The sequence below is a fragment of the Sciurus vulgaris genome, assembly GCF_902686455.1.
Source record: "Sciurus vulgaris genome assembly, chromosome: 4".
Taxonomy (NCBI): Eukaryota; Metazoa; Chordata; class Mammalia; order Rodentia; family Sciuridae; genus Sciurus; species Sciurus vulgaris.
Genome location: NC_136464.1, coordinates 76,037,787 through 76,109,875, shown reverse-complemented (window position 1 = coordinate 76,109,875; position 72,089 = coordinate 76,037,787). Strand labels below are relative to the sequence as shown.

General features: G+C 35.5%; 1 pseudogene across 1 annotated transcript; it reads left to right on the top strand.

Annotated features, from left to right (window-relative positions):
- The first annotated feature begins 36,367 nt into the window (after positions 1-36,367).
- LOC306660229 (zinc finger protein 639-like) lies at positions 36,368-51,767 on the top strand (annotated as a pseudogene). The gene is made up of 3 exons: positions 36,368-36,477; positions 46,623-46,803; positions 50,346-51,767. The product of its transcript is annotated as a zinc finger protein 639-like (transcript).
- Positions 51,768-72,089: the final 20,322 nt, after the last annotated feature.

The window sequence follows — 72,089 nt, the reverse complement described above, 5'->3', positions numbered from 1 at the left end:
AGATCTCGATAACACAATCAACAATTTAGACTTAACCGACTTATATAGAATATACCATCCAACAAAGAACGAATAGACTTTCTTCTCAGCAGCACATGGATCCTTCTCTAAAATAGACAGTGTTTTATGCCACAAAGCTACTGTTAGCAAATTCAAGAAGATAGAGATACTACCTTGTACTCTATCAGATCATAATGGACTGAAATTAGAAATAAATGACAGAATAAAAAACAGAAACTACTCCAATACTTGGAGATTAAATAATACTCTATTATACGATGAATGGATAACAGAAGACATCAGGAGGGAAATTTAAAAATTTTTAGAAGTAAATGAGAACAAAGACACATATCAAAATCTCTGGGACACTATGAAAGCAGTACTTACAGGAAGAATTATTTCATGGGGCTCATTCAACAAAAGAAGTAGAAATCAACAACTAAATGACTTAACACTATAACTCAAAGCCCAAGAAAAAAAAGAAGAGACCAACAACCAAAAGTAGTAGAAACAGGAAATAGTTAAAATCAGAGCTGAAATGAATGAAATTGAAACAAAAGAAACAACTGGAAAAATTAACAAAATAAATAGTTGGTTCTTTGAAAAAATAAACAAAATTGATAAACCCTTAGCCACACTAACAAAGAGAAAGAGGGAGAAAACTCAAATTACTAAAATTCGGAATGAACAAGGAAATATCACAACAGACACGAGAGAAATACAAAATATAATTAGAAGCAATTTTGAAAATCTATACTCCAACAAAACAGAAAACCTCGAAGACATCAACAAGTTTCTAGAGACATACGAATTACCTAAACTGAACAAGGAGGAAATACACAACTTAAATAAATCAATTTCAAGCAATGAAATAGAAGAGGTCATCAAAAGTCTACCAACAAAGAAAAGTCCAGGACCAGATGGGTTCTCAGCCGAGTTCTACAAAACCTTTAAAGAAGAGCTCATTCCAATACTTCTCAAAGTATTCCATAAAACAGAAGAGGAGGGAACCCTCCTAAACTCACTCTATGAAGCCAATATCGCCCTGATACCTAAACCAGACAGAGATACATCGAGGAAAGAAAATTTCAGAACAATATACTTAATGAACATCGACGCAAAAATTCTCAACAAAATTTTAGCAAATCGCATACAAAAATATATTAAAAAGATAGTGCACCATGATCAAGTGGGTTTTATCCCAGGGATGCAAGGTTGGTTCAACATCCGGAAATCAATAAATGTCATTCACCATATCAACAGAGTACAAGTTAAGAATCACATGATTATTTCAATAGATGCAGAAAAAGCATTCGGTAAAATACAGCATCCCTTCATGCTCAAAACACTAGAAAAAATTGGGGTAGTGGGATCATTCCTTAACATTGTGAAGGCCAACTACACTAAGCCCATGGCCAATATCATTCTAAATGGTGAAAAACTGAAATCATTCCCCCTAAAAACTGGAACAAGGCAGGGATGCCCTCTTTCACCACTTCTATTCAACATTGTTCTTGAGACTCTAGCCAGAGCAATTAGACAAACCAAAGAAATTAAAGGGATACGAATTGGAAAAGAGGAACTCAAACTATCCCTGTTCGCTGATGACATGATTATATATTTAGAGGAACCTGGAAATTCCACCAGAAAACTCTTAGAACTCATAAGTGAATTCAGTAAAGTAGCAGGTTACAAGATCAATGCTCATAAATCCAATGCATTTCTAAGTGATGAACCTTCAGAAAGAGAAATTAGGAAAACTACCCCATTCACAATAGCATCAAAAAAAATAAAATACTTGGGAATCAATCTCACAAAAGAGGTGAAAGACCTCTACAATGAGAACTACAGACACTAAAGGAAGAAATTAAGGAAAACCTTAGAAGATGGAAAGATCGCCCATGTTCATGGATAGGAAGAATTAATATTGTCAAAATGGCCATACTACCAAAAGTGCTATACAGATTCAATGCAATTCCAATTAAAATCCCATTGATGTACCTTACAGAAATAGAGCAAGCAATTATGAAATTCATCTGGAAGAATAAGAAACCTAGAATAGCTAAAGAATAAGAAACCTAGAATAGCTAAAGCACTCTTTCAGTAGAAAGAGTGAAGCAGGGGGTATCGCAATACCAGATCTTCAACTCTATTACAAAGCAATAGTAACAAAAACGGCATGGTATTGGTACCAAAATAGACTGGTAGATCAATGGTACAGAATAGAGAACATGGACAGAAACCCAAATAAATACGATTTTCTCATACTAGACAAGGGGGCCAAAAATATGCACTGGAGAAAAGATAGCCTCTTCAACAAATGGTGCTGGGAAACTGGAAAACCATATGCAACAGAATGAAATTAAACCCCTATCTCTCACCCTGCACAAAACTCAACTCACAATGGATCAAGGAGCTCAGAATCAGACCAGAGACCCTGCATCTTATAGAAGAAAAAGTAGGTCCAAACCTTCAACTTCTTGGCTTAGGAGCAGACTTCCTTAACAGGACTCCCATAGCACAAGAAATAAAAGCAAGAATCAACAACTGGGATAGATTCGAACTAAAAAGCTTTCTCTCAGCAAAGGAAACTATCAGTAATGTGAACAGAGAGCCTACAGAGTGGGAGAATATCTTTGCCACTCATACTTCAGATAGAGCGCTAATATCCCGAATCTATAAAGAACTCAAAAAACTCTACTCTAAGAATACAAATAATCCAATCAACAAATGGGCTAAGGAAATGAACAGACACTTCACAGAAGAAGATGTACAAGCAATCAACAGATATATGAGAAAATGTTCAACATCTCTAGTAATAAGAGAAATGCAAATCAAAACTACCCTACAATTTCATCTTACCCCAATTAGAATGGCGATTATGAAGAACATAAGCAACAATAAGTGTTGGCGAGGATGTGGGGAAAAAGGTACACTCAAACATTGCTGGTGGGGTTGCAAACTATTGCACCCACTCTGGAAAGCAGTATGGAGATTCATCAGAAAGCTTGGAATGGAACCACCATTTGACCCAGCTATCCCACTCCTTGGCCTATACCCAAAGGACTTAAAATCAGCATACTACAGAGATACAGCCACATCAATGTTCATTGCTGCTCAATTCACTATAGCCAGATTTTGGAACAAACCCAGATGCCCTTCAGTTGATGAATGGATAAAGAAACTGTGGCATATATATACAATGGAACATTACTCTGCCATGAGGAATGACAAAATTATGGCATTTGCAGGCAAATGGATGAAATTGGAGGATATCCTGCTAAGTGAGATAAGCCAATCTCAAAAAACTAAAGGACAAATGATCTCGCTGATAAGTGGATGAGGACAGTTGGGGTGGTAGGAGGGGTTAGTGTTAGGGTTAGGGTTAGGTTTAGGGTTAGGGATAAGGAGGGTGGTAAAAATGAAGGAAGAAAGGAATGTATAGAGGGAAAAGAGGGTTGGGAAGGGAGGGGGGAAGGAAAAAATAACAGAATGAATCAAACAACATTGCCCTATGTAAATATAAGATTTTACTTAAAATAAAAAAAGATAAAAAAAATATAATAAAAATATAATGTTCTTGAACATATTTGCAAAAACCCTAATGAAATACTTCAAAGGAATTTTGAACAACACATTTAAATGATCATACAACATCATATAATTGGTTTAATTCCAAAAATGAAGGATGGTTGAACAAATGCAATTCAATAAATGCAGTTCACCACAAAGAGAAACATAGACAAAAAAATCTCATGATCTTCTAAATAAATGTAAAAAAAATCTTTGAAAAAATTCAAGAGTCCTTCATGAGAAAAGTCTTAGGAAACTAGGGACAGCAGGATCTTGCTATAGTATTACAAAGGCAATGTATGCCAAATCCAAAGTCAATGGCATACTGAATGGTGAAAAATTGAAAGAACTTCCTCTAAAAATAAACACGAAAAAGATGTGCATGCTCATCATTCCTGCCCAAAATAGCATCTGGAGTTTTAGTCAAAGCAATTACACAAGAAAAGGAAATAAAAATAAGAAATCAAATTATTCCTCTTTACAGAATATCTGATCCTCTTTGAGAAAATCCTAAAGGCTCCCCCAGAAGAATTTAAAATGAGATAAAATTTTAGTAAAGTAACTGAAAACAAAATAAATATAAAAATATAACTAATACATCTATACAATAAAAACAATCCAAATGAGAATAAAATCTGGATAACTTCACCCACAATAGAAGAAAAATTATACATAAGAATAACCCAAACCAGTACGGTGATATAACTATGCAAGCAAAATCCCAGAATAAAAATAAGATTGAAGAACACAGAAGACAATATAAGGGCCTCTTGTATTCATGAAAAGGCAACCTTAATATGGGGAAGGTATCAATGTACAGAAAGTGGTTCACAGATTTTATGCAATCCCTTCTTAACCTCCAATGATATACTTAATGTAACTGGAAAACAAATTATCCTGAAATCCATATGGATGAAAAACAGAGCAAAGATGTTGGAGACTGCTGCCCTGTAGGGCCCGCAGTGGTGGCTGGCCTCACCCTAAGATGGCGCCCAGAAGCCCAACTGCAAAGAAAAACAACTTTAAGGAAGTGCTTTCTATTGGCTGACTGATCTCCTCCGCGTCCGTGCTTAGCTTGTGATCAGTACATGTCCTCATTGCACATCATTAAGTCTCCACGAGCCAAACGCCTGACCGTTAAGATGATTGGCTGTTATATGTCATAAAGCTGCGTACTTTGGGCTGCGGAGGCAGGCAAGCAGGCAGGCAGCAGCTGCCAAACGAGAGAAGAAGAGAGGCAGCGGCAGCACGATGAGAGAAGGAGAGAGAGAGCCGCAAGACAAGAGAAGAAGACAGCGGCAGTGGAGGAGGAAGAAGAACCAGGCACTCGGCTCAGAAGCTCTCCCATAAAAATAAAGACCTTAAAACTTCATCTGAGAGCCGAGTCTTCATTGTACTCGCTGAACGAGACAAAAAATAGACAAAGGAAACCTGAGACATAAAAGCAATGCAGACGGCATCATAAGATCCAATTTCAAAGCATAACACAGAGCAAGAGTCAGGAAAACAGCATGATGCTGGCATTAAAACAGAAATACAAACAATAATTGACTGAAGATACAGACACAAACACTCTTGACTGCAGTCATATGATTCTTGGACACGAGTGCCAAAAATATATATGTAGGAAAAGACAACTTTTACTTTAAAGGGGCTGACAGCCAGGGAAATGATAAAGAGCATGACAAGAGAATCTTCAGAATAGGAGAAAATTTTGGACCACTACTTCTCTGAGAGAGCATTAATAACAATAATATATAAAGAACTCAAATGTTTAACATCATAAATGCAATTAAACTAATTAATTAGAAATAGACATTTCTGAAAGCAAAAAACACAAATTGTCAAATACATATGAAAAAATGTTCAAAATCTAGCAATTGTGTCAAATGCAAGTCAAAACTACTCAGAGATTTCCTCTGAGTTAGAACAGCAACCATCAAGAATATCCATATAAATTTCATAATTGCTTTCTCTATTTCTATTTCTCTATTTCATTGGGATTTTAATTGGAATTGCATTGAATTTGTACAGTGCTTTTGATAGTATGACCATTTTGATAGTATTAATTCTGCCTATCCAAGAACATGGGAGATCTTTCCATCTTCTAAGGGTTTCTTTAATTTCTTTCTTTAGTGTTCTGTGGTTCTCATTGTAGAGGTCTTTCACCTCTTTTGTTAGATTGATTCCCAAGGATTTTATTTTCTTTTTGAGGCTATTGTGAATGGGGTAGTTTTCCTAATTTCCCTTTCAGAGGATTCATCACATATGAATAAAAATATATTAGATTTATGAGTGTTAATTTTATATCTTGCTATATTACTGAATTCATTTGTGAGTTGTAGAAGTTTTCGGGCAGAATTTTTTTGATCCTCTAAATAAAGAATCATGTCATTACCAAATAGTGAGTTTGAGTTTTCTTATTCATATCCCTTTAATTTCTTTGGTCTGTCTAATTGATCTGGCTAGTATTTCAAGCATGATATTGAATAGAAGTGGTGAAAGAGGGCATCCTGGCCTTGTTCCACTTTTTGGGGGGAATGCTTTCAGTTTTTCTCCATTAAGAATGAGATTGGTGGGGCTGGGGAGATAGCTCAGTTGGTAGAGTGTTTTCCTCTCAAGGAAAAAGCCCTGGGTTCAATCCTCAGCACCACAAAAAAAAAAAAAAAAAAAAAAAAAAGAATGATATTGGTCATGGGGTTTAGCATATATAGCTTTCACAATGTTGAGTTATGTTCCTACTATTCCTATTTTTTCTAGTGTTTTAAGCATAAAGGAGTGCTGGATTTTGTTAAATGTTTTTTCTGCATCTATTGAAATAATCATATGATTCTTTTGTTTTTTTCTTGTTGTTTTTTGCAGTGCTGGGGATCAAACCCAGGGACTTGTCCTTGCAAAGCAAGCACTGTACCAACTGAGCTATCCCCCCAGCATCCTGATTCTTAACTTTAACTCTGTTGATGTGGTGAACTACCTTTATTGATTTCTGGATGTTGAACCAACCTTGCATCCCTGGGATGAAATCCACTGGACCATGGTGCACTATCTTTTTAATGTGCCTTTGTATGCCATATGCTAAAATTTTGTTAAGAATTTTTGCATCTATGTTAATTAGTATAATGGTCTTTCTTCAATGTGTCATCATTGGAAGGGTGGCTCCCCTCCTGAGACACCTATAGGAGACTGGAGGCTCTTTGACAGGACTCAGGATTCAAGAAGAGGTATTGAGAGACTCAGGACCAATTCAGAGCTGCTGGGTGAGTCTCTCCCACTGGGCGAGGTTTCCGGGATGGGTCAGTAGTCCAGAATGCAGTGAACTTCATGGAGTAGAGTTGCCCAGTGAGACTTCCCTGCTGGAGCCATGAATCCAGAAAACCAGGAGCATTGTAGAGGAGGACTGCCCAGTAAGAGGCTTCGGCACAGAGAGAGGTTCCCAGGACTGGGCAGTAAGTAGAGGAGCATTGTAGAGGAGGGCCACTCAGAGAGCGTCCCTCGCAGGGCCAGGACCCCAAACGAGGTGGTAGTCCTGGCCCCAGGGAACGTCGCAGACGAGGGCTGCCCATTGAGTCTCAGTCACAGGGCGAGGCTCCCTGGCCCAGGAGGTAGTTCCAGACCCCTGGGAACATCATAGAGGAAGACTGCCATGCCCATGTGGTTCTGGACTGAAGGGAACTGCTCAGAGGAGAGCTTCCCAGCAAGACGTCCCCACAGGGTGGGACTTCCCCATTGGGTGAGGTTTTCCCACCAGGGCGGTAGAACCAGAGACACAGGCCTAGAGCAGCCATGCCCCAGCCCATAGTTTAGTCCCCCTTTTGACTGACCATCGGTCAACAAGTGGAGGTTCCTGTTCCCACCAGCAGGAAGTACACCCCAACTGAAAGCCACCACCCCTAGAGGGGCATCTTCCTGTGTATCACTGCATTATCTAGTTCCTCCAAGACTTCAGGCTCCTGAAGAGTAGGAGGTGATTTATTAGAAATCTATAGGGATACTATAAGTCAATAGAGTTTCACTACTAGAGTTGTAGATACCTGACCAATATGAGGAAACAAGGGAAGAAAATGTCCCAAATGAACCTAGATGTTACATCAATAAAATCCAATGACAGCATGGCACAAGAAATGTCAGAAAGGGAGTTCAGAATGTACATAATTAAAATGATGAGAGAAGCAAATGATGAAATGAAAGAGCACATGCAGGCTTTGAATGATCGCACCACTCAACAGTTAAAAGAACAAATACAGCGGAGGGTGCCAGGTCCCTGCTCACCCAGCTGCACCTCTCGCTGGCTCACAGGGCCAGCATGCCTCACACTCAGCTGCCCCCCACGTGTCGATGAGTGGATGCTGCCTGCCTGGGGGCTAGGAGGACAGCCACGGCGGTCCCCCGTGCATTCTCACTTGGGCTCATGGCCGCTTGCTTCATGGATGATTAGCCCAAACAGTTGCCTTCTGCAACTGCCCAGCTGAGCCAAGATGCCATGGAACTGGCCCCGACCCTACGACCCAAAAGCCAGCAAACCAGGAATGGCCAGAGAAGCCTGAGACATCATAGCAGTCTATCACTTTTGAACCTAAGGATCATTTTTAAATAAGAACCTTTCCATCCTGAACTGCGTCAGAATTCAGTCTTGCCATTTACACTTATGCATCATCCAGACTTCTAGCATCAAGGACATTGAAGGCGTTTTGGCCTTCTGTCGTATGGGAAGAGCTCAGCATTCCATCAGGCTCAGAAATACTGTGGATGCATTGCACAGTGTCTGGGTCATTTAAAATTACAGATTAAAATCAAGGTATTCATAAGATGTCATAAGAGATAAAAAGAGGCTTGGAAAGTCCTGAGGAGAAAGGGCTAACATGTTTCCCTCCACGCTGAACATATTTATTTTTTTCAGATGAGTAGAACAGAAAAAGCAAGCCACCGCTGCATCCATCATGCTCCTCTCCACCCTGGAAGAATTTTCTAATATTACACACATATGTAATTCATATCTGAATTTTCTTGTCATTCTAAATATTTGGAAAGGATGTAATTTCTGACTCTGACAATGTCATTTTAAAATTAATGTTACATCTTTAAAAAACAAAAATATCCAATGGAATCTAAGTACAACAGAGATATGATTCCCATTCTCCATCTTAAGAAATGTCTGAAAATCTCTCCTTTAAAAGGTAAACATTATTTTCTCCAATCTATTCATCCCACAGAATTGTATGCTGATCTATTTTTATGCTTTAAGCCATACCAATCACAGCATCTTTTTTTGCAAGAGATCATACATATGTAACCCCAAAATAAATATTCATGCAACATTCACATTAAAAAAAAAAAGGAGCAAATACGTGAAGCAAAAGATTATTTCAATAAAGAGTTAGAGACACTGAAAAAAAACACAGATAGAAAACCTTGAAGTGAAGGAAACTATAAACCAAATTAAAAACTCCATAGAAAGCATAACAATGGGATAGAACACCTGGAAGACAGAATCTCAGACACTGAAGACAAAATATTTAATCTTGAAAACAAAGTTGACCAAACAGAAAAGGTGGTAAGAAATCATGAAAAGAATCTACAAGAATTATGGGATATCATGAAAAGGCCAAATTTAAGAATTACTGGGATTGAGTAAGGCTTAGAGAAAGAAACCAAAGGAAAGAACAATCTATTCAATACAATAATATCAGAAAATTTCCCACATCTGAAGAATGAAATGGAAAATCAAGTGCAAGAGGCTTATAGTATCCCAAATATACAAAATTACAATAGAACCACACCAAGGCACATTATTATGAAAATATCTAACATACAAAATAAAAACAGAATTTTAAAGGCTGTGAGAAAGAAGAATCAAATCACATTCAGGAGGAAATCAATACAGATATCAGCAGACTTTTTTACCCAGATCCTAAAAGCTAGAAGGGCCTAAAACAACATTTTTCAAGTTCTGAAAGAAAACTGATGCCAACCAAGAATCTTATATGCAGCAAAATTTACGTTCAGATGTGACAACAAAATAAAATACTTCCATGATAAACAAAAGCTAAAAGAATTTACAAAAAGAAAGCTGGCCCTACAGAACATGCTCAGCAAAATATTCCATGAGGAAGAGATGAAATACAGTGATCTAAATCAGCAAAGGGAGGAACTACCCTAAAGGAATAGCCAAATGAAGGAGAAACCAAGTCATGTCAAAAAACAAAAAAGAGTCAAATGACCGGGAATACAAATCATATCTCAATAATAACCCTGAATGATAATGGCCTGAACTCATCAATCAAAAGACACAGGCTGGAAGATTGAATTGAAAAGAAATATCCAACAATAAACTGCCTGCAAGAGATTCATCTCATAGAAAGAGATACCCACAGATTAAAGGTGAAAGGATGGGAAAAAAACATACCATGCACATGGACTCAGCAAAAAAGCCGGAGTATCCATCCTCATATCAGATAATGTGAACTTGAAGCCAAAGTTAGTCAGAAGAGATAAAGAAGGACATTTCATACTGCTTAAGGGAAGCATAAATCAGCAAGTCATAATAATCATAAATATCTATGCCCCAAACAGTGGCTCATCCATAATGGTCAAACAAATCCTTCTCAATTCCAGAAATCGAATAGACCACAACACAATAATACTACCTGATTTTAACACACCTCTGTCACCACTGGACAGATCTTCCAAACAAAAATTGAACAAAGAAACCATAGGTCTCAATAACACAATCAATAATTTTAGGCTTAATGTACACATATAGAATATACCATCCAACAAAGAGTGAATACACTTTCTTCTCAGCAGCACATGGATCCTTCTCTAAAATAGACCATATTTTATGCCACAAAGCTACTTTTAGCAAATACAAGAAGATAGAGATACAACCTTGTATTCTATCAGATCATAATGGATTGAAATAGAAATAAAAGACAGAATAAAAAACAGAAACTACTCCAACATCTGGAGATTAAATAATATGCTATTGTATGATGAATGAATAACAGACATCAGGAGGGAAATAAAAATTCTTAGAGGTAAATGAGAACAAAGATACATCATATCAAAATCTCTGGGACACTATGAAAGTAGTACTTAGAGGAAAATTTATTTCATGGAGCACATTCAATAAAAGAAGAAAAAATCAACAAAGAAACGGCCTAACACTACAGCTCAAAGCCCTAGATAAAGAAGAACAGAGAAACACCAAAAGTAGTAGAAGACAGTAAATAAATTCAGAGATGAAATTGAAATAAAAGAAACAATCAAAACAATTGACAAAATAAAAAGTTGGTTCTTTGAAAAAATAAACAAAATTGATAAACTCTTAGCCACACTAGAGAAAACCCAAATTACTAACATTCAGAATGAACAAGGAAATATCACAACAGACACGAGTGAAATACAAAATATAATTAGAAGCTATTTTGAAAATCTATACTCCAACAAAATAGAAAATCTTGAAGACATCAACAGGTTTCTAGAGTCATATGAATTACCTAAACTGAGCCAGGAGGACATACACAATATAAATAGATCAATTTCAAGTAATTAAATAGATGTCATCAAAAGCCCACCAACAAAGAAAAGTCCGGGACCAGATGGTTTTCAACTGAGTTCTACAAAACATTTAAAGAAGAGCTCATTCAAATAATTCTCAAAGTATTCCATGAAATGGAAGAGGAAGGAACCCTCCTAAACTCATTCTATGAAGCCAATGCCACCCTGATTTTTAAACCAGACAGAGACACATCGAGGAAAGAAAATTTCAGACCAATATCCTTAACGAATATTGACGCAAAAATTCTCAACAAAATTTTAGCAAATCACATACAAAAACATTAAAAAGATAGTGCACCACGATCAAGTGGGTTTTATCCCAGGGATTCAAGGTTGGTTCAACATCTGGAAATTGCTAAATGTAATTCACCATATCAACAGACTTAAAGTCAAGAATCACATGATTCTTTTGATAGATGCAGAAAAAGCATTTGATAAAATACAGCATCCTTTCATGCTCAAAACACTAGAAAAAATAGGAAGAGTGGGAACATTCCTTAACATTGTAAAAGCCATGTGTGCTAAGCCCATGGCCAATATCATTCTAAATGGTGAAAAACCGAAAGCATTCCCCCTAAAAACTGGAACAAGGCAGGGATGCCCTCTTTCACAACTTCTATTAAACATTGTCCTTGAAACTCCAGCCAGAGCAATTAGACAGAACAAAGAAATTAAAGGGCTAAGAACAGGAAAAGAACTCAAACTATCCCTGTTCCCTGATGACATGATTACATATTTAGAGGAACCCGAAAATTCCACCACAAAACTTTTAGAACTCATAAGTGAATTCAGTAAAGTAGCCGGTTATAAGATCAATGCTCATAAATCCAATGCATTTTTATACATAAATGATAAATCTTCAAAGAAAGAGAAGTTAGGAAATCTACCCCATTCACAATAGCCAAATAAATAAATAAATAAATAAAATACTTGAGAATCAATCTAGCATAAGAGGTGAGAGACCTCTACTATGAGAACTACAGAATACTAAAGAAAGAAATTAAGGAAAACCTTAGAAGATGGAATGATCTCCCATGTTCTTGGATAGGCAGAATTAATATTGTCAAAATGGCCATACTACCAAAAGTGCTATACAGATTCAATGCAATTCCAATTAAAATTCCAATGATGTACCTTATAGAAATAGAGCAAGCAATCATGAAATTCATCTGGAAGAATAAGAAACCCAGAATAGTGGAAGCAATCCTTAGCAGGAAGAGTGAAGCAGGGGGTATCGCAATACCAGACTTCAACTATACTACAAAGCAATAGTAACAAAAACAGCATGGCAGTGGCACAAAAATAGACAGGTAGATCAATGGTACAGAATAGAGGACACAGACACAAACCCAAATGAATACAATTTTCTCATAGTAGACAAAGGTGCCAAAAATATGCAATGGAGAAAAGATTGCCTCTTCAACAAATGTTGTAGGGAAAATTGGAAATCCATATGCAACAGACTGAAACTAAGCCCATCTCTCTCACTCTGCATAAAACTCAACTCAAAATGGATGAATGACCTTGAAATAAGACCAGAGATCCTTCACATCTTCCTTTTGACTCTCAGAATCACTGTTGTTGAACAAGATTCTGTTTTCTGATCTCCCAATGCCATATTTTGCTCCTGTGACAATAAAAACAAAGAAAAAGATTACTTCAAAACTTTTTCAATTTCAAGTCATTGAGCAGCACAAAGAACAGTAGTATTCAATAAATAGCCATCTTTTTTGGATTGCTGAAGAGCATCATGCAACTTTCCTTTTTCTTTTGCCATATTCTAGGAGATTAAGAAAAAAACCTCTAGGTTTATAAAGCATCAAATTTGATAAAATAATCACAATATCCCCTATTACCACAGGATACAACATAAAAAGCATAGGTTTTAAATCCATTTGAATGTACAAACTCAAATTCTGCTACTACATCTTCTTATGTGGTGAGGCTTATGAGAGATTATACAGATCTGCAAAATGTTGTTCCAAATACTGCCAACTAATTATTACAGAAACACTGACATTCAATAAACTGTTTTCTTAAAGCAAATAACCTAGGATAAAAATTATAGTCTTCTGTAATTTAGAGTACTTTTGAAAAAAAACTATTTGAAATAATAAATTAATTGTATATGATATTTTGAATGTATTTCCATAATTTGTATTGGCACAAACTACCTCTTTAAAAGCAATACCTGAGACCAGAATGTTAGGAGTTTCCTATGAATAAGATGGGTTGGAACCACACACAGTATAAATTGCTTTCAGTCCTTGTGTCAAACAGTTAAACACAAATAGTAATGTGAATTCCACTGCTTCCAAGAAAGAGAAGTAGAAATGTCAAGAATATTCTTGTGGGGCAATGATTGAAGAAAGAAAATTGCACAGTTACTAAATAGAAGATTAACTAAATAACCCAAGAATGTTAACAAAGATGGCTGAAAGAACAGTGACTGAAGAAAGGAGATTTTGAGTCAGAAGAAAATCATTTTTGTAAAATTAAGGTGGGAAGAAACAAACAAAAAAAGACATGACATTTCAAATGAATGTCAGTTTAAGCCTACAAAGAAAAGGAAAGGAATGAAGAATAGATCACAATAAGAAATATAACATAGAATATTTCTCATAGTAATAACACCGATAGTACTAATTTGTATTGTACTACGTTTGCTTTTTTTTAATCCTTCTAATATAAAACATTTAATATTATTACTATATAAAAAGAAATTCAACCAAATATGGTTAGAAAACACTATCTAAAATCTGAACAACTTCTATTGGTAAGAAAACAAAAAGAAAAATGGAAAAATTCCAACACTTTCTCTGATAAAGAAATTTAGTATAAGAATCCTAAACAGAAATGTTCAGCTTGTAAAGATGTGCTCAATAGCAAATGGGATAGGGCTCAAAAGGAATTAATGAGAAATTTAAATCTCAGATCCCAATCTAAGTTCCTGGATGGAGGATGTTATGGGAATTTTGGATCCTACTTTCATTTTTATGATATTTCTCTAAATTCTTTGCTACTTCTTTGTAATATTAATTCAAGAAATATTTCACATGAACTTTTACATCCTAAACTTCAAGAGAAAGTGTATATATTATTAGAACATCAGTCATCTTAATTATTAGCTCTATCACACATACCATAGTACTTAGAACACATTTTTCTGTACATGTACTCATATTGAAAAACTTTAAGAAATTTCTTCAATTAAAAAGTTAAATCTAGTTCCTCCAGGATAAATGTAAATGTTTCCTAACCTCTAATACCTCTTAGCCATAGAAGAGCTTTAAAATGAGTAAATAACTTGGTAAAAAAGTTCTAAAATGTTAAATCTCAGAATGTGACCATATATTTCAACAGAATACAGTGCAAAAATCTCTGAAACTAAAGTCTTGCCATAGAGTTATTGAGAGCATCTGCTTCTAGAACTGGGTTGTTATTTTGCAGAAAGCACCTTCCCTTCAATCAAATCAGGAGCTTTAAATATGCTTGAAGTGGAAAGACTCAGAAAACAAGTGTAATCCCATTGTAATGCAATCATTATGAAACAGATTCTGAATATCTACACTTCCCCAATTTTAATAATATTTAAGTATAAATAAAGAACTAAGAAGAGTAATACAGAAAAAGATGCCCTAAAATGATATGATACCAAAATATAAAGTGTTCAAAGAAGAAACTACATGCATTGTGCTTTACAGATTTCAAACTAAAGGCATCAGGGAAATCCCATGATTCTACAAAAAAAATCAATTTAATCCATTAAAGATTAATTTTGGAATGAGTATTGCAAGTCATGTAAGTATGATTTTAAAGTCATGGTAATATAAATGTACACAAACAATTCTTGACCAAATTTCTTATTTCCTTTGCAGTTGAAAAGCTGTTCCTAATGTAATTTTTCTTTCATTATGTATTTACCAACCCTTTCCTTTTTCCAATCCCCACTACCCTAAAGGACTTGATAGAACATTAATATTTATAATAGGTAAAATAAATAATGTCAGCCTAGTTTTATGGAATGGATTTTCTGAGAAAATTTCCATATAAAATAATAGAAAAACCATTTTTAAGCTTTATGAGCTAACCCCTCAAAATCCAAAGTTCAGAGCAGTAAAATTAAGTTCACAAAAAAAAGCACTTTACCTTGACATCAGATTGACTGTCCTCATCTGACATATACCAGGAATTACCAGGACCAGCTTTGTTGGAAAAACTTTAGAGCAAATATAAATACAAAACAGAGTTAGTCATTTTCTACCAAAATAAACTCTGGTGAGAGATTTGATATAACTATATTAAGTGATGCTTATTGACCAATATAATTAAAATATGAACTCCAATTTTAAAAAAGCTCTTGTTAACATTTAATTGACCCCACTTTTCCTAATCTATGAAATATTCAATGAAGGCACTTGATTCCATTTCAAAGAGTGACAACCAATATATTGGCAAAATGTAAGAATAATTTATCTTCTCAAACTGCCTGTTTTGAAAGCTAATCCAAATAATGAATGATATAACTTTTGTAACCTGAATTGAAACAAACCCCTGATAATACAAGACAAGACAGAAAGATATAATGCCCCCTCTCCCTTTTATATCCCTACATTAAAGAAAAAGTTGGATAGCTAGAAAATGATAGTCTTGGTTGTTCAGCATATAAACCACCTACTAAAAAATTCCATTGCTTCCTTTCACCCACAAACAGCACAGGAAGCTCCCTGAAAGATTTTTATATGTTTGAATGTTTACAGTAAAAAAGTCAAAGAATGAAGAGATATGTCACTATTGGGAATACATTTGTCAGATTAAAATATTATAAGTTAGAAAATCAAATTATTTTTCCTTTATAGGTCCAACCTTGTTAGAGCATGTAAATTAGCAAGTACTTCATTCAGTCACTTTGTAGGCATTTAGACACTCAAGGGGAAAGATTGCCAGAAAAGCATGTTCTGGTAGTTGTTTTTCTGTTTTCCTAAGTACTATATAAATATCCTATTTCCTGTGGTCTTCCACTCCCTGTTCCTTATCTGAAGGACTCCAACATTTCAATCTACATCTTATAAAATACAGGTTCCTGACACAAGGTTGGGTTCAAAAACCAAGAGATGGAATTCTCTTTCCTTGCACCTAGTAAACAAACCAAATGGAATCTCAATCTCTGACATCAGCATAAGCACATTACCAGCTACCCAACTGAAACTCTGTGATGACTGCCAAACAACCATTCCCATGCCCCACCCTACATGCACATAGGGAAGACATCAGTAAGTTGCTAAACTAAGGGAAGGTGAACAGACACCTGCTCAGGGCCACAGATTCAGCAAATTCTAGTCCCTTGTGCTTGAGAATCCCTAAACCACACATTTCTGTGTGCTCTTGATACTCTGCCCAATGGCTCAAATTATTTTAACCTCTTTTAACAGAAACCTTGAGTTTGCCAATTCCTCCAATTAAACAAACAAGGAAAGATGATCTGTTCAGGATGCCCTTCAATGCCCTATTTGAATATGCCTTTTTAGATAGCTCCCAATATCTTGTGTCATTAATTCTTGTTTTGTCGGTATTGAACTGGTCATAAACCCCAATATTCTGATCTCTTTTCCAAAACCCTCATTTCTACCCAACACAGAGCTATTATTTGTCAACCTTGACTTTCCTCTATTGGTTCCATTCTGATGCTCCACCATTGATTTCACTCCCTAATTCCACTCTTATCCTCTTTATTTGGGTTTCTAGACTCACTTCCCCATTCTATTAGCAAAACCTTCACCTACAGAATGATAATAAGAAAGAGTACTGGCTTAGAAATAAAGAACCTGAGGGCAAATCTCATTGCTGGCACATTCTATACCCAGAAAAGTCATCTTCATTATCATAACCACTACTAGGCCAGCATCTTAAACATGTTTGGAAGTACTACAGTGTTTGTTGTTTAGTGGCTAAAATTCTTTATAATTCTGAAATTCTCTGTGCTTTGCATTCTATCAATAAAAACAGGATTATTTAGTTGACAGGTTTAAAAACAAACCAAAAAACCTGAAGAAACACCAAGAGCAGAAAGTAAAAACAAACGTTCAAAAAAGTCTACAATCAAAGAAAAAGAAAAAAGACCATAAAAGAAGAACATTTTTCATAAGATTAGGATGACACCTACTCCTAAGATAGGAGTAGGAACCTGAAGGGAAAACCAAACTGGGAAATCAATAAGTACAGAAACCAATTGAAATATCATCTAAATAGAAGCTTAATGCAATTAATATAATATGGTCTACATAAATGTATTCTTTACTTCCAGTAAAATAATTCCTCCCCAGGAATTGCTTGATCTTACTTATGAAAACCAATGGTTCTTTGATCATAGCTTTATGAGATTTTTTCCTAAAAGATTTGATGGATGAGAAATGTACTGATGACCAGTACAACTGTCAAAAATATCATAACAAACTCTTAGATTGTTATCAGGTGTTTTAGTCAGATATTATGCTGCTACGACTAAAAGACCCAAAGAGATCAAGTATAAAGGAGGAAAGATTTATTAGAGGGCTCACAGCTTCAGAGGTCTCAATTCATAGACAGCAGGCTCCATTCCTGGGCTCCAGGTGAGTGTGACACAGGGAAGCAGCCCAAATGATGATCAGAAAGCAGAGAGAGAGAGTCCATTTGCAGTTACAAATATTACCCAAAGTCATGTCCCAATTCCCACCTCCTCCAACCACACCCTATCACTTCAGTTAATCCCTATTAGGGGAATAAATAACTAATTAGTTTAAAACTCTTAAAACCTAATCATTTCTCCTCTGAACTTTCTTGCATTGTCTCACACATGAGCTTATAGGAGACACTTCACATCCAAACCATAAAACCAGGCTTCTCAGGTAAAGCATGAATCAGAATCAACATGTAACAAACTTTGTCTTTCTGAATTGATCTGATATGGGCCTGCATCTTGATCATAATTTTGCACAGATTCCTATAGATCTCTTTAGTGGATCAAGAGAATGTCATCGAAAGCTAGGCAGGATGGCAATCTAATCACAAGACAACTACCATTAATTAAGAGATCATAAGCCAGTTGGTCAACCTCTCTCAATGATAGTGGCTTAATTGGTAAATAATAGGTTATAAGAGAACAGACACTTTTAAAGCTATTGTGATGACTGTAACAAGTGTTAAACACCTAATGTGGTTTGTATTCCAGAGTAGCACACTCAACACATAATAGTTCCTTTACTGTACAGTCCCTGATTAATCAATATAAATTTTTCAAATCTATAAAAATCCTACCTATTTAAAGTGCCATCTTTAGAAATCTCATTCACTATTAAAGAAAATGGTAAAATGAATGCTTAATGAGTAAGTAATATAAAATATGAAAATATATGCTTGATGCTTTCTTAGAAAGTATTCCCTGGGGACCATGCAGGGAGATTCTTATAGAATAAATATTAATTATACTGCCAATGGGCAATTAAAGCATCAAGAGCTCCTATGTCCCTTTTCTTTGTATTCATTGAATGAAAGAACATGGAATTTATCAAACTTCTGTAGGCAAATGTAAACTGCTCTGTTCCATAACCACAGTTCTAACTGAAAACTGTCAGAAAATAAGATTATTAGCAGATTCAGTATCATAAAACTGACAATGTCAAGCAAATAGCATGATTTTTCTGGGTTAATGGCAATAAGGATTATACCTACATTATTATGACATAGCATCTTCTCCAGATTTTCACTCATACTGCTTGGTTTAGAATAAATAAACTATCTTCAGCAGGTTTTGAGCATTGCACTTTGCAATATGGCAAAAACGCAGGCAACAAACCAGGGACTGGAATGCTTACACACACATTCCAGCTTAAAGTTGAGAAAAGCTCATTAGAAATCAATGTGCTTACCCTCACTAATGCTGTTCTGTGAAGATGAAATCTCTTAGTTCCACTTACTTTCTCTATCTTGTGTGCAGTGCAAACAAGGGTGGCTTTACCTTCCACAGAAAGAACTATTAGAAAGATGACACCCTTGGGAGCTTATACACTTTGATCCATCAATGTGATAGAGAAGATTAAAAAGAAGTACAAGGGTGGTTGCAGTAAGTTGACAAGTAGTAATAACTGGTATGAGAAAATATTTCAAAATCACTATTAACTCACTCAAGTTTGCAGAATGTGACACCCATTAGTTCTCCCTAGTGGGAGAAAACAATTCTCTAGTTCATGTAAACTATGAAACAAAACAAAATAACAATGTGACTCCATGACATTTTCCATGAGACAGAATGTACGGATAAGTAGTTAGGAAAGAGGATGGAGCTTAGTGCTTAATGTGCTTTCATAGCATGCATGAGCCGTGGGTTCAGTCCACAGCACTGAAATAATAATAGTTTTAAAAGATATCTGTGCTTATAGTATAGACTGATTTCATACTCAACCCCCAAAAGAAGTAAATATGTATTTATCCTTTTTCCTTTTCCTTTCTTTTTACTTTTTTTTGGTGCAGGGACATTGGGAATTGAACTCAGGAGCACTTGACCACTGACCCAAATTCCCAGACCTATTTTGAATTTTATTTAAAGACAGGGTCTCACTGAGTTGCTTATTGCCTTGCATTTGCTGAGGCTGGCTTCAAATTCACAGTCCTCCTGCCTCAGTCTCCCGAGTCACTGGGATTGCAGACATGAACCAAGGTGCCTAGCTATTTTTCCCTTTTCCATATCCAGAAACATATTTAGTGATAAGTAATGTTTCCAAGGTGACACACATTGCAACTAGGTTATCTATAAAGGCTACCGAGTCATATGTGAATCTGAAGTCTCCTTTTTCTTCATCAGACACCTGTGGCCTTTCTTCATTAAAGAAAATATTTATTCCAGCAAACCTATTTTTCTTTTTTTCTGCCAAATAAACCTGAAGCATCAAAATACATTAAAGATAGAACAGCATATGAGAACTGTAATTAATTTTTATTTTGGGATTACCTAATATCAGTTACTGAAAAAAACAAAGTAATTTAAACCAAACAATCATCCAAATGAAAAAATGATTTTCAATATCTATTTTTGATTAATATAGCAATTTGAAAGGGAAAGTATGTAAGAAACAGAAGTTAAAAACACAACAGAAAGGTTAAGAAGTTCAGTATTAAATAAAAAATAAACTGAGTCCATACTTCACATGAAAACCCTTTGGCTAACATAAAATCATGTGGTCAACAAAATCCACTTACAAATAAAAAACAACAGTCAACATTTGAAAGGAAAAAATTATACTGTATACATATCTTTGTAAGACCCAGTCCAAGAAATTACATATCAACATAAAAGGTGGTTTGTGCTTATATTTCTCTCTCAATACTTATAAGTTGACATTCTCCTTCCAATTAATTTAATATTTCTGATTCAAGTGACTATTACCACACCATTAAGGCTTTTTAAAAAAAATAAGATCAACCTGCTACACCTTCCCTTCTTATCGACAGCATGTATATTTGCTTTTATCTGAATTAAAAATTCTGCCATCTGCTGTTTGATTCTTATAAGAGCAAGTAAAAGTGGTGTGTGCCCTTTCTGGAAAACAAAAACAATTTATTCTCAAAATCACTCAATTGAACTGAAAATCTGATAACAGACCATATGAACATAAAACATATGAAATATAAAGAAAATGAAAAACAGCCTCTTCTTCCTACCACACTGCATGTCTACATGAACTGCTCTTTCACTTTACAATGTCCTCCTCTGCTTAGAGTGGCCATATGATCTCTAGTCATCTCCAAAACTTGCTTCAAATGTTACTCTTTCCAGGAATCTTTGCCTCTGTCATAGCCTTTGTCATGATATTTTGGAGATATGTAATTGTTGCCCTGTCTAATCCAAAACCTTCTTGAGGACAGGGACTGTAACTTTATTCTCAAAAACTTCCAAAACTAAAACACAGTAAGAAAAGGATTTAAGTATCTTATTGAATTAATGAGTTAAACTTTGATCAGTAGAGCAGAGCTTATCAACGGATTTTCTGAAGAATGTCAACATTTCCAGAAATAACAAGCCTCATCAGAAAAATTTATTGATTCACTGTCAGGGAAGTATTAAACTGTTTTTTATGTGTCCAACATTGAAGACATCTCTTTACCATTGCTAATGTCCAGTTGAGAGTACATTTTCATAGCAAATATTCACATTTTGGGAATTAGAGTAGTAGGGAGATATCTCTGAGAGCTTTCCAATACCATGCAAGTTTCCTTCACGCTACACAAATCCTCTTGATTCTATTTATGATGTCAGGATCCCAGACACCATTATTGGGCACTCCTGCCCCATATGGGTCATTAAGGACCCATATGGGGCAGGAGTTAAAAGAGAGACTTCAAATGAAATTTGATTGCTTATTCCTAAGTGGTACCTGTCTTCTCTCCTATTATGTGTATTAGAAAACTCAATACCAAATGTAGTCTCACTTAAAATGATAATACTGAGGCCCTAATGCACATGCTTTCCCCAAATTCTTTTTTACCCTGGTTCCACTTTAATTACTAAAGTTATTTATAATTTGAGGTTAAATATAATTCAGAAATTTTGTATATCAAAAAATACTTTATCCTGATACTCATGGATTATTTTTAGCATCATGAAAGACCCTAAATCACTTGCACTTTAAGGGGCAAGACTGAAGTAAAAAATACAATGTTGTTTACAATATGTATATGCTGTCCACTTTTAACCAAGAGTAACCTAAAGAAATTTACAGAAATTCTAATGGGAATATGATTTTTATAATATATATATAAGGGAAAACTTTGAAAAACATTCATTTCTAAATTCTAAAATTCAGTTTCACCTCAAAGAGATTAATATAGTCCATAGCTGATATCATGGTAAATTAAATAGAATTTATCATGAAAACCACAAAATTTTAGCCAAACTATGTTTTAAAACAGGAGTCGTAAACTCCTTTATAGAGGCAAAGTGCAGGATTCTGAGTGAAAGCTGCAGTGTGCCTGCAGAAAACTGAAGGACACACACGCTCACTATGAAGGGGCACACTGTGCACCATATAGTAACAGGGGCTCAAAGGAGAGCCCATGTGTTCTTCAAGAGAAGTTTGAAATCCAGATTTCTGAATGAGTTTCCTGAAATTTTAATATTGACTCAATTTATATAAACTAAATATATATGTGAGATAAAAAAGATGCTTCAACATTGACTACTACTCTAATCAAGAAAACACTGCTTATAAACAAGATTTGTTCAACTGTCACTGTTAAATCAGATATATTTTAAATAGCTTTGAAATAAAGGTGGTTGATATATACCTTCTTTGGGACTTCAAGTTTTTCAATGCCTGAATACAGTTTTGCTACCATTGATGTGTCCTTGCAAAAGAATATGGTGGAATTTTGTCAAATTAATTTCAAATTTCTTTCCCTTTCCGGATCTTCCTCTTTTTCTCTCAGTCTCCTATTCCACGGGCCTTCCCTCTATCCTTATGAGATCCAATCCCCCCACCATCACTATATGCATGTATAAATATACCCCATTAAATTCCACCTTTATGTATATCTATAAAGCACCAATTAAAAATAAATAGATAAATAAATACAAGGAAGACTACTAGAGTGGGGAAGGGGGATAAGGGGAGGGATGGAAAAAAGAGGCACTGGACTAAAATGGAGCAAATTAAATTTCACACCTGTATGATTATGTCAAAATGAATCCAATGGTTACATATAACTATAATGCACTAATAAAAGTTAAAAAAAAAAAAGAGTATGGTGGAGAGGAGTTCCACCCCTGTAATTTCTAACATTTAGATCAGTACTATTGGCTACAAGAATAGCTGTGCATTCCTCTTCCTGCTGTTGGACAGCCTGTTGGTTTTGGTTTTGTACCAAGAATAGATTGTAACTTTCAGGGATTCAAGAAGACATCCCTTTACTAAGGAGATGTATTTAAAAGACATTAATCAATTTTTATCCTAAACATTTCAATTGAATTCATTTTCTGCAGAAATCCTTTTCTACATCTACTTTAAGCAGTAACTATCACAGAGGCAAATGTTACAGTTGTTCTCTCAAAGAAGAGCCACGACTTCTGCCTGTCCGTAGGCACAGGCATAATGAAGAGGGAATATCTTAGGTGGCCACAGTGATTCTACTGAAAATATAGAATTAGTCATGTAATTGTGAACATTAAATATCATGAAAGTACTGTCCCTCCAAAACAAATAACTTTCTTCTGAAGAAACTAAGTACATTTTCTATGAAATATTTACTAGCTGTTATTACTTATTGAATTAATGGATGAGCATGTATTCAACTGATATTTTCCTTTTCTTTTTCTATTTTCTTTTTGTACTGATGGTGATGGAATCCCAAGGCACCCACCCCAATTACTGAAACATGTACTGATGACTTTTAGTTTTCCATTTTGAGACAGCATCTCACCAAGTTGCCCAGTCTGGTCTCAAACTTTCAGTCCTCCTGCCTCAACCTTCCAAGTCACTAGGATTACATGCACATGCCACTGCTTCTGATCCACTGAATTTTGTTTTTTGTCTTGTTTTGTTTTGTGGTGCTCAGGATAAATTCCAGGGCTTGGGTCATGATAATTAGGGCTTTATCACCAAGTTACATCGCTAGCTCACGTCTGCCCAATTACATAGAGCTTTTATTTTTGTTTTTGGGTTTAGTTCAACTTGGATTTGAATCCTACATTAATCTCTGTTACATATTAGCTATCAACTAATTCTTCTATGCCTCAATTTCTTCATCTGTAAAATAGAGACTCAAATTAGTAGTTATCTCCCAAGATACCTCAGTGATAGTAAATGAGAATCTATACTAGGTATTTGAAAAGTTTCTAGGATAAATGAAAACTCAATAATTGTTGGCTAATGTAATTATTACTACTAATTAGCAAGGCGATATTTCAATTATGAAATAATACAATTATACTGATTTAGCATATGTCTCAAGTACTCTATTTTTCAGAGTCTTAGATGCTCTTTTCTCTAACATTTTAACATCACTGACATTGGAATGCCACTCATAATTCAGGACATATTGTAACTAATTGGCAGCATTTAAAATATTTTTTATACACAAAATAAAGGACAATTGCACAACCCATGGTGCCTTACCTTAAGTGAATTGTGATAAAACAACAGGCCTGTGACAGTTTTAGTCATTTGTGTGGCATTTAAATAAATTTTGTTTACTAAAAAATGTCCTATGTGTAAAAAGGGCTGAAGAGCAACAACAAAAAGACCACATTAAAAGCAGTTATTCTTTATTTTTTCAAGAAATTTAAAGCCAATGGAAACAGAATTCAAATGAATTAGTATGGCTCACTTTATTCAATATTTAGATTTATAGGATGCATGTAAATCTGTATTCTCAATGTTTAACACCATTATTAACTTTTCAGAAGGGCAGTTCACAATTTCCTGTCTCCAGAAGCAATTTTGTTTGAAAACAGAGAGGAAATGCTTCACTTGACATTGAGTTTTATTATTTTAATTCTAAATATTTGGTTAGGGAAACATGGAGTTCTTAAGGATAAAGGATTCTGAGAGGGAGTAAAATATGTCAGCTGCATCCTAGACATTCAGTTTATGAATGGTGAATAAAAAGAAAGAAATCCAGTTGGGGTATTAGTATTTTTAAGCAATACTTTTATAAATAAATCAATACTTCTGTAGTAGTAATAATCATTTAAAATTACTCTTATTTTCATAAGGATGCAATCAAAACAAAATAATAAACCTGCAATTATACATAAGTAATAAATCTATATGTAAAAAACATGATTATATATAAATGTAGATGTAGTAAATATTTACAACCATGGATGAACTGACTCCTTTTACTTCTGAAGAGGTTAAAAATTGGCAGATTTTAGCAATCTATGCAAACACATACACACAAACACAGAAGTTCATAGAAAGTAAGAATCTTAGCTGCACAAGATTTATATCTCTGATTTCCTAAGGATTATTTTATTAAGAAGAAGCCCTCACTGAAACTTTTACACATGGTCATTATAAAAATAACAGGAAATAAAAGGGAAAAGGAGAAGCAAATGTGGAATTTTGCAAAAACATACCCTGTGGTAGGTGAAAACAAGAACACAAAAAATATAAAAATATTTACTTAATACAGGCTATATTTTCTGCTATCAATGAAACTAAGCTAGAAACAAATAAAAAGATAAGGATAAATTGTCAACTATTGGAAATAAATGACCATTGATAAAAAGGAAATTTTTACTTATATGTAAATGCCTGAAAATAGCAAATTTTAACACATTTTCTATATATTCACGACTGACACAAGACCATGATCTATTTTTGTATGTATAATCAAACTTGTTTTATTTTAGTTGATATGCAAAATAACTTCTTATGTCAACATTCATTTATAATTTTGCCACTTTCACAGATCATATAAAATCCCAGTGCTAGGAATGCACTGTGTTTTACTTATACCAGCAATAATGTGGATGCTTCTTAATACGTGGCTATTTTATGCAGTGCTGAGGAAAAGAAACTGTATTATCTCTTATTATTTCCTAAAGATATTTAATATGATAGAATTAATGAGTAGAGATATATACACATTATTAAAACATATAGTATTGTCATATATTTGAAATGTCTTAAGCAATTTAAAACTTTGTGCAGTGTAAGTACCACTGCTCTTTCTCCTCACAAATTTGCAGCTGAAAAAACAGTGTTTCATTTATCATTTAAGTTACATTTCTTCTCTTACCAGAGACACTAAGTACTTTTTCCTACAGTCATAGAACACTTGTGAATCTGGAAAGGAGTACTTTCCTGTGGGGGTCTCTCAGTCACATCCAGCATGGATAATAAAAGGGTTAACTGTTGGAGGATTATGTTGGCTATAAGTCAACCAATTACCCATAAACATCTAATTAATAAAAACACAAGAGTCAATACTCTTTTTAAATGAGCGGGGCCGTGACAGGTCTGGCCATACCAGCTCTGGCCTCTAACAACATGGAGTAGCCCAACTCTCTTTTATTTATAACACACAGATAAAGGGGGCAAAGACTTGGAGGAGCTTCTTCTGTGATGGACAGCAGAGGGTGGAGTTAGGGGAGCCATTCTCTTCAAGGGACTATTCCAGAAGGAGACAAGGAACCATTCCCATGCAATGCCAAATGCTTCATGGCAGTTCCTGGAATCGAGACATCTGCATCTTTGCTCCAGATGGCACCAGGTTCTCTGCCCAGAAAAAGGTGGAGGAGTGGGACACACAGTCCCAGAGATGGTGCTGGGAGATGACATTGGTCAGGGCACAGCCAAGTCCAAGTAGATTGTCTGCTAGGAAGAGAACATTTCACCTTGGGTTCCGGAGGCACAGCTTGCAGCACAGCACAGGTGGACCTGGATGAAGCTTAAGAGTCTTGGTGCTGGATCAAAAATTACTGAGCACTGTGCCTAAGGAAGCCCTTCCTGAGCACCTGGAAGGCCAAACAAGTGCTGTCCAGGTTCAGCACCACCAAGGCCACCTTGTTGCACCCGACAGTCGCAGATGGCCCCATGGGAGTCCCTAGATCCCTGGGCTGAATGGGTTCTGGGAACCTGACTAGAATATATGACAGGGTAGAGAGCTCTAGGACCTGTTCTTCCTCTGCTCTCTGCCCCTTCCAATTCTTTCTTTCTGGTCCCCTGTGTTCTAGGGACCTAACCAGCCCAGAGGCACTACTAGGAATGCTCCATCACAGTAGCACTACCTGTGTGAGGACAGGAAGTCCTTTACCACACCAGAGCTGCTCACCACAGGTCAAGGAAGAGGCTGGGCCTTCAGCTGTCCATCCTCCTTAGGTGACACCCTTTCCCAGGCTGGGGTACCTTTTTCATGCTTCAGCTTGTAGCCACCTACCTCCCTGAGGGGTAAAGGCAATGGGAGGAGGCCCCAAGGACAGGTGAGTGGCCAACTTTGGCTAAGACATTGGTCAAGTTGCCTTCCAGACACCAGAGATCTAGGACTGGGTTTAAAGTAAACAGTCACTTAGAGAAACCAAATGCCTGGTGTTATGGTTTGGAAATGTGGTATTCCAAAAACTCATGTGTGACACAATGCAAGAACATTCAGAGGTTAAATGATTATATCATGACAGTGGTAAGCTAATCAGTGCATTAATCCACTGATGGATTAACTAGATGGGAACTGTAGGCAGGTAGTTTGTGCCTGGGGGAAGTCAGTCACTTGGAGTGTGTCTTTGTTTTTTGTTTTTTATCTTTAATTTTCTTATTTGTTCTAATTATTTATACATGGCATTAGAATATGTAAATCACAAATCATACTTAAATGGAGTATGCTTTTTCATTTTTCTCATTGTACATTATAGGATCACATCAGTTATGCAGTCACATATTACATGAGGTAATAATGTCTGTTTCACTCAATTATCCTTTCTATCCCCATAACCCTTCCCTCCCTTCACTCCACTCTGTCCACTATAAAATAACTCTCTTCTTCCTTGAACTCTAGCCAGAGCAATTAGACAGAGGAAAAAAATTAAAAGTATACAAACAGGGTCAGAAGAACTCACACTATCACTATTTGGGGATGATATGATTGTATATTTAGAAGATCCAAAACATTCCACCAGAAAACTTCTAGAACTCATAAATAAATTCAGAAGGGGGAGCAGAATATAAAATCAATACACATAAATCAAATGCATTCCTATACATCAGTAATGAATCCACTGAAACAGATATTAAGAAAACTACCCCATTCACAATAGCCTAAAACAATAACAACAACAACAACAACAAATAAAACTAGGGAATCAATCTAACAAAAGAGATAAAGACCTCCACAATGAAAACTGCAGAACACTAAAAAAAAAGAAATTGAAGAAGACCTTAGAAGATGGAAAGACTTCCCATGCACCTGGGTAGGCAGAATTAATACTGTCAAAATGGCCACACTTCCAAAAGCATTATACAAACTTAATGCAAATCCCAATGACATTCTTTATAGAAATAGAAAAAGCAATCACGAAATTCATTTGGAAAACTAAGAGATTCAGAATAGTCAAAACAATGCTAAGCAAAAAAAGTGAAGCAGGAAGCATCACAATACCAGACCTCAAACACTCTGACAGAGCTGTTGTAATAAAAACATCATGAAATTGGCACTAAAACAGACAAGTAGATCAATGGAACAGAATAGAAGACACAGAGACAAACCTGAAAAGTGAAAGTACCCAGAAAAACACTCTGAATATGGGAATTCACGCAAGAGATTTTATTAGACAGACAAGTAGTGTTCTGCCCTGAAGAGAGAGAGAGAGAGAGAGAAAGAGAAAATGGTAGGGTAGCTTCTCTTAATTAGTCAAATTTCATGGGCTACGGATGATTGGGCCAATAGCTGATGAGGAAGTTTCACAGGCTAGAGTTCAGGCCAATGGCTGCTGAATGCAGATTGATGAGGAAACCAATGGCTCGTTAGGATTGCAGATTGACAAGCTGGGTTGTAACACAGGAGGGGAAGGAACAGCTGCAGAGAAGGGGCTGGGGAGTGGTAAGAACCTAGGGGATATTCCCCATGTACTTGCAGTTCATTGCCTCTTGCTTTCCCCCATGGCGTGCCCTGCACCTCACAACCCAGGAGGGAGGCCTGTGAGGTCATATGGTGCCCTGGTCCTAGACAGTCCAAGGCCCAAGGTGAGGGCCAGACTTCAGGGCAAACCTAGTTCATGCCTGCTGTGATGAGCCAATACCCGAGTTCATGAGGACAGAGTGCTGCCCAGCATCTGAGTTGTCCACATGCTGGGTGACCAATTGAATTAGCATCCATCGCCGCTTTGCATTATAAAACCCACATAAATACAGTTATCTTACACTAGACAAAGATAGCCTAGTTAACAAAGTAGTGATGGGAAAAATGAAAAGTCACATGTAACAAAGTGAAAGTAAACCCCTATATCTCACTCTACATGAAACTCAACTCAAAGTGGATCAAAGACTTAGGCACTACAACAGAGACCCTGCAAATACTAGAAGAAAAAGTAGGCCCAAATGTTCATCATGTTGACTTAGAACCTGACTTCCTTAACAAGGAAGGGTTAGCAAGACCCTTAAAGTGCAAGAATTTAAATCAAGAATCAATAAATAGGATGGATTCTAACTAAAAAGCTTCTTCTCAGCAAAAGAAACAATAATGTGAGCAGAGAGCCTACAGAGCCTACAGATTGGGAGAAAATCTTTACCACATGCACCTCATATAACGCATTAAGCTCTAGGATAGATAAAGAACTCAAGAAACTTAACACACACACACACACACACACACACACACACATAAAACAAAAACACCAAATAACCCAATCAAAAATGGGCTAAGGAACTGAACAAACATTTCATAAAGGAAGATACACAATGGATCAACAAATATATGAAAAGATGCTCAACATCTCTAGCAATTAGAGATATGCAAATCAAAACTGTTCTAAGATTTCATCTCACTCCAGTCAGAATGGCAATCATAAGGAATATAAGCCCACAATAAATGTTGGTGAGGATGTGTGGAAAAAGGTCCATGCATACATTGTTGGTGTGACTACAGATTGATGCAAACCCTTTGGAAATCATTATGGAGATTCCTCAGAAAACTTGGAAAGGAATCACCAATTGACCCAGTGATCCCACTCCTCCATTGATACCCAAAGGACTTAAAATCAGCATATTGCAGTGACACAGCCACATCAATATTTATAGCAGCTTAACTCAAAACAGCTAAACTATGGAACCAACCTAGGTGTCCTTCAACAGATGAATGAATAAAGGAAATGTGGTACGTATACACAACAGAATATTACTCAGACATAAAGAAGAATAAAATTATGACATTTGGTGGTAAATGGATGGAGTTGGAGAATATCATGATAGGTGGATTCTAACTTACAATAAGTTGTGGGGATGTGAGAGTAGACATCCACTGGATTAGACAAAAGGGAATGAAGGGAAGGGAGGGGAGATGGGAATAGGAAAGGCAGTGGGATGAATTGGACATAGCTTTCATATGTTCTTCTATGAACACACAACCAGTGAGATTTTGCGTTATGTATAATCACAAAAATGGGAAGTTATACTATATGATATGTCAAAATATATTCTACTGTCATCTATAACTAAAGAGGAACAAAGAAAAACCTTTTAAAAAGCCATTCTCAGCAACTTGGCAAGAACCTGTCTCAAAATTATAAAAAAAAAAAAAAAAAAAAAAAAATTAAAAGAGCTGCGGTTGTGGCTCAATGATTAAAGCACCAGAGTTCAATCTTCCATACCACACCCCTAAAAAAACAGAGGGTCTGGGACATGTCTCAGTGACCAAAAAGAAAAAGGGTTGGTCCTGAGCACTGTCAAAAAGAAAAAGGAAAAAAAAAAAAAGAAAAGAGGAATAAAAGGAAAATAAATGAATTTAAGTCAGTGAGAACAGACATTGCTTTCAAGGACATAGCTAAGTGACATAATTGTGGACAACCTAATTTTCTTCTTTAAATGTATTTTCAGTCCTAACAATGATCATGTAGTATGTTTGTAACAATTTGAAGGTTTTTTTTTTTTTAATTTCATATGTATCGTACCAAAAACTTTGACCAAGGTATTAAGTAATCCATAAATTTCAATTTAAACTTGAAGGCTCTCTGATTACTTCTTCCTGATACATAAACTGATTATCAATTTTCTCATACTAACCAAAGAAAATAGAAAGAATAATAGTTTACTGGGTTTAAAAATTATTTTTTTTAGTTGGCAATGGACTTTTATTTTATTTATATGCAGTGCTGAGAATCGAACCCAGTGCCTCCCACGTGAGAGGCAAGCCCTCTGACACTGAACCACAACCCCAGCCCAAGAATACTAGTTTCAAGGGCAGAATTTTTTGCTGGAGAAAATCCTCTAATTGTAGGATACTTCATACTAGTCAAACATAACAATAATTAGTCATATTGCAATGATAAATTCAATAGCTAACAGGAGGTAAAATCAAAAAATAATCATTTTTGGAACTGAATGTTTATGAATAGTATAGAAAAGTTCCTTTGAGAAAATGACATAGTGCATTGTGAAATAATAATATTGCCTATGAATAGGACAGTGACATGCATGCTGTTCCACCGAATATTCACTGCATTAGTAGCACCCCTTGGGTTTGACATAAAAATTAGTAAATCAGTGGTCCTGGGCCCAATCCAGGACATAGCCTGCTTTTGTAAATGTTTGTTGTTGTTGTTTTGTTTCATTTTGCAGTGCTAAGATTAAACCCCAGACCTCATAAATGTTTGGTAACACTTTACCACTGTGCTGTACCCTCATCCTCTGAAAATGGGTTTTATTGGAATATAACCCCACATATTCATCTACTGTCTGTTGCAGATTTCAGCATTAGACCATAGAGAACTTCTGCTCCATAAAGCCTGAAATCTTTACTATCTGGTCCTTTGCAGAAAAATTTGATCAATTCCTTGTTTAATCTATCAAAGTCCCTTTGATACCATTTTAATAATGCCATCAAATATATTGACATATTGGTGGCATCAGGATTTCTCTGTGCAATCCCCTTGCAATAATGTGAGGGTCTAATAGTTGACCACTAACACACTAGGAACAAAAATATTAACCTAATAAATAGCAATTTTGCTGTATCCAGGTAGAGTGCCAGTACAGCAGGCAGGCAGTTTCCTTCTGCAACTCTGCAGTTGTTACAAGTATTAAAACAAAATGTATCATCATACTATGTGCTTTAAATGTACATGACTCATGAAATAAACAGTACACTATAGATCTAACCTCATTTTAAAAAACAGTTGCATACCACATTATTTTGTGCATATGAAAACAGAATGGTTTTCTTATTGTGGAGCATTTTGACTATTTCTAATTTGTATATGACAACTCTAAAATGTAGTGTATATACATATATTTATCCTTGTCAAATATGTTATCTATATATATCATTCATTTCTATGACTTCTCAACTGATTGGATTAAGAATCTTCTGGGTGTGTCAATGAGGGTGTTTTCAGAAATTACTGGCACTTGGAACAGGAAACTGAGGGGTAGACCCACCTTAAATGTGGGCAGCACCTGTCCAGTAAGTTGAGGATCTGGATGAAAAAAAGTTGGAAGAAAAAGGAAGCAGCAGCATAAGCAAGCTTGATTCTTCTTGAGCAGGTGCTTTGGTTGTTGCTGTAATTATCAGAGGAAATGGAACTCCAGCTTCTTCTAAGCAGATACTAGCAACTCTCCAAGGAGTTTCCAGGCCTTTGGCCCAGACTGGGACTACATCATTTGACCCTCTCTTTATCAGGTTGCAACTTCTTGGACTGAGCAGGTTCTGGTTCCTCCACTCTCCAGCCTGCAGAAGGCCATTGTGGGACTATCCAGTTTCTAGGTGTGTAAGTCAATCTAAAAATCCCATATACAGCATATCTTGATTCTGCTCTTCTGGAGAATGCTTTTATATATTCACATTCATAGGTCATATATGATATATGATGAATGTCCTTAACATGACAGATCCTTAACATGACAAAAACTATTAGATGATGTATAGCTAGTAGTTACTGAGTGCTCTGTGTGGTAATGAAGGAGGAAGCATGGCACAGAGAAGGAGCCACTGTCCAGACAAGCCAAGCAGTGTGACCCCATGTTCCAGAATTTTCAAAGACCCTCCCTTGCAGGCAGAGAGGAGGTAAGTTCCTGCAAAGTGCAGACCCTGAGAAAAAGAGGTGGGTGCAAATCAAAGGGTTTCCATTCTTGCCAAGTGATAAAACTGTGGTAAGTTTAAAAGGAACTGGCTTTCGCAAACAAGGCAACTCCTCATAGTCAGAAATTTCCTATTGTTACATGGTCAACTGTATCAACTGCCAGGTGGTAAGTTCAAAAGGCGTTAGTCAGACCAATGGAGAACATTCTAATAGTCTTTCAGGGAAAATAATTTGAAGAAAATGAAAAATAACTGACTGGGAAGGCAAAGAGATAGATTTCTAATGATAAATTTGATTGCTAACTGAATTAGAACTTGTAAATCTGTGTTTACAAATTGCCAGTTAATTTCTCACTAATCTGGGAAATTTGGACTTCTTGAAGTATACCTACTGAATCTTGCTTCCAGATGGGCTCTGGTCTAGAATAATGTGGACCCACTCAACAGTATTACTCTTGCCACACATAAATCAGAAATTCCCAAACCACGGGCAGAAGTACATTGAGTCACATATGTGCCGAAATATTGATCCCTCTATGCTTTGAAAGAGCTAGATGGAACCCAAAGCAATTAATGCCCCAGATCAATGAACAAAAAATATGACATGAGGGATAGAGCATAAAATAAGATGTAATTTGAAGAAATAAATAGACAATAAGACAAATATACACTCACATTCTATAGTCAGCAGACCATACATGCAACGAAAAGATATAAAGCCTTCATAAATAGGTGGTCCTGGTGGTACTCTTCCTCCACTCTAGAGGTTGTTGGCCAAGACAGCAAGGTAACTAGTAAATACTGGTGTTTATTTATAAAATGACCTGAATGACATGTGAGTACCAATCACTGTTTTTTTTTTTGTTTTTTGTTTTTTTTTTCAGATAAGGCCCTTTCTCATAATGAGAAATCTCCTATTGTTACATGTTCAACCAACGGATGCTCCCTCCAGGTTTCTCTATCGATATGAAACTTGCATGATGAGAAACATGGCTCCCTCCCTCCAGAAGCACTGCAATCAGTTGCACCCAAGCACATCTTTGTGTGATGAGCCTGGGGACCACATTCATTCTACTAATACTTATATAAACTGTAATTTAAACATTTAAATTGTAATTAAATTAATTACAGAGAGGCAGAATGTTAGAAACGTAAACCTTGGTCCTCAGAGTCCCAATCAATTGAATAGTGCCTCTGGCACTTAATGATTATGTCACTACAGAAAACATATATAACTCAGGATAAGGATTTTGATGACAATGATGCCTATCTAACACACTTGTATGGGAACTAACAAAGAATAGAATGTAAAGGACTTAGCCCCATGACTGAGTCAAAAGAGGTGCTTAACACACTGGGGATTATAGGTGTAGTTCAATGGTAGAGCACTTAACTAGCATTTTGGAGGTCCTGGGTTTGATACCTAGCATCACAAATATAAACAAAACAAAATTAACTAAATTTTAGCAATGTACACAAAATGTATATCTTAAGACATTATCATTATTTCTGATCATTTTTCTTCCAAACTATCAACCTTTCATCTTTATTAACAAACTGGCATGAATGGTATGAATCTACCTCATACACAACCATAGAAACAAAATGATGTACCCCATTTGTGTCCAATGAATCAAAATGCAGTCTGTGAAAAAGAAAAATTAAAAAAAAAAAAAAAAAAACTGGCTTCCATTTACGTTGGCAATTTATACAAAATCAATTCCTCCTTTCTAAGGTGCAGATTCATCACAATTTAGTATCAAAATACCCAACCCCCACCTGACACACACACACACACACACACACACACCACCACCACCAGTACCACATAGTTTGGTCTGTTAAGCCCATTTCCAAGAAATATCCTCTGAGTGAACTGAACAGTGAATGGCAGGATCATTCACTGAGGCACTCTTACAAACAACAAAGATATGTCAATTTAAAAAGTCTCTCTTTAAATAATCCAATTTATCTGCTTAATAGTATTCAATCACCTCCCTTTTTTCTATTTAATTAGAAGTTTGTTTTTTCAACAAATATAATTAAGCCAGTGGGAAGGAAAAAAATGTAGTATTATTCAGTCATCATCATACCTAAATCAGGGAGTTGTTTTGAAAATTAAAATAGGGTTCTTTTAAAAAACTTTTTAAATAACGTTATTTTATTTTTATGTTTTACATGGTGCTGAGGACCAAACGCAGTGTTAGGTGAATACTCTACCACTGAGCCACAATCCCAGCCCCTAAAATAAGGTCTTTTGAAAAGATTAATATAATTGATATCATCCTAGCCAGACAGGACTAATGAAAACAGAGAGAGTTGAACGAAGGAAAAGGAGAACATTATAACAGATACTATAGATAGCAAGAGAGAGGAATATAATAAATACTTTCATGCCAATAAATCTGATAGATGAACTAGAGAAATTGTTTTTCACATTCTTTGAAAAATGCAACTTACCAATTGGGATTTATGGAGAAACAAAATCTGTGCAGTTCAATATCTGTTAAAGAAATTAAATTTGTCATTAAAAGCCATGATATAAAAACATCTTTAAGTAAACAAAAATTACTGAGGTATTGTAACATTTAAAGAAATAAAATAATACTAATCTTACAAAGACACTTTGAGTGAAAAAAAAAATCTCCACTTGCTTTATAAAATAAATATACGATTGGCACTGAAACCTCAGGAGATAGGGGAATTATTAATACTCCTGATGAGCCTACATGGAAAAAAATCAAAACAAATAATTAGCAAATAAAATCCAGTTGCTCCCCCAAACTTAACAATATATCTCCTTACAAGAACACAGCAAAGGGGGCGGGGAATACACTGGGCCTCTTGAGAACAGCACTGCTTCATGACCTCAGTGTACTAAAGAATGATCTTTCATGGGTCCATTGTTGAGTGCACAAGTCCCTAGGCATAAGAAATTTGCCCTGTGGTTTTAACAGGTTTAAAACTGAGTTGTTAGGTACCTTCCTGTAGCTTCTGGTTCCTCTCTTTCCCTGCAAAGGGTCACCCAGGAAGCCAGTGGCAACAGTTGCATGCCTCTGAACCTCAGGGTGGCGCATGCTTCAGGGAGCTGATGCTATACCTTGGGGACTTACCTGCGGGTGGATGGTGCAGCAGGGGAAGCCGGGAGACAGCGTAGGAGGAAAGTACCGGTGGAAGGAAGAAAGAAAGGATGCATTTTACCTGGGAAGAGAAGATGACTTTGTTGTTGAAATCGCACACATAAGTCTTCCAGGAAACCAAAACCACTACTGCGACACAGCTCCAGAGGGCGCTTTCACCCGCGGAGAGCAATAACCACCACCAGCACCGTACCCGACTACTACCAGCAAAATTTGTGAGCAAGCGCTTTCCTCTCCTCCAAGGAGACCTCTCAGTCTCTAGTCCCCGAGACCACCAGTAAAAACAGAGGGCTTGGGGAGTCCCGCGTGCTCGTGCCTTACATGCTGTAATCAAGAGGCAGATGACGACCCGGTACAGTGTGGACAGCGACCAAAGTACTTCAGGACGGGCGAGCCCCTTCCAAGCTGCTTCCTACAAAAACAAGCTCTTCCTTTTGCGCGCAAAGGGACTGTAAAATAGTCCCTTCCACAGCGAGCAAACTTGTGTGAGAGTGGATCACCAAGAGCCAATCATTGGTGCCTTGTAACTCCAGCATTTCAGCTGTGGTGTGCTCTCTGAACAGAGCCACAGCTGCAGCAAATGGAATCTGATCGCCTGCAGTAAACTACCAGGTGGGCTAGACAGCACTGTCATTAAACATTCTGTCATGGGCAAGAATTCTTCAACGTGATGTATATTATAATATGACAATCAACTGAGAACAAAAAGAGCAAGAGCACCTGAGTTCTCAGCCTATTTGATTTCTTTACGGAATTTAGGAAATAAATGTGTGCAGTGAAACCGGCTGAATTTTTAAAATTTGAGCATGATCAAATTTTAAATTCTAGGTTCTCACTTGTAAAAGACATCTTGACAGATGTTCACTAATTTAGTGGCAGTGATTTAGAGGGATTTTCAAACTGGAGCAAAAATCAGGTTTTCCAGAAAGATTTGTGTTGAAGCCTTTGTAATCAATCCAGTCTTCCATCTTACTGACCTGTCCTTAATGAAGATGGGAGTCAGGGGAAAACTTACAAAGTAATATGACACTGTCAGGACATTCAGGTGTGAACAGGGTATCTGATCAAGGTTACCCTTGTTTAGCAGGGTGGCTCCCTGCTCTGAATTGCCAGAGTCTCCTGGGTCTTATGCTAGCAAGTAGTCATGTGCAGTAGTACCACCTTCACAGTGGGGTACACTTTATGGTTGGTTCTGCAACTGAAACCTCTCATCTCTTTCACTTTTAAAGAATGTGTGTTTTTAGAAACGTATTGCACAGTATGTGAAAGCTTCTGAGAAAGACTGAAGCATTTACTGATCCATATTTATTATTTAAAAATACATATTCAGAACAGCTTTATTTATTGCCATCTTACTAATGGCAATGATGGCATACATTTGACATTTTGAAAATTTAATGTCTTAAGTATTATTCATCAAAAACAATATATTTGAACTCTGTAATTTGAAACATTAGCTACTGTATATTAAATATACATATAAATAATTGTATGTTAATTATTTCAACTTTCATAAAGGAATTGTCCACTAGAGGAACTTCAAAAAAAGTATTCCAGACTTAAAATGATATTAGAAGTTTGTTGTATACACACACGCACACATATATATACACACACATACATATATAAATAACATACTTAAAGTTTTGACATCCAAGAAGTATAAAAATATTCTTGACTTGACAATTTTGCTACTAATCAAACTGACACTTTTAATATTTATTTTTCAGTCAAAGTTTGTGAATAAACACTCAGAAGTAAATGAATGATGATAAAGCTCTAGTAATCTATTATATTGCCACATAAACATTTTATAATACTGATGAACATATATATGAATGTACATTCTACCTTTATATAAGCTCACATTGGTATATTAAAGATAAATTTATTAAATGTGCCACTTCAGAATAAACACTGTACACTTTATTTGGTGGGAATTATGTATGTATTAACACAAAAAAGAACATCACACTCATTCAATTAAGATGGAAATAGTTTTGCTGATATTGTTAATTTTTGAATTAAAGTCCACTCTTACAGGGACATCTTTAGATTATTAACAATATGATTCTAATTCTTTAGGTAAATGGAACAGATCTAAGTAATCATTAAGTTGGGGAAAATTATTTGGTTTATAAGTACTTTTTAAAAACAGGTATGCTATTTGGTTTTATAACCAAATGAATACTTTTTCCTACTAGGACACAAATAAGAAAAGTGTGCTTCTCAGCAAAACTAGATTGAGCTTATTTTTTTAAAATTAGAAAAGATAGAAAAGTTGTAAGCCTATACAAATAAAATGATGCTACAGTTGACACTGGCAAATAAATAAATAAATAAATAAATAAATAAATAAATAAATAAATAAATACCCTTAGCCACTCAAGTTAGCCAGAAGCTGAGATTTTTCATTCTTGTTTATATCTTTTTTGTTCAGACTAGTGCCTTTCTGATTATAATATTCCAGGTGATGTGTTTATGCTCTCTGGGAAGTATAACATCCTGTTGGCTGTCACAATATTTTCTTCTCTATTTGAGTTTTAGAGTTTCATAATTCTTGGAGTGTAGGAATTTACAGGTATTCAGTATTGTATATTCTTTCATCATCCAATTTCCAGTCCACTGTTATTAAGGATTATTAGAGAGTTTCCTCAAATTTAATCTCCTGAAATTGCTCATGTCAGTCTTTGAAATAAAAGCAATTATTTGGAAAGGTGAAATCACAGAAGCATTGAAAATGTTTTAGATTACATGGAGGGAAATGAGACGGAGGAGGGGGCAGGGGCATGAAAAATGGTGGAATGAGACAAACATCATTACCCTATGTACACGTATGATTACACAAATGGTATGCATCTACATCATGCACAACCATAAAAACAAAAAGATGTACCCCATTTCTGTACAGTGAATCAAAATGCAGTATGTAAAAATAAAAAAAAATAATTAAAAAGGAAACATATTTGCATGATTCATTTGCACTGAAAAGTGATGAACTAAATATTTTGCAGCAAATTGAACCACACATCAGCATATTAACTGACTATAATGCTACCTACCAATGTAATGAGGCAGAATAAATAGTAGAGTTATACTCTGATACACACCAGATAATCTTCATGTGAGATTAGTGAGTTTTATAAGCTAAACTAGTGGGAGTTAGTTCCTAGATAATGAGAAATACAAATTTAAAAGTCCTTGAAACACTGGGCTTGCATGTATTTCTCACAATACGATATCCTTAATTTTTTTTTTTATTTTAGAAATCATCTACAAAATAATAATAGTCATATATTTTGTGATTTTAGCTTCCAATAAACTTTCATTTTTGTACCCTTTCTGTCGCCGCCCACGGCAACAATTGCATGGGTATTTTTCCGAGGTGGACTGGAAATAAATTACTTTTCCTATATTCACTAATTTATAGAGGAAGAGAGGCTTCTTTGAGAGAAAAATAGGCTTTGCTTATAGAGGAAGTTTTAGAGAAAGACAGGCTTTTATGCTTATCAGAGATCTGTTTCTTCTTAGAGTTCTGCTGCTGCTTCTTCTTAGAGGTGCGTCCTGCATCCTGTGAACTAGGTGCTATCTATGTGATGGCTAGCTGCTTCTTCTCTCTGCTAGCTTCTTCTTTTCTCTGCTAGCTTCTTCTCTCTGCTAGCTGCTACTTTTCTCTGCTAGCTTCTTCTCTCTGCTAGCTGCTGCTTTTTGCCTTCTGCCTACTGCCTGAGTATATTCCCTCCAGGAGGCAGAGGGTGGGGCCACACCAGTTGAGATCAGGGGAGGAGCCAGCTGTCCAATCATGGTAAAGTTCAGAAAGAGCAGGCAGCAGAAGCACTCGGGAACACCTGTGCATGCGTTGTGTGCATGGACTTAATTGAATATGGCCAATGATAAATCACCTGGGTGTGCTTATATTAATCAACCTCCTCACTGCCGATGTGATCAAAACAACCTCCTGCTGGCCACCAGGTGCCATCCTGGTGCAGCCCACATGGCACAACCCCCAACACTTTTCCACTTATCTTACTTCTCTAAAAGTTGATAAGCACAAGAACCTATATTTGTTGAACAGATAAAATGCTGATAATTATAGCAATCATTTAATTTAAGCAACACAACTAGTATGCAGAGGATACATTTACTATAGTAATTTAAATGAATATAGTAAAGTGATCTAGGTGGTTCAGTAGAAGGAATTAGAGACATGGATCTGCCATGTGCTTTCTATAATCATTATACTCCCTACACAAGTCAGGCATTTACCTGAGACAATAAATGTAAAAGGGATTGTCAAATTACAATTGCAGTATAATTTTGAATAATTATTAAATTAAGGAAAATGATATGTGGAAAGGTCTCATGATGCCATGGATCATTTCTGATAATTTCTCAGACTTTGTAACATAAGCATAGTAGGGATCTATGGCCATGGTCATTTATGAATCAAAGAATAAAATGGAATTCATATGTAGAGCTAAATCTTGTTAAAATGACCTCCACTTGACAGAATTCCTGATTAATCAGTGCTTGCCATTCTTCTGTAGAATATTTTGACTGATTCTCTTAACAAGCTTAATAGTTAGATCTGAGAATTTACTCTCACATGTACCTATAGACATCTACTGTTAAGCTAGTGTTTTCTAATTCATGCATTTTCTAAAACTAGTATTTCTACTCATCAATAAAAAAAAGAAATCCATGCAGATTCATACTCAGGAAAACACAGTCCATTTTAATTCCAAGCCTTCCTCAGTAACCTTTTAAACAATAGGGCAATGTGATTGGTGAAACAAGTCAAAGCCCTGGAAGAGACTTTCAGGATAGACTTGGACCTCACTGTCTTATTGAGAACCAGACTTCTACTGCTGTTGTACTTGCTTCTCCACTCTATATATTTGAAAGATTTTAAAGTTTGAATTGCTCAGCAGAATATGAATGCCACTAGAAAAGATTCCTTTTCTATCTCTCTTAACTGTTGACTTCCTAGTACATACCAATAGCAGGCAGATGATAACAAGTTGTTGAATGACTTAAATGAAATAAAGTTCTATGGAAGTTTTCTAACCACAGAAAGATGCAGTGCCTCATTGCATTCAAAAATTTTAATTTCCAAAATATATATAAAACTATGTGTCCAGTAGCAGAGGACAGAACATTATTCTAGTTGTTTAATCTATGAGTTTCTTACCATTTCCCATAAATATTGGAGAGTTACTATTGTATGGAACTAAGACGATCAAGGGAATATTGTACCTTGCTGACTGCTAGTTTGTATTGCATTTACTAAGAGAAAATAAGGAATTCTTCTTTGAATTTATTTGTTTCTTTTTTGAAAGAATATAAAAGATCTTCAATGAAGATGTTTTATTCCCACATTTTTACTGGTTCATTGTTACTTTTTTTTTTCTTTTCGCATGTCTACCTATATGATCTTTTTTAAAAAATTATTTTTAAAAATTTTTTACAGACTGCATTTTGATTCATTGTACACAAATGGGGTACATCATTTCATTTCAATGGTTGTTGATGATATAGATTCAAATAGATTCATACCATACATGTACTTAGAGTAATGATGTCTGCCTCATTCCATCATTTTTTCATACCCCCTCCTTCTCATTTCTTTCTACATCATCTAAAGTTCCTCCATTCTTCTCTCACTCCCAATATATCATTCTCCACTTATCAGGGAAAACATTTGGCCTTTGGTTTTTTGGGATTGGCTTATTTCACTTAGTATGATACTCTCCAATTCCATCCATTTATTTGCAAATGCCATAATATTATTCCTCTTTATAGCTGAAATTATATATATATATATATATATATATATATATATATATATATATCACAGTTTCTTTATCCAGTCATCTGTTGAAAGGCATTTGGGTTGGTTAACATTCATACATGCAAACAATATAGCAATATAATCTGGCCAGTAAAATTTCCTATTATTTCCCCTTTCCCTTCCCTCCTCCCTCTCCCTGATTGCTCTGCTCTACTTGGTAATCTCCCTTTGATTTCCATGAGATCCTGTACCCCCTCCTTTCTTAAGAAAGTTTTTATTTTATGAGAAAACTACAGAGTTGATTTCCAGAAAATGTTTTTATTTTCCATGAAAAAAGAGGCTACTAACTCTACAGAAAAACTGAAAGAGGATTTCTGGAAGCAGACAAGTGATTTAATTTCCATTTAAATAGATATCTTAGCTTCTAATTAAAGGTATCTTGGTGTTTTTGTTATTGTCATTTCATGGTCCTGGAGATTCAATCCAATGCCACAAGCTTGCTAGGTAAGACCTCACTGCTGAGTTACATCCTCAGTCTGCTATCTTACTTTTTAAATCCTTCTTCCAGAATTTTGTATTATTTATATCCAAAGCAAATTTTTACATGTCATCTCAAGATTACATACATAAATTCCATCCAGAGAGTGCTCTTTAAACACCCATGCTTTAGATGACAAAATTAACCTCAGTGATGTGAACTGACATCTGAGGGTCAGTTAGGAAAGAACAACACTGTCCTGGGTGAGGTGGAGTCATTCAGCTAGGGAGACAACACACACTGATGTTGCCTACAAGTCTGCTGAGCAGATGATAATCCAGTGGTTCCCATTAATTATTCCTCACTCACACCCCTCCTATTATTTAAGTCCTTGTTCCCTGTTAGAATAACTATAGTAGTGGGTCCCATGCCTGAGGGGCTGAGTGGAGATATCATGATACTCCACAAATCTGAGGTCATAAATAACCTAGGGTTTCTACAACCCTGTTCATAATTTTTCTCTCTATGGCTAATAACTTAGTCCTGAGTTCCAAGAACTGGGACATACCCTAGGTTACTTGTGGGTGTCACCTTAATTGTTCTGCCACTGCTAGCCTTTCCCTAGTGCCTGCTTTGTGCCAGCAGTTGGACTGAATGGAGCAGAAATGAGCAGTGGATCCAGACTTCTGGGGCCCTGCTAGAGTCCTCACACACACATGCTACCTACTGAATCCTGAAACCTTAGCCATTGCCATCAACAGGATATGTCCACTACAAAATCACATGCTGAAGACTAAATCCCCAATGTGATATTGTTTGTAACTGGAACCCTTGGGATGTAATTAAGTAAGGAGGAGGGAGCCCTCATGAATGGAATTAGTGCCATGTTAAGAAGAGATATGAGAGAGATGATTCTGCCTTTCCTTTCCCTTCACTCCTTCTTTGCCTGTCCCTCTTTCTCTTCCATGTAAGTACACTAAAAAATTATCACCTAAAAACCAGAAAGCAGGTCCTCACCAGATACCAGATCTGCCAGCATCTTGGTCTTAGACTTCTCAGTTCCCAAAACTGTCAGAAAAATATTTGTTGTTTAACCTACCCACTCTGGTTTACTGTTCTGGTAACCTGAGTTGGTCAAGAAAGTTGACAATGCATTTGAGACACATGTGTTCCCTCTGTGAAAGATGAAGTGGAGGTAGGGACAGCCTAGAAGCTGAGCAGAAGGGAGTGGGACTGTCCTGTCCCAGAGAAAACAGTACCCAGTGCCAAGGTGCCAGGGAGAAAATGCTCCCTGACACATGCTCCACACAGACCATCAGACATCTGAGGATCCACTTCCAGAGCTTAATTTCTCTTTCCTTATTTCTGGGTCTCAGATCTGTAGCCTCCTGCCTAGTGATAATGACTTTTCATTCAGTCTCCTGGATGCTGAGCCAATCATGAACTTTTAGTTCCAGGGACAGAATGGACCCCCTGAGAAAAAGACAATTATTTCCAGTTTTGTTATGTTTTTTTCCAGTATCTTGAATCACTTTTGTACATTCCCAGCTCCATATCTTCATGATTCATCAGGTCATAGGCTTCTGAACTTGCTACAACTTGCTGTGAATCTTGCCTTGACAGTCAATAACTTAAGACTTCCTTTGATTTCTACTGAAAAATTCACTCTTTTCCTTTACTCTTCTTAAGAAGTCTAACAGCCCTTTCAACTGAGATTTCTTCAGCCCTCATCTCTGTCAGATGATTTATTGATTCATCTGTTTCTCACTCCTCCTCTTCAGCATTATTGGTATAGAATTAATTTTACCTCTATTTTGGGTGTGTCCTAGTTCCCTCCTGGATTTCTTTGCCTTGTCATTGACAAGATCTCCATTCCCTGATTGGATGTTATTGCCCCTGTTCTCCTCTCCCAGTAAAGTTCCTAGTTCATTGATTTTGAGCTAACCACTCTTTAGATTCTTGATCTTACTCATCACATGAGTCTTGGACACCTCGATGGAGATTGTGAGAATTTATTCAATTTCTGTAAGAGTTTATAAGTGCATTTATCTTAGGTCTTGGATCTGGTTCCTTCTTCCAAATGCTATATCTTTCTTTCAGCATCAAATACTGATTTTTCTTGGTTCAAGCAGTCTCTTGCTATAAGCCATGGCTGACCATGATGCGTGTAATTCCTAATCATGGGGTTTGCCTTATCTAGAACAGCAACCACTTTTTTGGTAATAGATTTTCATCTATTGACATCATAGGTTGAAATTTGAAAAACTATAGTGTAGTTGCCAGTCATCAAGAGCTTAAATTGGTGGGGAGCACAAATTATTCACAAATTGTCAATTGCTCAGAGGTATACGTGTTCTATAACTGGGGAAAGAAGCCCTGAGAAATAAGATGGAAGAAACCCAAGTCAGAGAAACTTGTGCTGAGTCAGGAGGAACAAAAGAGTTTGTTACTTTGAAGAAGTAAAAAAACAAAAGCACAGTGTGCACCAGGAAGGAGGCAAGGGACGTTTTCTGGGAGGTAAGGAAGAATAAGGAGGGGAGATAGAAAAGTAACAGGAGACTAGTAACGGCTGGTTAAGTCACTGAAAGGCAGCCATCAGGGAGAGGGTCCCCAATGCCCAGAGTTTGGTGTGGACTCAGGGACACATAGTGACTTTGGAGTCTAGCAGACTAGGTCACAGGGAGGAATATTGAAGCTCATCCCACAGGTCACCCTCTGGGATGTGTAAATGCCATACATTGTGTGAGATGCTCAGATCTGATCCTATACACCATATCACAGGGCCATCCAATGACAAGACTTATAAAGATTCTCTGGGTCTTAAGTTCTCTTAGTAAATTAGGATTGTTGAGTTTTGTAACCATGTCTTAATCTTCCCCACATTCATCTTACTGCCAGGCTCCCAAAGACCTAAACATAGAGCCCATCCTGCTTCTGTGATTTCCCCAAAACTTCCCCCTGAAAGCTGCTAGTTATTTTTTATATCACTGAAAATATCCACGTGAGTAGGTACTGGGGTCGCAGGCAAAGCCTGAGTGTCCCTCAAACTACTGTGGAGGAAAGAATTAACAGAGCGGTTGCAAACTTCTATCTTTAGAAAGATTGACTTGCAAGACTGGCCTTTGGTTGGAGTCTCGGAACTTGGATATCTATCTCAAGTTCTCCACCTGCCATCACCTCCCATGGCATTGCAACCAGGGAGGAGCTGCAGTGCAATTATGGGAACCACAACAGGGTCCTCGTGGAGATCTACTCATGGCTTAAGCATTGACCAGTGCAGTTGCCTTCCCAGCCCCAACTTCCCTTCAAGGTGGACTTCAACAGATGGACTTACATTACTCACACTTTTTTTTAATTCCAGTTATTTTGGTACTATTTTGCATACAAGTCAAACATTTGTGCTTTGCTGCATGCAAACCTTGGCATAGGCTTTAGAGGAAAGACTCAAACATGACTTATGAAGCTGGGTGAGTCTCCTGCCACCAGTTGAAGAGCCAGGACTGCCTTCACACCCTGACATCTGGGGTCAGGTGGGCAGGAGGGCAATGCCACCTCCCTTGGCCTGGACATGATGTCTCCAAGGTCTTGCTCAACTCATGTCTTAACAGACTCACAGCGAAGTATATGAATTTTTTTTTAAAAGACTTTGTAGTAAGCTAGTCTTTCCCTGAGCTTTCTTGAAAGCAGGACACTGCAGGGCACAGAGTTTGTCTTCCACAGGCTGTGGCTTTTCCTGGCACCTCAAAATGTCAGGGTGGCTAGTCACTCCAGCAGCTGGCAGGAGCAAGCAGTACTCCCTGCACCTGCTAGGCCAGGGCTTCCTGAAACTGGGATAATTCTTTATAACAATGTGTACACTGAATTTATTTTTAAAAAATAATCAAAATTTTAAAAATTCAAGAAAAGGAAAAAGAAAAAAACATGGAAAACAACTTATATTTATATAGGTCTTGGAAGTGTGTGTAGTGGCTATGACCTTTTTTGTTTGTTTTGTTTTGTTTTGTTTTTGTAGAAGAGACTTGAGGATGATATTCTATGCAAAAATAAAATTGTGGGGTTGGAGTTCTAGCTGAGTGGTAAAGAACTTGCTTAGCATGTGTGAGGCACTGGATTCAATCCTCAGAACCACATGAAAGTAAATAAATGAAATAAAAGTATTGTGTTCATCTACAACTAAAGAATATTTTAAAAATTAAAAATAGAATAAAAATTAAAAATGAAATTTTGTAGCAGAACCAGAAATTATTTGCTGGATCTCCCTAGCCACCCACTCAATTCTGCTGGTTTGAAAGTTCCAGACCTGCTATGGAGGTCTTCCATTTGTCAGACCACCTGGTGTCCTTCCTGTGAAGAGCAGCCATAACCTGAATTGTGAGCCTAGAGTTCAGGACCACACGCAGCCCCTAGCCTCCAAGAAAATTATCAGGAATACAGGGAGCAGGCAGGGCCCATTGCCTGGAAAGAAGGACAAATCTCCAGTTCTCACCTTGAGTGTGATAGTAGGAGAAGTACGTGGCTTCCTCTTCCTTCCCCAGGGGGTGTGATTATTACTCACTGTTCACCTTCAGTCATGGGGCTGGGCCTTCTGTCCACCCTGGTCTCAGGGAAATGTGAATGGAGGCAGTAGTGAGAACCTGTCCTCATCTTTATCCCTACCCTGGGTCTGACAACAGTGCTACCTAAGAGTGTCTCCCCTCCCACACTAGACTGATCAGTGCTCAGCAAATTAGAGAAGGATCCAACAGGAGTATTTAAATGTGAGATAAAATGTCTTGGTCATATCCATTTATGGTTTTAGCTTTGTATTTAAGCAGACAAACAGACAAAAAAAGGAAACAAAAATGATTTGTCTTCATAAAAATGAAACAAAAATTAAAATATTTATTGAAAGGACAAAAGAAAAAAAACAAAAACAACAGCATAAAATGCTATTAAGCTCAGTTTAGAATGCTCATTTTAAAAGTAATACAAGAACAGGGATTATTTAAACATTTCTGTAACTCAGTTTAACTTAGAAACAGAGCATTAAATACAAATTATAAAATAGAAGTTTTAAAATAGAACAATTACATAAGTAGAGAAAATAGGTTTTAAGCCACCTAAATACTGTGTGTAGAAAAATTTATAATCTTAATGATGTTCCTCCTAATCTTTTACAGAAAAGCAATATTTATTTGTGTAATATTTTAATTTCAATGTTTATTCTTTAAATTTACATAAAGTAATAAAGAATCACAATTTTGAGTACACATTTTATAACCTGACCAATTCCCAGATTCATAATACATATACCCAGTAAGTTAAAGAAAACAAGCTAAAGTGTAAAAAACTATTGCATTTTCTTGATATCCATATTGGCAATTGTTCTTGACCTACGTACACACACACATCAGCTTGTTTGTTTTGCAAGCATAATTACATGGGTAGGAAGGGACAAAAAATTCTGAGGAGGTGGAGATAAATTATGAATTAGGAATATGATATAAATATTAGATCAAATCAGTCATGAGATTCTTGCAAAACAATAAAACATCTTTTTCTCTCTTTCTGTGTGTTTGTGTGAATGAATTTAATTAGGCAATTGTGTGTTGAGTTTGTGCTTAGTAATGTGCAAAATGTGAAAGCCCACATATGCCTCTACTCTTCAACACTGGTCAATTGGGCCTGGTTAATCATTTTGTTGAAGTGCCTATGAATTAGTTTCTCTAGAAAATATTTAATTCAAAATATTTATAGTATTGACAGTTATTGCTTGAATAATTTTATCATTCTTTCACTACATGTTTAATGTGTGAACATGTTATCTTTTCTGTTGGTATTGGATTACTCATGAAGAAGTCATCCATTTTTCACAGAAAGATAAGTCCATAATGAAAATTATCAATGTAAATATAAGTAATAGAAATAAATTGAGTGATTTTAGGTAGGAAGGTGAAATAGATATTAAAATTTGAAATCATGAATTATTTCAAGATAATACAAAGTTGAAGGCAAACAATTCATTGACAAAACAATTGTAGTTGGATTCAGTATATTGTTAAAGATGAGGAATTTTTTAAAAATAAATGTATCTTGGGGATAGAAGCAAACTTGTAGCACTTGCTAGTGTACTTGATGTTAGAATGATGAAAAATGATCATGTGGAATTTTATTGAACCATTCAGTGGGTGGTAATGCAATTTAATAAATGTGGAACAGTGTATAAGGAAAAAAATCAGTAGTATTGAGAATTTCTCTTATGATTTTTTAATTTTTTATTTATCTATCTGACATTTAAATTGAGATTTTAAGAGGACAGTAGATATACCAACCTAGAATTCTTAGGAAAAATCTGAGCTCATATTATTTGTTTAGTATTATCAGGTTAGCAATGTCGTCTATAGCCCCCATTCCAGAAGAAATTATTTAAGAGTGCTAAAGGATGTGAAAATGTGGAAGTTGTCAGAATTTTCTTGATGTTGTTCCAGAGTTCTTGTGTAATCTGTTCATAATCTTTTATTTTTCATTCCTTTATTTTATACTGAGTATTCAAGTTTATATACCATCTGCAGAGCCTGAAATTCTCTTTGAGACTTGAGGTTCTCTTTTCTATACAATATATTTTCTTTTTCCATCCTTTTTATTGTTGTTTTTAGATATACATGACAGTATTGTATATTTTGATAGATTATACATATACAGGGTGCATCTCATTATGATTTTAATCCCACTCTTGTGATTGAAAATGAAGTGCAGTAACACTGGTTGTGTATTGATATATGAGCATATGGGAGTTATATCAAATTCATTTTCCTGTCTTTCCTATCCCATCCTCCTCACTGTCCTTCATTTCCCTTTGTCTATTCCAAAAAATTTCTATACTTCCCCTCCCTACTCTCCCTTGTTTTGAGTTAGCATCCACATATGAGAGAGAATATTCAACAGTTGTTTTGGGGGGACTGACTTACTTCACTTAGCATGATATTCTCCAATTTCATCCATCTACTGGCAAAAGCCATAATTTCATTCTTAATATCTGAATAATATTCCATTGTGTATATATGCTACATTTGTTATCCATTCATTTGTTGAAAAGTACCTTGATTGATTATATAATTTGGCTATTGTGAATATGCAATCTATTTTGTGGGTGATATTTTACAGTGAATTTTTAAATTCAATTCATCATTTTATTCCAAGGAGTTATTATTAGTTTTTGTTCAATATCTATATTTCTTTTTGGTCCTGCACATTTTGTATTTGCTTTCTTAATTCCTTAGAACTTCTTTGAGTTCATTGAACATTTTAATAATCATTTTATTAGCTATACTCAAAATAAAAATCTGAATATCTATTTTAATGCCATTTTTTATTCCCCTGTATTCTCTTATTCTTTCTCACTCTGTCAATAGAGACTTTAATTGAATATTGTCATTCCCCAAATTGAAATCTGTATGTGGACCAATCTTAAAGAACACAAAGTAATATAGTTATGGCTTTAGGATGGATTATTAGCCACAAATAGAATATATTAAATGTATTACATCTCACATTAGGGAAGCTGAATTTCTGCTAAATCATATATAAAAAGGACATAATGGGTGCATGTGACAAGACAGGTAGTGAGTGTGGAAGCTCAAACTGGGCCTGGAGCCTGTGGGGCTGGACTTGGGGCATGCAGGAGGTAAAGGGCCAGTCCAGCAGAGAGCCTGGGAGCACCAGGGCCTGGGCAGTATTGCCTGCAGCTCTGTGCCCTCAGCTGTGCATGGGCTGGCAGGATTCCCTGGATAACAGTGACTATCTTCCCCTTCTTACAATTGCTGACTAAGAACTGGAAACAAGATATAACTTGATGGTGGCAGTTCTTAGTCATGAAGTTGTATGTACCCACATACCCCATATTTAGTTATTCAATGCCCAGGAATCAGAAGATATGTAGTGATAGCTCTGGTTTTGTCATTTTTTAGTTGACTTGACTTTCACTGTTTCTTCATCAGTAACATTGAGTTTTTTTTTTTTTAACCCATCTGTGTAACTTTGGAATTCATTTTTCTCTCTCTGCAATATTAAGAATTATACAAAATTGAATGAGTATCCTAAAAAAGGAAAAGGGACAACTTTATACCCTTCTCATTATTCAGATTCCTCAGGAAGTAGCAGAAATGCAGATGGGTTAAAAAATTTTTCCCCTGATCATTGTTAACAGTGTCTGTTCTGAAACAGTCAGACTTAAAATACTTTGACAACCAAGATTCCTCTGATACTGAGACCTCAAAGGACATGCCAAAATTTTCAGATGGAATCAAAGCCAGAAATAGAAATCAAAACTATCTGGTTCCCACTCCTGTACATAGAATTATAGACCACACTGCCTTTTCTACAGAAAAATCTGCTGATGTAGAAATCTGAGAAGAATATTACTTATTGGAATCAACCAGCAAACACAAGAGGAGAGTCCTATAGAAGTTCATACAACCAAAGATGTTCCCATTGCATGCGATTTCTGAGGATTATGATCCTCCAAGACCAAACTGAGGAAAGCCACCAGCTAAACTTTGTAAAATTTGTGACAAAAGCAAAGCTTTGAATGGGACTGCCTAGCAGAAATGGTTTTTACTGAAATCTAATAGCAGTGGCCTCCATAAATGTGAACTTTGTGAATTCTATAGTCAGTATTTTTCTGATTTAAAATAGTATATGGTCCTTGAAGCATAAGCACACTGATTCAAATGTGTGTCAAGTGTGCAAGGAAAGCTTTTTTACCAACATGCTTTTAATCAAACAGGCCAAACTACATGAAGAAGATCTCTCCATCTGTAAATACTCCAAATACAGTACAGTAATTTTTAAGAAACTCAACCAGCACATTGCAGACACCCACTTTAGCCATCACCTGTTGGTGTAAGCAGTGTGATGTGCAGTTCTCTTCAAACAGTGAACTCTACCTACATTTTCAGGAGTAAGGCTATGATGAACAGTACTGTGTCAATTCTATGAACATAGAACAAATGATCCAGAAGGCTTGCATAGCCGTGTGGTAAATGAGCATGCATCTAAATTAATAGAATTAAGCAATAAGTATAGCAATGAGCAATGTAGAACATGGACAGTACAGTCTCTTAAGCAAAATTACCTCTAACAAATGGAAGAATTTCTTTGCATGTCACATCTGTGTTGTTTGGAGTGGGGTCATACAAATGATTAACAGTATGTTGCTACTGAACATAATAAAATATTTCCTCATGTTTCTGATGACTTTGGGAAGGGCTTTTCAAGTATGCTGGAATATTGCAAGCATTTAAATTCACATTTATTTGGAGTGATTTATTTATTTCAATATTGGGAATATTCAACAGTACAGGTCAAAGATCTTAAACTTTATCTATATGTCAAGCAATGGGTTGAATTACCTCATAAATTCAGTGACTGCTTGATGAGGTTTGGAAATGAAAGGGAATTAATAAGTAACCATCTAGTCCATGAAACAACTTGATTATTCTCTTTATTTTGACTTACATAATGTTTTTATAAAATAATGAATTCAACTTTGCTTTTGGAAAAAAGTATATGATGAAATGATGATAATTTTTAATATTTAAAGAACCTCATAACTACTTTGAGAACAATAATCCACCAGGAAATATGAAAAGAGTAGGAACAGATAGTTCACTTTAAATTATAATTGATACATTAATTATTCTCTATTTTTATTAAATAAATGAATAAAAACAATACAAGGTAATTTTTCTTTTACTAGTCTTCTTGAGAAAGACAATGTCTAAACATAAAATGAGGCTTATATGTAGATATATGGATGTTTTCAAAGTCTCATAATGAATACACATAATTGCTGCATCTTCCTAACAGGTCAATTCTATCCAAATTAAATTCATCCAAGTTAAAAATGCAAGCCAGTACCTGATGGCACACTGCCTTTAATCCTAGCCACTCAGGTAGCTGCGCCAGGAGGATCGGGAGAGTTCAAAGTCAATCTTGGTGAAAGCCAGGTGATAAGCAACTCAGTGAGACCATGTCTCTAAATAATATAGGGCTGGGGTTGTGCCTCAGAGGTCCCATGCCCCTGAGTTCAATCCCCAGGAATTGTCCCTGCCCCCAAAATGCTGCAAAATTCTAACATAAAACAATAGTTTCACCCTCTACCACTTCCACTTCTAATACTTGCAAAGAAAACACAGTTTCATTTCCTGCAGTAATTTCTTCTTTTATATACCTCTATGTTTATAAATAACATGTGAATACTTGTGCTTCCTTCTTCATTAATTTTGCTCATTAAGCATTTATTTGAATTATTAGTTAGATTTGTATTATGACTCAGCTCTCCATCCATCCTTTCCCTGGTTCCTCAACATTGGAGGAACCCCTAATCAAACACCTGTAAGCTTCCCCTATTCTCATATTTACTAATAATAAAGTATCACATTTCAATTTAAAAATGTTTATATCAAACTTATTTTATACTACTCAAATAAGAGAAATTCCATTTTTTATTTTTTATGTTCATTTACTTTTATTATAGCATCATATCGACTTCCTTGCTGTCCCCTGTGTATTTCCACCTCCTATTATGATCAAATTATATGTTACAATTCTATTTCCAAAATTTTCCCAGTGTAAGACTTTTTGTAGTATACTCAAAATGCATGTTTAGTTAACACTTTTTTTTTCATTTTAATTTTATGGCATTCTTTCCTTTATGTTAGCATTCTTCTACCACAATCCCTGTTTAATGAATTCCAATGTAGGCAAAGACTAACTATGGTCTTTGCTTATCATCTTGCCAATATTTAGATTATCTTAATGATTGTTACATTTCCTTTATTTCAAGTTTTTCCTTTCTAAGTTTATTCCTACATTTTACTAAACATATCCATTAACTGTATACAAAGACTACTGAATGTATTATTTTGAAGTCACTTATGAATAAATATACATTTATATGTGATTAGTAACTTTCATGTGAATAGATTTACGTGCAATGTCACTTCCTTCAAACATTCTCCAATATTGTCAAGATTCTAATCTTGCTTTTGAAAATAAGAAAATACTTGTGATTCCAGAAATTTTATATGTGACATTTGTTTCCGCTGCTGGAAAAATTTCAAGATTTTTCTCCAGTGTTCTGAAACATCTAAATGAGTAACTGTGCAGGGGTACAGGGAAATTCATGGCATCAGCATATGTATGTTATAATATTTTATCCAAGGAAGGAATTCTCCCCAGAGAGTTAACTAAAGATTGGAGCATGCTCAATTCCTCTTAGGGAATGTTTCCATATATTTAAAATATTTGATGTGTTCAGTGTTTAAATTTTATTTATTTATTTATTTTGTACTAATTCTTTCCTGATAATAAATGCAAGGTTCTTTGCTAGAATGTGGTTCTGAACTGTGCCTCCTTTTGAGATAGGAAAGGAAATCTGAGATTCTTCTTTCTTCTCTAAAAAAATTTAAGTTGATAAATAGCAATTGTATGTATCTTTGGGACACAATGTACTGTTGACATAACTTTTGTTATATACAATAAATCAGCTGCAAACTTTATGTATACTTTCTCATTAGAAATTCCAAGGCATTTCAATTTTGATAATTTTAGAATTTTGGTAGTAATGACTTATCTCATTATCTCCCCATTTGGAGTTAACGTTTCAATTAAATTAAATGTAATCAATTATCACTACATTACTGCATTATTACTCATGTTTCTTCTTCTTAAATTCATTTTACTTTCTCATTGTTTATAATATTTCATCATATCATGCTTCCTTTATTTTCATTTCACTTGTTTTCAGAGCTATCAAAGTAAAGTATTTTTTAATTCCTTTGTGGTTAAATGAAAACTGAGCACCATTTTAAAATTTAAATAAATGTATGTATAGTAAAATCAAATATGCCCAAAATTGAATTATAACTTTTGTTCATATTACCCATTTGTCAGTGTACAGTGAAGATACAAAAGCAATATTTAAGTTTCCTCAGGTCTTTTCCAGAAGGATCTGTTGCCAGACCCTCTGAAATGGTGGCTATTCACTAGAGAATGTATTTATCTACATCCTCTAAAGTACAATCAGCACTGCATCTGAAGTGAGATTAATCTTTAGACACAGTGAAACAATGGACCATCATGTGGAGTAAATGTCCTGATGTCATGCTGTAGATGGAGACCTGGCCCACCCAAACCTGCCCCTAGTCTGTTCCCACAGTGTCATCCTCTGTAGATGGTGTCTCTAGTCATAGAGTGTCCTGAGAGTGTAGATGTACTTCGTTTTGAAAACAGGTAATTACCACATGCTGATTTTCTATCAGTAGGGTTATGGTAAACTAATCTAGTGAGACAGTTATTCCCAGGAGATGTAACAAAATGGTGGGTAAGAAGCAGATAAAAAGACTTCAAAATTGTCCAAGTAAAGTCTTCTTTGAGTGAGAAATATATTCATCATCTTGACTGTGATAATGCTTTCTCAGGTGTAATGTGGCATTGTGTGAAGTTCTTCATTTCACATATGTGCAGGTTACCATATGTCAATTCTACTCTTAAGGTCTTTAAAAAAAATACCTAGTTTTTGTTATTTCTGTTTTACTGAAAGTGTATTGGTAAAATTTCATTGAAAAATACTCAATTAAATAATTTATCACAAGCACTGAAGGAAAAAGTGCAGAAAAAATAACCAATAATAAAAATGAATTTTCTAGACAAATATTTGTCTAAAAGAATAGAATTATAGCAAACAAAATAAGATAATTATGAAACAATTAAAGATTTTCCTTTCAGAATAAATACAATTCAAGTATATCCACCATCATTAATTTATATTTTCATTTCAATATTATGATGGAACTTCTGGCAAGTATTTCAAGTTATATGGTTATTTGAAGGAACAAGTACAGAAAATGATCATTTTCAAAAGGAGAAAAAGAAAACAACAACAACAACAAAAAAAAAAACCTCATGCTATTCATATAATGTCAATGCTTATGTAGAAATCCCAGGATACAATATTAGAATTCCTAAGAAAGTTTGGCAAGTTCATAGAATTGACTTGTAATGTAAATACTCATCAGTCATATTTGTATATTTTAGTAATATTGTTTTTTAAACTATATTCCAAAATAATACTAATTGCAACAGAAACATGAAGCACCTAAGAATAAACCAATGGAAGACTTTTTTTGCCCTTTTTTTGCAGAAGTGTATAGTTATTAATGAATTAACTAAGAAAGATTTAGACAAATGTGAAAAAACTTTTTTAATATTGAAAACAGTCCTGTCTCCCAAAATTAAGCCATAATTTCAATCTTTCTTCACTTAAACCCCAAATGTATTTGTTTTACTTTTTTTGTGCTTACTTTACATTTTGAGGTGATACAACTTACCTATCTAATTTTAAAATTGACTAAAAAGGGGAAAGATGTGGAGACTAACCAGTGAACTGTTAGAGACAATGTGATGAATCTTATCAAATAGTGCAATAATTAGAGAAACACATGTGATGTGCCACTTGCATAGAGAAATAAAAATGCAAAGTGCTGTGGTTGCTTCCACCATGTCTGGAATTGGCTTCAGCAGTTTTGCTGAAATAAGCAATGAACCTGCATGACTTTGACCTCTGGTAGGCATAAGACATGCTGATCAATGTGTTGTTTTGTGACTAGTGTTGTAAAGAACAGTGTTGCAGTTTGCACTAGTTTTGTACTTTGTATCAGTAAGACTGAGGGTTTGCATGAAATGTTGATGAGAAACTGGATATCTCTGCTGTTGAGAATGGTAGCACTGATATTCCTAAGTAACCCATAAGGGCGCAACTTAAGAACAGACAGATCACCACTGAGAAGTCCAAATTTCAGAGTCCGGCCAACTGACTGAATCACACAATGCCCCAAAAAATGGCTATTGGAAGAACAGCCACAGAGTTGTAGGTGTTCTTATACCAAAAATCACATTAATCATAAGTGTCTGTTGCTATGATTCAAATTTCACATTAACATCATGAGATCATCGACAGAGGGGGAAGTGGGTCAAAATGACCCTTACCTAGGTACAAACTAAAGAATGGTTGCTAACATCCACACAATCACTGTTCACATGGTACATTGTTTAGGAGCAATAGGAATCAAAAGAGAGCAATTCTTTACTACATAGGAGTTGTCATTGCATATTATTGAACATGTCATATCAAGTAACTGATGATGGGCACAGAGGTGGGGTGTTCCCATGGGAGAAGCTTATTTCCTACATAACATGGAGTCTCAGAGAAAAATGCAGTCTGTTTAGTCATTTCCCTTAGAGTCTGACCTATAAAATTCTCATGGAGTCAGATCTGTCAGCCCATCACACCAGCAGGATATAAGCAATCTCAGAAGGGAATCTACTTTGCTCTTCTTGTTCTCCTCTGTTCTATTCCCACACCTGTGGTTCCAGGTACAAAAGAAAAGGTATCTCCAGCTTAACACTTATGAAAGATTGATGTTTGGAGCTTTAACTGGACTGATCAGATTCCATGCAAGGCAGGCTTGATAGACATGTGTACTTGAATGATGTTGCTATTTTGAATTCTTTACAGGAGAAGAACTACAAATTGCTAAGCTTTTGCCAGTTAGGGAACTGTGAGGGTGGCCAACACCACTTTGGCAGTCAAGAGATAGCCAAGGGATGTGACCATTTGCTTATGGAAAAGGGCCCAAAATGTACATTAAAGTATCAGTAGAAAATAGTTATTGTTGGAAAAGAAGAATGTATAACCTGGATGCCATTTTATTTCTTACCTTCTGTACCCTAAATAATGGGTAAAATTTGAAACCCTCAAAAGTTAAATGAATGTAAATCTGGAGTGTGGCTCTCAGTGTCAGGAAAGCTTACTTGAAAATCAGGAAAACAGAACGTAGTTTCTTAAAATTTATGTCTTACAAGCATTTGTCGAATTTAATTTTCAATTTAAAAGTATTGTTTTATTTATTTATTTAGCACTAGGGATAGAAGCAAGGGTGTTTAACCACTGAGGTACATCCTGAGCCCTTTTTATTTTCTCTTAAGACAGGGTCTTATTGAGTTAATTAGGGCCTCAATAAAGTGCTGAGGCTAGCTTTGAACTCCTGATCCTCCTGCCTCAGCCTCCTAAGTCTCTGGCTTGTGGCACTGTGCCTGGCTGCAAGTTAAAAACATTTGAACATATAGTCTGTGGGCCTCAATGATTGTGAGACCTAAGCCTAACAAATGATAGAGGAGGACCTGGCTTTAGGTGTCATAGTCTGCAGTGAACATTCTTCACCAATTTTATCAATTTGACTGATTTAGTAAAAATTTGTGTTTGTGATGACAGGAATGTGTGCATGCACAGAAACACAATATTTTGGATGTGTAAGTTAGTTTATAAAAATATTCATTTCTTCTTCCATCACAGATAAGTAGATGACAAAAATATCTTAAAACCAGAATCTCATAGGAGCCCCAGTAAAACTGCTAGTAGCTGAGAGTTACTGAATGATACAGTTAAGTTGGCAAAGCAATACACAAAACAATCACACTTTTTAAGGGGTACAAAGAAAAGCAAAATTGTAAATACTAAAATATCAAATATAATAAACAGGAGCATTCCTTGGCAAATTTATTCCTATTAATTGGCAAAACTCTGTTTATATCAGTTGGGTCAGTTAGGAATTTGAATTTCCTTTATTAAGCAAAGCACTATTCAATAACTGTTTTCACCCTGTAATAAAAACCAAAGCTGCTTTCTAAAGAGAATGCTGGAAAAAAGGCTACTATAAACAAGATAAAAATTACTAATGGATGGAGTGATATATTTGAATATGAAACATACATGAACCTCCAATCAAGAAGTTGTTATGAATACAACTTTCCATTTTGCCCTTCAACATGGACTTTTTAAAGTCATACAAGTGTTCAAAGAAAGACCAAAATATTAATAGGATGCAAATTGAGCATAAACACAGAGCAGTCATAGGGATAAAGCAAAGTTCTGCTGATTCACAATTCTAGAATATAGTTCCTTCCTGAGATTTAAAAGTGGTACATGATATAAGTGCCCCCAATGGCAGGGTGGAAGAGGTGCTCCTGACCTATGAAATAAAGAAGAAACAGGCTGCTACTCTCAAGAATCATTGTGTGTGCATGTGTGTGTGTGTGTGTGTGTGTGTGTTTGTGTGTGTTGCTTTGTTATTCTTTAATTCTTAAATATTCCCCCAAAATCTCATGTGTTCAAGGCTTGTTTCTCAAGGCAGCAGTGTTCAGAAAAGGAGGGGCATTTGGAAGGTGAATGCGTCATGAGGGCTCTAACTTTATAGGTGGATTGATCTACTGAAGTATGCATAATTTAAGGGCTATTGGAAGGAGGGGAAACTTTGAGTTGGGGCCTACTTGGTGGGCAAAGATCTGGATGGTGAGATTTTGAAGCCTATATCTTCTGCCCAGCTCCTCTCCTCTCAATCTCAGTATTCTTCCCCACATTCTACTTTCCTCAATAATCTCTATCTCTATCTCTGTCTCTCTCTCTCTCTCCCTGATTGCCATGAGGGAGCTTCTTTGCTGTACCATGATTCATACCTTGCCATAGGCCCCAATAATGGGTCCAAATGATCATGATTTGAAACCTCTGAAACTGAGAACCAAAATACATAAAGCATTCCTCTAAGTTATTTTACCCAAATATATGGTCATAGTGACAGAACACTTGCTAACACATAAATATGTGTGTACACACAGAGACATACATATGTATCTATATATCTTTATCAATAACTGTATTATGTATCTCTCTATCATCTGTATAAATTTACATGAGATTTGCTCATGTAATTATGGGGTCTAAGAAGTACCATGGTCATCTGAATTTTCTGGAAGTTTGTAACCCATGAAATACTCTAGCACAACTCATTCTTATTATTTAAATGTGTACCACTGGGGATCCAATGTACATTTCTAAAGCAAGAGTCAATGATTTGAAGTGTCCCAGTTCAAGCAGTAAAACAGGAAAAAGAAGAAGGAAGGAGGAAGGAGGAGAAAGAAGGAAGAAGAAAGAAGGAAGAAGAAGTGGAAGAAGGGGAGGAGGAGAATAATTTTATCTTTATTTGTTTACTCTTTTCAGGCCCTCTGTGGATTGGATAATGTCCAACAACACTAGGAAAAGAAGTCTACTTTCCTGAATCCACTGATTCACATGCTAACATCATCAGAAAATATTCTCACAGAAATAATGTTTAACCTGTGTACCCAATGCCTTAAAAATTCACACATAAAAGTATGAACTGTGGTTATCTAATTATGGATAGATACAAAATGATTATACATATGGGTTTTTGCTCATACACATATTTTCTAGTTCTTTTACAGCTAGTGCCCAGAAAAAATGAAATCTTAGTATCCATGAGTATACTTATCAGGCAAATCTTGATTTTCAAACACTTCACTCCAATAAAAATACACCAAAACTTATTCAGTAAAAAGACAGTACTAAATAAATTTGGTTAAATTTCTAGTTGGCTATTATGTACATTTCAACAATCAGGATAGTTGCAATTCTACCCAATAGAACAAAACCTCTCAACAGGTAATGGCAGAATAGTGGGTTTGTAAGGTAAATAAAAGGAAGGAATGAAAAAAAAAAAAAAAAAGATCCTATTTGATTGTTGAACAAGTTGTTTCAGATTGCCATTTTATAAAGTTTAAACCATAGGAGATTTTCTTATTACACTGGCTCAAACAAATTGGAATTACTTCTTTCTGGGAACAATTTGTCTGTTTGGGATTTTCTGCTTCCTTGATGCTTCAGTCTGATGATTCAGCATTTAACATGATTGGCTCCATTTTAATTTTGTCTTATCAACTGGGGCCAAGTCCAGGAGCTCATTCTAAAACAATGGCCTCCCGCAACTTTTTTTTTAACACTAATAAAATGAGCTGACTCTACAGTGATGTTAGATGAAGGGAAGACTACAAGAAGGGCCAAATGCCAAATAAGGGGCTAAAACTAGAGACAAAAATCATTTAAATCTATGATGTGTTTCAGAACTCACTGTATTTTGAAACAAAAAAGAATTTTAAATATTTTTATTCCTAAGGCATTTATAACTAAAACAGAACAGAAGTGCTACATTTAATGATTAACTGATAATAGCAACTTTTGTGTAGGAGAGTCTGAAACTGAATATTGCATTAGGAATATTAGAGAACTGTCTCACTTTCACTAAATGACTACTAATATCCTGGTGTGGCAGATCTTTGACGGTACTAATAGATACAACTTAGAGTCAATATAAGAGAAATCTATGAAGTACTTTATCTTTGTAGTACACATTAAGAATATCAGGAAAATACACAGATGAATAGTATGTCTTATCAGAGTTACTTGTAAAACCTTAAAGTTCAGACAGCAAAACTCTTTAATAGTCTACATTGTTCTTACATTTATTTATACTCTCAAAAGATGTCCCATTTGATACCTCATCTCTGTTATTTTTTCTCTTAAAACTGTAAACCTTGTTTTAAATGACTAGTCTTCTTAAGTTAGTAGCTAAACATAAATAGAACTTTGAAGAGACAATAAAATGTAAAGACACTCATTGCAACCTTAGCTTAAAAAGGTCTATCTATTGCAGGGTGTGAGAGCCAATTTTATCCTTTTACCACCATCTCAATTAGATGTACAGAGTATGCAGCAGGAAAATATTATCTTTTCTTCAAATGAGAATTTAACCAAAATATCTTGCAATACCCTTTCCTTCTATTTCTACCAGATATAATTAGTATCTCAGCAATATGAATTTGATGACTCAAGTCTGGGAACAGGATGCAGCAGAAGATATGAACTTGGAGGTTACTTTCTGGAATATTAATCAAACAAATCACCCAAATACTAGTTTGAGAATTTATCTATTAGCTCCAAATTTCAAGAAACAATATGACTTTTCTCAGTTTCTTTATGAATGTTCTCAAAGTCTGTTGATCTTTTCTTTTACTTTCCAGTCCTATTATCACACTTTCTTCCCCTTAAAGTATGATCATGATCATAAGAGTACTATCCTAATGGTCTTGTTAATTGAGGTCCCTACTGTACTCCTAACATCCCTTCCCAGCACTAGGACACCAATTTCAGAATACAAAAATGCTTATTTTTTTGGTACCTTCCCTGAGTAAGGGTTTTCATAGTTTAAAAAAAATTAACAAATACCTCTATTTCTACTTTAAAAAAATGGAAAGAAATACATGCCAGAATTTAAGTTTCATCAAAACATGTAGAAAACTACAACTGTAGAGTGTTTAATCCTGAAATTTATTTGGTATTAAATTTATCAGAATGCTTTCTTTGTTACTTCCTCATATTATCATGTCCATAATATATATACATATATATATATATATTTATGAATATATGTAATTGGTTTCACTATGCCCAATCCTGTTGGGGGCTGCGCCATGTGGGCCGCGCGCCTGGTGGCCAACCGGAGGTTGTTTTGATCACATCAGCAGTGAGGAGGTTGATTAACATAAGCACACCCAGGTGATTTATCATCAGCCATACTCAATTAAGTCCATGCACAAAACGTATGCACAGGTGTTCCCAAGTGCTCCTGCTTGTGCCTGCTCATTTTGACCTTTGCTGTGATAGGGCAGCTGGCTCCTCACCTGATCTCAACTGGCATGGCCCTGCCCTCCTCCTCCTGGAGGGAATATAAGCGGGCAGTAGGAGGAAGGCAATTAGCAGCAGTAAGCAGCAGCAGCTAGCGGAGAGAAGAAGCAGCTAGCCCTCAGATAGATAGCACCTAGTTCACAGGATGGGGGACACAACTCTAAGAAGAAATAGATCTCTGATAAGCATAGAAGCCTCTCTTTCTCTAAAACTTTCTCTATAAGCAAAGCCTATCTTTCTCTCAAAGCCTCTCTTTCTCTAAAATCAAGCAAGCTCTTTTTCCTCAATAAGCTAGGGAATAAGCAAACAAGCAAGGAAGCAGCACAGGAATAGAAGTAGTTTATTTCCAGTCCACCTCCGATAAATACCCACAAAATTGTTGCTGCGGGCGGTGACACAATCAGTCTCTTTTTTGGTATACCAAAGAGAATCTTCTGACATTCCTGGTTTCTAAATTCCAAGTTTAGCATTTGATTTGCCTTTTTAGTGTGTATATCCTATGGCTTAAATTTACACTAAAAACTCTTTTTAATGTTTTTTTTTTTTTTCCTGCTAGAACTGCTGTGTCTTAAATCCACTGGCATTGATTTTCCATAGACAAACACCTGCATGTTACCTGACTTAGAGATTGAATTTATTTTTTCCATTGCCTCACTGGTAACCAAACATTATGTACTCTCATCTCTTTGATCATGTTTCTACCCCACATCTTATCTAAGTAAGACTTTAAATATGTAAAACACTTTTTAGTCTTCAAAACTAATTTGAGTCCATAAAACTGCTTGAATCTACAACCTTTCCAAAAATAAAAACTTTCATGTTCTTATTACAAACATTTCAAACCAATTCATTCTAAATTAGGTGAGGAAAACCAATAGTAATTTACCTAGATGTAGTTCATTTTAACAGTTTGTTAATGTCGATCTATTTTCATTTATATAGTTTCAGAAGTTTAGAAATTCTCTAGAAAATCAAAATGGAAATTTTCTCAGTGAGAGAAAAGACATATTCCAGGAAAGTACTTGTTCCCCACTTACTGAGTCATATAATCACAGTCCTTAGCATCATCTGGCTCAGCTTTACCACTCCTTGATGTCTATCCCGAAGAATTAAAGTTATCAGATGACAGTGGCACATGCAAATACACAACTGTCAAACTATGGAACCAGCATGGGTATTCCAGATAACAGTTAAGGAAATTGTGGCATGTACACACAAAAGAGTTTTATACAGCCATTAAAAAAATATGAAATCATGTAATTCATAGGAAAAGGACAGAACTTGAAACCATCATGTCAATTCTAAGCAACAAAACTCAGAATGTAGAGCTGCATGTTTTCTATACATGGAAGCCAGAGAGGAAAAAGGAAAAGAAAGATGTGGTTGGGTACCCTTGAAAATTAAAGAAAGACCACTGGAGCAGAGGAAAGGGACCACAGAGGGGTGAGAGAGGAGGGGAAGAGGAAATAGAGGGGAATGATATTGGCCACATTCTGTGCATGCACAAACATGCCACAACAAATGTCACCATCATGAACAACTACAGTGCACCAAAAACAACAAAAAGGAGTGGGGAGAAGAATCTTTGAGTTCTCTGATTAAAAAAAAAAAAAAAAATCATCTGCTTTAATGTCTGATTTTTCTAAGTGAAAAAGCTTGTGCCCCAGAGATTAGGGATATGCATCATGTAACCTACGATTCCTGAATTTCATTTCACTCCTTACCTCTGAACCCACAGATTCCCTAAACTCTTTTATTTATTTATTTATTTTTTTTTAATTTTATTGTAAACAAATGGGATACATGTTGTTTCTCTGTTTGTACATGGCATACCATTTGTGTAATCATAAATTTACATAGAGTAATGTTGTTTGATGCATTCTGTTATTTTTTCCCTTCCCCCACCCCTCCCACCCCTCTTTTCCTTCTATACAGAGCTTCCTTCCTTCATAGTTGCCCCCCTCCCTAACCCTAACTCTAACCTTAACACTAACCCTTCCCTCCCCCATTATGTGTCATCATCCACTTATTAGTGATATCATTCTTCCTTTGGCTTTTTGAGATTGGCTTATCTCACTTAGCATGATATTCTCCAATTTCATCCTTTTGCCTGCAAATGCCATAATTTTATCATTCTTTATGGCTGAGTAATATTCCATTGTATATATATACCACAGTTTCTTTATCCACTCATCAATTGAAGGGCATCTAGGTTGGTTCCACAGTCTGGCTATTGTGAATTGAGCAGCTATGAACATTGATGTGGCTGTATCTCTGTAGTATGCTGATTTTAAGTCCTTTGGGTATAGGCCAAGGAGTGGGAGAGCTGGGTCAAATGGAGGGTCCATTCCAAGTTTTCTAAGGAATCTCCACACTGCTTTCCAGAGTGGCTGCACTAATTTGCAGCCCCACCAGCAATGTATGAGTGTGCCTTTCTCCCCACATCCTCACCAACGCCTGTTGTTGCTCGTATTCTTGATAATCGCCATTCTAATTGGAGTGAGATGGCATCTTAGGGTGGTTTTGATTTGCATTTCTCTTATTACTAGAGATGTTGAACATTTTTCCATATGTTTGTTGATTGCTTGTAGATCTTCTTCTGTGAAGTGTCTATTCATTTCCTTAGCCCATTTGTTGATGGGGTTATTTGTATTCTTGGAGTAGAGTTTTTTGAGTTCTTTATAGAGTTTGGAGATTAGTGCTCCATCTGAAGTATGAGTGGCAAAGATTTTCTCCCAATCTGTAGGCTCTTTCTTTGCATTGCTGATAGTTTCCTTTGCTGAGAGAAAGCTTTTTAGTTTGAATCTATCCCAGTTATTGATTCTTGCTTTTATTTCTTGTGCTATGGGAGTCCTGTTGAGGAAGTCTGGTCCTAAGCCGACATGTTGAAGATTTGGACCTACTTTTTCTTCTATAATCTGCAGGGCCTCTGGTCTGATTCCAAGGTCCTTAATCCATTTTGAGTTTAGTTTTGTGCACAGTGAGAGATATGGTTTAGTATCATTCTGTTGCATATGGATTTCCAAGTCTCCTTGCATATTTTTGGCCCCTTTGTCTTTGTATGAGAAAATTGTATTTATTTGTATCTTTTAAAATAAACTTGATTTATCCTGCTGGTTTCCTTTCTTACTTTCTTTTGTTGACATCTTATACACATCTGCTCTTTTCCCCTTTGATACCAATCGGAGATTTATTTCTTAGATGATTAGAAATTTTTCTTTTCTTTTTTTTCCCCAATTATCTCAAGAGGACAAAAATAACAAAACAAACTAATCAAAACCATACAAAGCTACATGAGTGTAATTGAAGAGGAACCCTTTCTGCTGTGCTTTTAGAAGTAAAAAATCTTGAGACACATAGATAAGCATGGGATTGGATATTATATCTGTAAGTGAATTTCAAATCAGTATGATCCTCATACTATCACAAAACAAAATATATACCAAAATACTGGAGAGTACAGTTTAAAAACATCATATCATAGATATAAAATGAAGATTTTAAATAGAATGGAAGTTTGGTTCAGTTTACCAAACATCACTTGATCACCTCTTATATCTTTGGTTACCACTAAGTGGAAAGAAGTGACTAGATGCAAGAGAAAGAAGAAATGTTGAAGGTTGTGAGATAAAAGTCCCTGAAATAAGTATGTGAAGCATTTTAAGGATCTGACCTAATAGATTGGCCACAGAAATGCAAAGAATGTGAGAAATTGAAATAAGTACATGAATCATAGCTACAGAAATTGGTTTTTTGAGGGCAAATTTGAGGGCAAATTATGGGGTGTAAGAAGTCTACTTTCATTCTCTGTTTAGAGTCTATCCATGAACTAACAGGGGATACAGACACAGATGCTGATTCAGAAAAAGAAAAAAAAAAAAAAGCAAAAAGAAGGGAATCTTTCGGAAGAATTCCAAAGAAAATATTAGTAACTAGCATGGCAATAAAGATGACTTACCAAATTAAAGTAAATCTTCAGGATCTATCCAACTATAAATAATACAAATATCACATTTGAATTTTTGAAGTAAAAATACCTACAATTTTACAAGGAAAAGTATATAAAAAGCACATTGTTAACTTAAAAGCCAGTCATAAAAGCTCAAAGGCAGAAATAAAACATAGATGAAGGGTGGGAATCAATAAAAAAGGCCAGATGGCCAAAGTTGTGATTATTGTTCTATGAATTTGACCAAGGTTGGTGAAAAATCATATGCAAGGTCTGGTCAGATACCAGGAAATGACATTGACTTATAGGTAAATACCGTGTGAGATCTGACAGGGATATCATTAGAGGGTACACAGGAAAATAGCAAGCAGGTTGAAATAGAACTCCAATGTAACATATCATAGTTTAAAACATTTTTTTAATTTATTTTTTAATTTTTTACACACTACAATTTGATTCATTGTACACAAATGGGGTATATCATTTCATTTCTGTGGTTGTGCACAATGTAGATTCATAGCATTCATGTAACCATACATGTACATAGGGTAATGTTGTCTGTCTCATTCCACCATTTTTCATACTCCCTCCCTCTCATTTCCTTCTACATATTCTAGAGTCCCCCCCTATTCTCTCACTCCCCACCCCCTTCCCCATTATTATCATTCTCCATTTATCAGGGAAAACATTCGGCCTTTGGTTTTTTGGGCTTGGCTTATTTCACTTGGCAAGATATTCTCTAATTCCATCACAGTTTTTCTTACTTCTGAGGTGGCTTCCAGGAAAAGACATTAATCTCTGAATATAGAACTGCTACCAGAACATGCATGGTATTGATATAAGTACCTGATAAATCCATCTGGATTCAAATGATGATTTCAATTAAGAAGGACACCTTCACTCCACAAATAGTAACACACTTGCTGCTGCTGCTGCCTCTACTGCTGCCACAGACCTGCCACAGGGGACCCATATGTTCTACTTGCCATAGAAATGGCAAATAGGGCCTTTATGCTGTGGTTTCCTAGGCCCATGGGCAAAGATACTAGAACAAGACATAGAAATTGAAAAAAATATATATTACTAAGGCCTGTCTTTTAATCATCGAGGGACAATCTGTCACTTCAATAAGATCTGTAACACCAAAATCAAGTAACCCCTGGGGTAAGAAATATGGTATTATAAACCTAGAGATGGGCCACAGAATGGTCCTATTCTCACTCTGAATGATCTTATTATTTATGTTTTATTGAATAATCAAGATTTGCCAGTTTTAACACTGATCACAATTTATCCTTCAAGCTCATTCATTTGCAGAATGGTCAAAAACCATTGTGGAGGTGCAGAATACAAAGGATTGCTGACTATACAATGAGCAGCCTATGTCATCCTTCACTGCTCTCCTGTGCCATCTTCAGCAGCCAAGTTGGTACAATGGAAGCAGATGGTAAACTGGGACAACATTCAGCATTCATAGAAATAGCTGTACAATTCCCTTATGAAATTAAGTATAAATTTATCTTCTCATTTATTTTTATTGGTGCATTATAATCATACAGCAGTAAGATTTATTATGCCCATATTCTTATATCCACATAATTTAATCAGACTCATCCCCCTGTAATGCTCCTTTTCCTACTCCCCCCTCTCCCCTGATCTGCTTGTTCTACTCTACTGATACCATTATTATTACTATTGAAATTATATATAAAGTTAAAATTTATATATATATATGATTAATTATGACATATTTGTACATATATCATATATTTGGACATATCACCTCTTGGTAGATTTCATTCCCTAGTATTTCCCCTATTCCCCATGATCTCTCTTTCTCCCTTCCTCTTAATCTTTCTCTACTCTAGATTTTATTTCTATTTTTATGAAACCCCCCTATAATGGTGAATTTGAATTGTGAACTTGATTGGGTTAAGATATGCCAAAGATTAAGTAGTTTCTGGGTGTGTTAGTTGAGGGTGTGTCAAGGAATGACTGGCATGTAGGGTAGCAAATTGAAGTGGATACCCTCCCAAAGCAAGGACAGCACCATCCAATAGGTTGGAGGCTTGGATGGAATAAAAATTAGAAGAAACAGTAAGCTGCAGCAGATTCAAGCTTGATTCTCTTGAATGGGTTTTTGATTGCTGCTGAGACTACCTGAGAATATTAAACTCTCCCACTTTTACTTTTTCAAAGAGGACTCTGCTTTCATATAGGATGGGGCATCACTGTTGATTCCTTTTGTTCTGAGGCTTTTGTACCTTGGAGTATACAGATTCTGGTTCCTTCAGCTCTTTAGCCTGCAAATGACCATTGTGGACTATCCAGCTTCTGGTTGTGTAAATCAATCTCATAACTCCCCTTTTTATAATCATACCTCCTGTTGGTTCTCTCTAGAGAATTCTGACTAATACACCCCCACTTTTTTACTAATTTTTTTTTTTCCCATCTCTCTCTAGTTTCAACATAAGAGAGAAAACATTTGACCCCGGATTTTTCAGGTTTGACTTAATTTTATTTTATGTTCTCCAGTTCCAAGCAAATCCACAAAGGACATGATTTTATTCTTCTTTATTTCTGAGCAAAATGACATTGGAAATATGTACCGCATTCTATTTATCCAATAATCTGTTGAGGCATCTTGGTTTTAAAACCTGTCTATTGTAAACTGCACTGCTATAAACATTGGCATGCATGTATTACTAGAGCATGGTGATTTTAGATCATTTGGATAAATACCTAGGAGTGGGATAGCTAGATCATAGGGTGGTTTCATTCCTAGTCTTTTGAGGAATCTCAATACTGCCTTCCAAAGTGGTTGAACTAATTTGTATTCCCCCCAAAAATCTATAAGTATACTTCCTCACCCATATCCTTGCCATCTAAGTCAACATCATAGTGACTGGAGAAAGACTAAAAGTATTTCTTCTCAAATCAAGAATATAACAATGTCTTCTCTCAGCACTTCTATAAGATACAGTTCTTTAAATTCTAATCAGAGAAAACACACAAGAAGAAGAAATTAAAGGAATACAAATATGAAAAGAATTCAAACTAGCTCTGCAGAAGTTATGATTCTATGTTTAGACTGCTCAAAAACCTCCACAAGAAGAACTCTAGAACTGATAAACATATTAAGCCAACTATCAAGAAATAAGATCAACACACAAATATCAATACTTTCCTATAATCCAATAATGAATTTTTTGAGAAAGAAATAGAGAAAATAATTCCATTCAGAATAACTAAAAACTAATATAAAATAATTTGGAATAAATTAAATTAAGGAGGTGAAAGATGTTTTTAATGAAAGTTATAGAATGCTGAAGAAAAAATAAAGACCTTAGAATATTGAAAGACTTCTCATGTTCATGGATATGCAGAAATGTTAGTGCCAAAAATGGATACATTACCAAAACCAATATACAGCTTCAAAGCAATTCCCATTGAAATACCAATGACATTTTTCAAAGAACCAGAAAATAATGTACTAAAATTCATATGGGAGAATAAACTACTCAGAATATCCAAAGTAATCCTGAGCAATAAAAGAAATACTAGAGATATCAGGATACCTGATCTCAAATTATACTACAGAGCTATAGTAATAAACAGTATGGTATTGACATAAAACAGACATGAAGACTAGTGGAATAGAATAAGAGACACTGATAAAATCTGCATAGATAAACTTATCTGCTTCTGACAGAGGTGCCAAATATATATGTTTGAGTAAAGATAGCCTTTTTAATAAATGGTGCTGTGAAAAATTGATATCTATATACAGAAGAACAAAACTAGACTCCTGTCTCTCACTGTGCAAAAAAACAACTCCAAGTGGATCAAAGAACTAGGAATTAGATCAGAAACCCTGAAACTGTTACACTCAGCTTTTTGTTGCTGTGACCAAAAGAACAACATAGAAGAGAAAAATTTATTTTGACTCATGTTTCAGAGGTTCAGTCTACAGTTGGCTGACTCCATTGTTAAGGGTTCAAAATGAGTTAGAACACCATGATAGAAGGATATGGCAGAGGAAAGCAGAGAGCTCCAGTCACTAAGAGACAACATATAAATCCCACAGGCAGACTTCCAGTGAGAATTTCCTCTCCTGCACGGTACCTAAGTAGTATGCTACCCAGTTAACCCATTCAAGTGAACTAACCCACTGATTAAGTTATATCTCTCATAACCTAATCATTTCAGCTCTGAACATTCTTACATTGTCTCAAACATGAGTTTTGGGGGGATACCAAATATCCAAACTGTAATACTGGTAGAAGAGAACATGTCAATGTTCAAAGAGATTGATTCAAGCACTGACTTCCTTAATAAGTCTGCTAAAACTCAAGAATTAAAACCAAGAATGGAAAATTGGGATGGCATTAAATTTAAAATATTTTTTACAACTATGGAAACAAGAGCATAAAGTGTAAATCTACAGAGTAGGAGAAAATCTTTGTCTGCTATCTCTTTTCACAGGGGATTAACATCCAGAATCTAAAAGGAACTACAAAACTTAAAAACAGAACACACCCAAACAATATATGGCTAGTAATCTAAACAGATATTTCTGAAAAGTAGAAATACAATGGCCCACAAATAGATGGAAAAAAAGTTCAACATCCTGAGCAATGAGGCAATGTAAGTCACAACTACACTAAAATTTTATATCATACTTCAGTCAGAATGACAATCATCAAAAATAAAAATTAATTCATTAAGATATAATGATAGAAGTCAACAAATAAATGACTTAGCATTACATCTGAAAGCCCTAGAAAAAGAATATAAAATCAACACCAACAGCAGAAGACAGGAAATAATTAAAATCAGGCTGAAACCAATGAAATTGAAATTAAAACAAAAGAAATAATTGAAAAAAAGTTGGTTCTTTGAAAAAAATAATTAAAATTTATAAACCCTTAGCCATGCTAATGAAGAGAAAGGGAGAGAACTCTCAAATTAATAAAATTCATGATGATAGCATGTGTTCAAATGGATGTTGAGAAAGTGGAATTCTCATACATTGCTGGTAGGAATATAGAGTAATATAAACATCATGAAAAATATTTAGAGTTTCTTAAAAAGTTTAACATGTATCTATATGAATCCCTGCTTTCAAATCTTTGGAGTGTACTCCTAGAACTGGAATTGCTGAACTATATGGCAATTCTGTGCTTAACTTTTTTTAATGTACAGTTTCTGCTTGGGATGATGAAAGATTTTGAAATAGATTCTTCTTATGCTCCTATAAGATTGCAAATGTAATTAATGCTGCTGAAAATTACACAATGGGAATGGTTAAAATAACTAATTTTATGTTATATGCTATAAATATTTTACTATAATAAAATATAATTAATATTATGTTCAAGTAGAATAGTACTTATACAATCAGAAGTTGGAAGATATATTTCTAAGGACCTCATACTTCAGTTTCAAATATATGAATACTTCAAAAATAATTATTTTAAGAAGAGTTTAACATATATCATTCATCCAACATGAAGGTAAAAAATAATTAGCAAAATGTGATTTCTATGAATGATGCAATAGTTACATTTTAAAATGAACTTCAATACATTCTTAGAGTTAAAATATCAACCTAATTTTTCTTGAAGATTGCTAATTATCACCTAAAATTTATCAAAATACCATTTTAAAATAAACTACAGAAGTTTGGAGAAAGAATGTTAGGTAGGATCACTATCCAATTACTTCATTTAAATTGAAGTATAAAATGAAATGAAACATATACCTGTTTATATATATATATGCATATATATAACATATAATGAAATATATATATGTATATATTACATTATTATTGAAAAAAACCCTAATTACTTTCTTTGGTACCTAAACAAGTATGACATTTATATGATTAGTGTAAGAAAACTGTACTCATGCTTAATGAAAAGTAGGCCAATTCTGTCAATATTATGAGCAAAAGTTGTAATTATATAAACTAAATGGGCAAGTGCTTTTTTTCTACCAAATCATTCAGCACATGTATTGTTGTGCATTAACTCTCTATGATGGACTTGTACATGTAGTACTATGTAAATTGTCTCTGTTCATCCATATGCTTGGAAAAAGGACATGTACAAGTTATTTCATGAGACCAGGTTGCACTTTTTCCTAAAGCATTGTGCCTCAGGATCCATGTCCAGCCATTTTCATCAATCATGTGCTATTACACA